The sequence below is a fragment of the Eumetopias jubatus genome, unplaced genomic scaffold, assembly GCF_037043125.1.
Source record: "Eumetopias jubatus isolate StellerSeaLion01/CBP00866 unplaced genomic scaffold, mEumJub1_p1.0 scaffold_6, whole genome shotgun sequence".
Lineage (NCBI taxonomy): Eukaryota > Metazoa > Chordata > Mammalia > Carnivora > Otariidae > Eumetopias > Eumetopias jubatus.
The window spans coordinates 80042148-80114236 of NW_028274812.1; positions in this window are offsets into that span (position 1 = coordinate 80042148).

Below are 72089 nucleotides of genomic sequence, written 5' to 3' on the forward strand. Positions count from 1 at the left end.
GCCCTTTAGTGTGATCAACAATTGTAATTGCCACTTTAGTGCTTGGCCAGAAAGCTGTTATATCAATCAATAAAACAAATAAATGGGTAAATTAATTAATATTTTTTATCGAAAACAATTTAAAAGAATTAGAGCAAAGCAATTTTGATTTTCAACAGTCCTACTTACCAACTGCATTTAGCAAACCTCTTGACATCGGTTGGGGTTGCTAAGCAATAAATATCTCTGCCATGACTCCAGAGTCCCTGGGATCACTCCATTACTTTGTCATTCAAGCATGTCACACAGCTTGATGTGGGCCTCCAATTCCTGCACAGTTAGAAATGGGGCCTGTTCTTCCTGTGGTAGAAAGAGAATAAATAAAATGGTGGGAGAGAGAGCCGATTAAAACACTGGGAAAGTAAGGCTATATAATCCTCAGAATTGGGGCGAAGCACTTTTGAAATGAGAGGTAAGTCATCATAAACTCAGTGGCTTTATCACTTTACAAACACAGGTAGGGGTGCCTGGGTGGCTCAGTTGGTTAAGCCTGGGACTTTTGATTTCGGTTTAGGTCACAATCTCAGGGTCGTGAGATCAGCCCCATGTCAGGATCCATTAAGAGTCTCTCTCTCCCTCTGCTCTCCCCTCCCCCGCCACTTGCATTCTCTCTCTCTCTTACACACACACACACACACACACACACACACACACACTCACTGCAGGTAATTTTCACACCCAGCAGAAACTCATCACCTTTTGGGGTACTTGTACGAACTTTGTTATTACAGAAACACCTCTCAAATAAACTATGATATGTTTTGTAAACTATGATATGTTTTGTAAAATATGCTTTTACAAAATAGTTGACTACTATCAAAAGGTAGTCCTGATCATTTAATCACAGATATGTTACAGTCCTGACTTCAGTGAAGATGGGAAAGTCTGGTGAGAGTCCTGTGCTAATTTAAATGTTTTTGACAATAGGCAAACTAGTTTAAGAAGACTCCATTAAAATGGTTTGTAATTACTTATATATGAGCAACTCTTTTTTTTTTTTAATTTTCATGTTTGTGTTAGATTCTGTGGAAATACTTCCTTTCCTGATTCTATCTCATGATACAGGCACACTTATTTATCTCTACATTTTTAACATCGGAAAAGGAGAATGTTTCCTTTCATGCTGACTTACTGAGGTGTTTAAAAATGAATGAGATTTCACCTGAACTATAAGAATAAAGAATATTAAGACATGTAAATTTTTCTAAGCCATCAATCAAAATCTTGAGTATCTTTTTTAAATTACTACCTAGTTCTTTAGAAGAATTAACTTATATTACATAACATAGATGGGTCTTGAAGAGATGAATTTGGCTATATTAGATAGAACTGAGATGAAAAAGAATACAATTCCCCTAGCTCCTTGACCGCGATTTTGAGGTTAGTTTTCTAATATATAAAATAGTGGGGTTGATGTACATAATCTCAAAGGTCATATTCAATTTAAAAACTTTCTCATCTTTAATATGGGAACTGCAGCAAATGACTTAAAGTAGATTTATCCGACATGGTATATTCAGTCAAATCAAAGATAAAAAATTTGCTCCATGACTGTTTGATTACCTCTACTTACAACATGATAATTTATTGAGCACGTATTATGTGTGAGGCATCATGCCATGCTTATTACAGATTATTTTATCGTTCCTTGCAATAACCACATACCATAGGTACTATTAGCGCCCTCATTTTGACAGGTAAGGAATCTGAAGCACAATGGGGCTCCAGTTTTCAGAGCCACCAAGTGGCAAAGCCAAGTTTTGAACTGAGACAGGCTGACTCCAGAGCTAATGCTCTTACTGGTGAAACTCCACAGCAAACAGCAAACTTCTATGGTTCCATGTACTACCTATTCCTGTTTGTGGCAAAAGGAATCGCTTGAAATAGCCTTGGCACTCCCTTTTAGGAGATGCAATTACAAGTTTTGTCAAGTTTCCAGTTTTCAGCCAAAGCTGGGTTATATTCTATGACTGAGAGGCTTCCTCTCCAGCTCATGCTGCATTTTGTGATATGAGCCCTAAAAATAGCTGAGCACATGCACAGTTTCACAAAGTGAGCAGTTTCAACATCTTCTCATTGTTTATTTTCTTATTCATAGGAGCTCAAACCCAGTCCAAAAGGCCAGGAGAATCAGATGCTCCATCCCCTTCCTCTTTCTTCTCTGTCCTTTTAGCCACTTTACACAACCTTTCTCCTTCTCCTTGCCAAACAAAAACTTTTACACTATTTTGTGTATGTGTGTGTGACCATGCACTCAGCTTCTGTAGCTAAATCAGTATCTCTTATGAAAATAATATTAAAAGTCAGAACACTTAATCCAATTACCAGTGAGCACTTATAATGAAATTCTATCTGTTTAGCAATTTGTTGTTAAAAAACTGGAGCATAAGATCTGGAACCATAAAACTCCTGGGAGAAAAAAATGGAGCAAGCTTCTTGACAATGGTCTTGGCAATCTTCTTTTGGAATTAACAGCAAAAGAAAAGACAACAAAAGCAAAAATAAACAAGTGGGACTAGGCCAAGCTAACAAACTTCTGCACAGCAAGGGAAACCATCTGCAAAATGAAAGGCAACCTACTGAACGGGAGAAAAATATTTGCAACTCATGTATCTGATAAGGGGTTAATATCCAAACTATATAAGAACACATACAACTCGATAGCAAAAAACCCCAAACAATTCAATTAAAAATTGGTCAGAGGATCTGAACAGACATTTTTCCAAAGAAGACATACAAATGGCCAACAGGTACATGAAAAAATGTGCAACGTCAGTAATCATCAGGAAAATGCAAATCAAAACCTCAATGAGGTGTCACTTCAAATCTATTAAGATGTCTATTATCAAAAAGACAAGAAATAACAAATGCTGGTGGGGATGTGGAGAAAGGGGAACACTTGTCCACTGCTGGTGGGAATTTAAACTAGTATAGCCACTAGGAAAACAGTATGGAGTGTCTCAAGAAATTAAAGATAGAACTACCATATGACCAGTAGTCCCACTTTTGGTATATAAAGAAAATGTGGTATGTATATAAAGGGAATGTTATTGAGCCTTAAACAAGAAGGAAATCCTGTCATTTGTGACATTGCCTTCCACAAAATTGGAGGGCCTTATGCTAAGTGAAGTAAGTTAGGGAATGACAAACACTGAATAGTACACATACATGTATAATAAAAATATGAAGTCAAACTCATAGAAACAGAGAGTAGAAAAGCGGTTGTCAGGGGCTGGGAGGTAGGGGAAATAAGGAGATGTTGGTATAAGGGTATACATTTTTAGTTATAAAATGAATAAGATCTGAGGACCTAATGCACAGCACAGTGACAATAGTTGATAACACTGTATCATAACTGAAATTTGCTAAGAGAGTAGAACTTAAGTAATCATCAAAAAAAAAGTAAATGTGTGAGGGGATATATGTGTTAATTAACTCAATGGGGGGATCCTTTTATAATATATATGTATATCAAATTATCACATTGATCCCTAAATATCTTAGAATTTTTTTGTCAATTATACCTCAATAAAGCTGGAAAAATAATATAATAAAATAACTTGCTTTTCAAAACTTGAGAAAAACTAAAATGAAAAAATAGTAAGTTCATACCTTTGAAGGCTATCAAATAAGGAAAATTGTTTTTAAATGAGATTAATCAGCACTGGCAAGGGAGGACACAGTGCAATGAGCACTCTCATCCACTGCTACAAATCAGTCTGATGTTGAGCTGAAAAACTATTAGAAGAATTTATGTCCCATACAGAGGAAAACTGCTCAAAAATGTTCATCTTAGCATTATTTATAGAAGCTGAAACTCGGGAACAAATTCTATTCCGGTACAGGGGGATGACTATGCTAATCATGTTATATTCTTTTGAGGAAAGGTATGCATCCATTACAAACAGTGTTTATGAAAGTTTTTAATAACATGGGGAAATGCTTAGGTCAGCATGTGTATTCTGCAGTATACTAATGATTTGATAGAAATTAATGTTATGGAAAAAGTTTTCCATTATGAAATGATTTTGAGAAATTCAGGATTAGTCTCACATACACAAAAAGGTTTTTTTTCTTTTTCTGGAGGACTCCTCAAAATCCTTTACATGTCATGCAAATTGTTTCTTAACAAAAATCGCTAGCATATCAATAAACTTATATTCTGAAAGGAAGTAAAATCACAAAAAAAGAAACAAAACACAAAGTCATAATAATTATCACTTAGGCAACTTTTTACAGCTTACAAAGTAATTTCTCACAAATAACTTCCCTTGGTTTTATAATAAACTGTTTAAAAATAAGAATTTTTGAGTTAGACTATCTAAATTTAAATCTGCTCAGACACTTATCTTCTGTGTACCTTGGCACATTACTTTGTCTTTATAAAACTAAATTTCCTTGTCTGTAAATTGAGAATATTAGTCATTCATGTCTCATTTTTTGTTGTCCTTTAACAATTAAATGAAGACTAAATATTTTAGGAGGGAGTAAATAATCTATAAGTGGAAGCAGTTCTTATTATTATCTTCAATTACCAATAAGAGGTAGAGAATGAGACCCTAAAGGACTTGAAATAACAGAGCCAAGATTCAAACTTACACCTTCTGATTTCAAACTCACTCCATTTCCACTGCGCACAATGCCTTAGAGATTCCTAGAGTTAACGTGACCTAGCAATAGAAAATCCGAGTATCAGTAGAACATTTTGAAATGGCAATGATTATTTCCCACAATCTTTTGCTTCCCTCACATGTCCCTTTTCCTCTACCTGCAACTAATGCCGAAATAAATTCTCTGAGGGCTACTCCCTCTGCTCAGCTTTGTCTTCAAAGCCTTTGTGTTTTGTGGACGGTAATTACCAGAGGATGGGTTTTCAAGCCTGTGAATTAGCCAATTGATAGAACTCTTGTTTTCTCCTGAAGAATGATTTTTCAAAAGATATAAAGCCTTCTTAAAATGTTTGGTTATAAAAAAGACAGCTGGGTTCTTATATCTACCTCTGCATTCAATCTATTATATTATCACATTATTATATGACATGAAGCTTCTGGGTAACTCTAGAGTATACCTGCAAGAGAATGAGAATGAGAAAGGCAAATGTCTTAGTATTATAGATTATGAGAATAGTTTTATTTTAAGGATCCCTAGTCCAAACTTTGATGACCACTGATCTAAAACATTTGTAGATGTATAGATAAAAAAAATAAGACATTTGTAGATATGGTGTAGGACGCCAGATGTTTTTAAACAAGTTATACATTTGCTTTGTCTAATTATAGTGAAATTCACTTCATTAAAAAATTATTTTAATCTCCAAGTATGTACCAGCCACTATTTGTATGTAAAATATGCATTATACAGATTATCTACTTTTAAGTGGTTTATCGTTTTAATTGAAGGAAATCAGACATACTTACAAGTATCTCAAAAATGTGAGAGAACATATTAAATGGCAAAAGATGGTCAACAAAATACCAGAAAATGTCCAAAGATGGAAAAATCAAATCCATTTGAGGGAGCCTAAAGAGGCTTCCTATTGCTGAGAAATTAGTAGAATTCTGATAGTAGGTATTGTTTGTTGAGAGTATATTTTGTGTTAGTCACTATTCCAGGAGTTTGGTGTATACCAATTCATTTCGTCTTTATAACAACTCTGTGAGTCAGGCATTATTATCTCCTGCTATAGAGGAGGAAATTTAGGCCCAGAAAGATTAGGTAACTTGTCAAAGGCCACACAGGTAGCAGTACATGGAGCTGGGATATATACTCCATAATGAGGCATGGGTGTCTATTTCCTTAATGAACAGTCACTGCTATTCAACAGGATTTTTTTAATTAAATATTTTATTTATTAGAGAGAGAGAGTGTGCACACAAGAGAGTGCACGAGCAGGGGGAGGGGCAGAGGGAGAGGGAGAAGCAGACTCCCCACTGAGCAGGGACCCCACTGCCTGATCCCAGAACCCTGGGATCATGACCCAAGCTGATGGCAGACACTTAACCAATTGAGCCACCCAGCACCCCTCTTCAATAGGAATTTTAAAAAATGTGCATGTGTATTTGAACGTGTGTTATGAGAAGTCAGTTACAAGAAGTTTGGGGACTATAGTTCTATTTGGCTGGGTTATCAATAATTCAAAGTAAAATGATGGGATGTAAGTTCAAAAAAAAGTCATTTCAGATTATACTACAGAGATTGTTGACCAACAGAATAAGGTCCGTGTATAATTTGATGAGCAGTGGAAAGATACTGAAGACATTTGGGAAAATTACTGAAATGATTAACAATAAGACTTAGAAACATTAATCTAGCAACCTAGTATAAAATGGGTTAGAAGGAGAACAAAAAAGTCTAGAATTTGGGTGGTGGCAGTGAGAACAGAGAAAGAAAGCTGCAGGAAGTGGAATGTACAGGGGCCCTGTACCTGATTAGATGTGTAACATTTCTGTGTGTTGGGAAGGGGTGAATTCAGGGTGAGGTAGTAAGGGAAAAAGTCAAAGATAATATCCTATGTGTTCTCTGAGACATGGCCCTCTAAGCACTCTTTGAGAGTGTCTGATCACCTTCTGTAGGATTAGCGTTGTCCTAGGTTTTGTTTTGTTACATTTTGTTATTTCATTTTAGAAAGTATTTCTTAATCACTCATTATGTGTAAGCCAACATGCCATACACTTTGAGGGAAATAAAGGCAAATGAACTGTACTCTTACTCTTCAAGTGAGTTTATGTGTAGGAATTTACTTAAGTGGAACTTCACAGAGGCAGAGATTTTGTCTGTTTTTTCTTAACTGCTCTAGGTCTTGCTTTTAGAATGGTGCTCAGCACATAGCAAAAGCTCACCAAATATATGAATAAATGGATTATTGGGGAGGCCACATTCAAAGTGAGTCAATGAAAGAAGGAGAAAATCAGGGACACGATGACCCGGAAATGAATGAGGAAATCACCAGCTCTTGATTTGGCATTGGATCATTGTATATTATAGGATGGAGAGAGAATTTCAAAATCCTTTCCCTATAGTGTGTCTAATTACAAAGCATCCAATCTGGATCTGAAAGCAGGAGACAGGCATGAAAGAGAGAATACTTTTAACACTATTTTTCAAGAGCTTGACGAATTGAGTTAATTTGAAATAATTCAATGATTCCTTCAATCACTTATTTAAACAAAATGTATTGAAATTCTGTGTACTAGAATCTGTGTCCTCTGATGAGAATTATAAAGGATAAAGTGGGACAGAAAACTTCTTGTCCTTACGGAATTTATATTCCAGTGAGACAGAATTAAATAAGGAGAGACAAAACCATATTGTGATACATGGAAGAAAAGTAATGAACAAGGTGTTATGATGGAAAGTGGGATGGGGCACACTTAAAAGAAGGATTATTAGGAAAGTCTCCCTGAGGAGTGGGCTTTTAGGTGAAGTCTGTGGGAGCTAGCATGTGGGAGCAGAGAAAGAACGCTCTAGATGAGTGGAAAAACATAGGCCTCAACAGGGAACAGCTTGATCTCTTTTGGGGTTGGTGGCTAACCTGTGTGACTGGAGCAGATAAGGAGTGGCATCAGATTCGGGGAGACAAGCAGAGCCAGATCACACAGTGTCTTTTGCGCCAGGGTTAGGATTTTTCAAACTAAAAGGGACCCCAGTTGTCATCTAGTTCAAGTTACATCCAAGAGGATATGATACTGCCACTTATGAATTTCAAATGTGGGTCTCAACAATATAAAGAGAAAAGTCATGATTATATTGTAATCTATTTGAAAAAAATTGAGTTTCTTAATTGATAGAAAAACCATCATGTATTGGAGAATTAAGAAATACACAAGTCAGTTCTTTAGTAGAGTTACAGGAGCAAATGATGGAAGGTATTGGTAAAAGCTAGGGTCTTAGTTGTGCAGTGCCTCATGAACCATGAATTATCATTTCATCAGAATGTAATGAAGTTCACTTGACTGAGATTGTCATTGCCATTTTCTATAGTAGCGGGAGAGTGAGAGCAGATTTCCACTTCAGTGGAAACAATGCTCTTTTTCATTTTCAAGGAATTTTATTTGTTTAATTTTTTCCCTCAAATATATTACTTCGATTTCAAAGAACAATTTACCAAGATGCTTAAAAACAATGATCTAGATAAGCCTGTGCACTATGAGTTACAGAAAGTTATAAATGTTAAAACAATTTTTATTTTCAGAGTTACAGTAAGGTAGGCTTTAAGTGATCAATTTACAGATATAAGTAAGGACATTAATTAGTAATTAAATTTCTACTGCTGCAGTGGCATTTTATTTCACAATGTAAAAGTTTCTTTTTGTGTTTGGGCCAAGAAATGAGATAACAATTGTCCAACTAAATTGATCTAAAGGAATAATTAAGAAAAGAACAAGCAAAGCAATCTTAGAGGGCAATTTTGGTTCTCAAAAACTATCTGGATTCTTAAAGTTAAAGGCACATGTAATACAACTTCAAATGTAGTCACGTACTCACAGAAGAATTCTGAAAAATGGGGTGGGGAGAAGAGGAAAGATATCCAAACAGTAACTTACAAGTACTTTTTATATTAACCCACAGAAAGAGATTGATTTTACAGTATGGTTCATACATATACAAAGTTTATGTATAATATGTGTCATAGAATATATCCATACAATGAGAAGACTGTGTATATGCTAATAAATGTGATGCACTCTAATATTTTCTTACACACTCTATTTGCATCTATTCCACTGGACTTCATTTAAAAAAAGGCTTATTTTGATCCATTAAGTTGATCTTGTGACCTAACTAGCAGGCTGTTACTCCAGAACTTGAAAAATACTGCAAAAAAGAATCACCTAGGACTTGACTATGCCATAATGTTCCAGAGGAGATGAAAGTTTGAACAAAAGGATGGAAAATACAAGATGATGAGTATATATAATAAAAGGGATTTTGTGTATCTTTGCCAAGGACATCAGGATGAATTTGTAGAATGCTCTTTGTCCCAGGGTTTGAGAGCCCATGGGTAAGAAGACAAACTATCCAGGCAACATCAGATGCTAGATTAGTTGCTTTCCAGGGGAATTTTAGCCAAGACAGAAATGAGTGAAAGAAAAGAAGTTGAAAGTAGTGTTCAAAGAGCAGAAGAGTAATGAATGTTTAGTTAGGGAAGAACTGAAAGGATTCTTGGTGTCTTCTAAGATCTTCTGTCTGAGATGGAATCTCCGGAAGATGTGCAAGTATTCTAAGGAAAGGCAGTAGGGCATCAGCCTGTAGCTGTTGATGATATGAAGGGGTTTCCTAACCAGTGTGTCCTAGGAATTCTTAATGTAGAAATTTACTCTATCTACCTAAAGTTTGATGTATTGTAATACAGTAACTTCTGCTAATTAAGCCACTTCATACAATTTTGTCACAAAACTGCTCGTCTAGTGAAATGCTGGAAAAGCAGATTACTTTCCATCTGCCAATATTCCACCGAAGTAGTTAAAATGAGTTATCGGAGATGTTGATGAAAGTTTGCATACTTTTTTGGTGCTATCCCAGGCTCCTCTGGGATAGTTTTGTGATTACTTGCTTTTCTGTAAGTCCCATCCCCGCCTCTCTTGCCAGCGCTGAGGTGATCTTGGAAATGTGAGTGCTGTGTGCGTACTCCAGGGAGGATAATCAGGTGACATGGCTGTTAGAGGCCTGATGTAGTAGAAAGAACATAAATTCCCTTGAGCCCTGTTTGATCTTGAAGATACCCTTGGACTATGAGGGAATAAATATTGAAAGGATGCCACTGACCACACTGGCCCCTCTACAGTTCAGGAGGACAGGGAGTGGAGGTGTTTTCTGAGCTGGAGTCACCTTTAAGATTCCCTGAAGCAGGATTTTGCAAACTTATTCTGAAAAAAGCCAGACAGTAAGTACTTTCGCTTCGTGGCCTATGCGGTTTCTGTCTCGACTTCTCAACTCTGCTGTGGAAAGAAGCAACTGGCAAACACATAGGTGTATCTATGTGCCCCCAAATTTTTATTCACCAAAATAGGTAGCAGGTTGATTTGGTCTGTGGGCTGTCATTGGTTGACTCCTGCCCTGAAGAGATAACTGTGTGTAGACAGAGCTGAAGTATTTTTGCAGAAAACTGTTTTCTTTTTATTGGTGTGAAGGACTCTCATTTGGTATTAAGATACTCCTATTAGCCCCTGCAAAGGCTGAAAGCTGTAGAGGGGAGAAGCAAGAGCATTTATAGGAGAGTGTCCCTCATGAGAAGACCCACACTTACTTAATTGATTGGGCATTGCACACAGCTCGGTCCAAGCAATAATGCCTGGAAAGCCTCTTTGCTCCTGGTATTCATCACCTGCTTTCCCTCTCTGGCATGATTCCAGTTCTCCTCTAGGCCAAAGAGATACTTCCCATAGCCATTATGTCCCCTAGTGGGTTCTCTGCCTGACAGTCTTCCAGAACCCTCTATAATTTATTGTGCCTTGACAATTTAAATACTCAGAGGAGAAAACTGCGAAGTGGAGTGAAGCCAAAGAATAAAGCTAAGTGGACACAGCCAAAACTGGCTCCTGACTCCCATGCCATGATACCTCTTTCCAGGATACCACACACTTTCCTCCCTAAATCTTCATTACGTTCTCTATGGAAAGTCAAATACCCACAAATGTGCTACAATTCAAACTGCCCAGATGTACAGCTTGATTTTACTCTTAGCTTTGGAATGTGCAAGATAGATCTTCCAGAATCACAGCAGAGAAAATATATTCTTCCAAAGCTAGTCTCCCCTTTCCTCAGAACCTCAGGAATCTGGTTCCCCAGAAAAACCCCGGGTTTCAACTTCAGTCAGAGCTCAGATTCTAATAACAGCCCAGGAATAGCCTTTTCTCTACCCTAACTTTCAGTGAGCGAAACAAAGCTTGGGGATACTATAGAAAAGACCCCGTGGACAGATGGATTGGAATTGTATACAATTTCTATGTTTTCCTTAGTATTTCAGTGGGATATCTTCACTGGAGGAAATGCACAGGTACAGTAGATTTTTAAGCATGCATCATATGAGAGGAGAAGTTTAACACAGTGGCCAAGAAGGCAGGCTCTGGAGCCACACTGCTTACCTTAGTAGCTGAGTGCCTCCATTTCCTCATCTGTAAAATGGGTTAATTATAATAACTCATCAGGTGGTTGTGACGATTGTATGCAAAATCCATAGAACAGTGTTTAGCACATCGTATGCATTCAATAAATATGAAAAAAATAGAGCATAGAATATGTGTAAGTGAAGGAAAAGAGGGAGGGATAGAAAGTACATATTCTCCTCATTTAAGATTATGCTATTTCCTAAGGGCGCCTGGGTGGCTCAGTCGGTTAAGTGTCTGCCTTCGGCTCAGGTCATGATCCTGGATTCCCAGGATCAAGCCCCGAGTCAGGCTCCTTGCTCAGTGGGAAGTTGGCTTCCCCCTCTTCTCCTCCCCCTCCCCAGCTTGTGTTCTCTTTCTCTCTCTCTCTCAAATAAATAAATAAAAATCTTTAAAAAAAGAAGATTATGCTATTTCCCTCTGTGGATTCGTTGTATTTAAATAATTCAAAACTATCATTTATCTCTTCTTTGCCTTGACTTTATCTCATCTGCTAGTGTAGGAAGAGGAATCTTTGTTTTTAATGGGCTTCATATTATTCAAGGAAGGCAGGGACTATTGCACTGACTTGGAAGCTTCAACATTTGAATTGTGACCAAGAATTGTTTCTTATATGATGAATGAGAAAGTGGCTTTGTGGCATTAGCCAATTCCTCTTCGTGAGTTCCAGTTTTCTCAAGTGCAAACTGAGTTTTATAATAAACACCTTGAAAAACTGTTGGGTATGTGCAGGGCCAAACATAGTAAGCAAGTTCTAGGAATCGTGAGACAGGGAAACTGAAGAACTCCGTAAAAATCTGCTTTTGCTCCTTTTCCTGCTTCTATTCTTGCTAGGATCTGCATCCCCCACTTTACACATGCCTCACAGTGCAAATAGTGGATGTCCTCCTTGTAAAGGACAAGGGGTTAATGATTTTTTTTTAAGATTTTATTTATTTATTTGACAAAGAGAGAGACAGCGAGAGAGGAAACACAAGCAGGGGGAGTGGGAGAGGGAGAAGCACGCTTCCCGCCAGGCAGGGGAGCTTGATGTGGGGCTCCAGGCGGGGCTTGATCCCAGGACCCTAGGATCATGACCTGAGCCGATGGCAGACCCTTAAGGACTGAGCCACTTAGGTGCCCAGGAGTTAAAGATTTCTTTAGAGTCTTCAGCACGACAGACAACATCTAATGAAGGCCCGGTGAGAATGACCAGACAAAGCTATCATACATGTATTCCAAACCAGCAGCACTAAACATCTTGACTCCAGGACCCCTAGCTCCAAGGAGTAATTGATTTATAGGGGATACCTAGGCCCTTGCCCTTGTAATAACAAGCTCCTGGATATGAGGGGACATGTACACCAGACCACAATCCTCTGTAGAAACCTCAGATCCCAAACAAAGACAAGACTCTCCTTTTCTTTTTGGAGTCTCCCAGATGCTCTGTCTGTATTTGCTCTCTATGTCTCTAATGAACTGCTTTCACTTCCTGCTGGCTTGTGTTTGATTTCAATCCTGCTTGTAGCTAAGGATCCTCTTGGCTTGTGCCACGGGACCCCCCTCTGGGTCCTCAGACCCAGGCTGCCTGCATCAGTTGCTCAGTATATTAGGGATAGTACTAGTTTATTATTCACTGGTAATCTCTGCTTTTCATGTGAAGTTTAAAGAAAGGAACTGTGGATTACGAGATTGTAATCAGAAATCTGAATTTTGGACCCTCCTCTGCCAAGACCTCTGAGACGCCAGGAAATTCATTTCCCTTTTCCACACATTTCTCTTCCCTTTGAGAAGATGAGGGGTAGTTTTAGCCATATTACTTTGAGTGATGTATAGTGAAGTCAGATGCAGCTCAAGAATAATAAACTGGACTTTCACAGTTTTGTTAATCAATTTCCTGGGAAGAACGCAGCACACCACACAGGGCCACTCAGGGAAAGCAGGGGTGTGTCAGGAGGCACCTTTAATTACACTTTTTGTAGAAAGGAAAGAGTGAGGAAGGGTAAGGATTGGCTAAATTGCATAATTCCAGTGGGCTCTAGGGCAAAAGGGTTGTCTTTGGTTGTCTGGTACCTGCTCCTGGGACCATTAGGGTGGGTGTATAGTGGCTCAGAGTCTGAGAAACCCATTAGGGATGCGGTTGGGTGTGGAATTAATAGTTGCCCACGAAGGGGAACTGACTGCCCTCCAGCCAGGGCCTCAAAACTGGATCAAAACATCACAAAACACCTGTATTACAGAAACTAAATTTGGTAAACTTAATATCCTTTCCAAGGTTTACCTCTGATTTGGGTAGTGATGAGTTCTTTGCTTGGTAATTCCTGGACCAGAATACGTATGCCACATACCTATAAGCAGAGATTCCCTGGTCTTCCCTTAGAGGCATCCACCAGGTATACCAGTACTTCAACTTCCAGACTTGTCAGTGGGAGATACTGTGGATGCTTTCCTCTGAGAAGACATCTAGTCAGAAGGGTCTAGCCTGGAGACAATAGGTACTTTCCAGTTTACAATGAGGTCAAGATTCTCATTTTATTTTGTGCCTTATGGATCTGTTTTTCAGGTGGACTTTCTATTAACTTGCTATAAGTAAGACTAGAAACTGGCCTCAAATACTCAAAGGCATTTATACACTGATTACAAACTAATTGATATGTCAACTCATTCCTGAAACTGCAGTTGCCTTTAGGATGGAAAGTAGCAAGTAGTAAACAGTGCACAGCATCACAAAATAGCATCCTGGCTCACCAAATAAAGGCTATCTGATCCAATTCAAAGGTCGACAGAATGCAATTAATGGCAAATTGAATTCAGCCTGGGGTGAAAGAGCAGAGTTTAAAAAAGAGCAGTAGATCAGATTCTTGGCCAATTTACATTGAATCTTGGTATTTTGCTGACATATTTGCAATTTGCTAAAGATTTTGAAATATGTAAACTTCTTATGTTACTTTTTTAAGATGCCAAAGTAATATTGTCATTAAATAAGAAAGTAATATTAGAACAAAAGCAGAGCTCTTTTTGAAGTTTCTAATTGCAATAAATATGGACTCTAAACTACAGATTACCTTTATGCTCAGAACCACGTCACACATTAACCCCTTGCTTTATTTTTTCTACAGTATATCTTCTTTTTGGCTTACCCATAAACCTTTCTTAGAATTCTGAGTTTTTAAAAAATTGGCTTTATGGAGATATCTTTGGTATGTAAAAATTTGTATATTTAAGGTGTACAACTTGATGTTTTGATATATGTATACACCATGAAAAAAATCACTACATTCATAACATATTCCATAAATAATATATCCATTATCTCTACAGAGTTTAGTATGTCTCTGTGTGTGTGGAGAGATTTAAGATCCCTCCTCTTCCCAAATTTCAAGTATGCAATAACATATTGTTAACTATCCTCACCCGGTTGTGCATTAGATATCTATAACTTATTCACCTTGCATAACTGGAACTTTGTAAATTTTGACTGGTATTATTCCATTTCCTTTTAATCCCAGCCCCTGTAAATAACCATTTTACTCTAGGAGTTTGGCTATTTTAGATTCCATATGTTTGTGAGACCATGCAGTATTTCTCTTTCTGTGTCTGGCTTATTCTGCTTATCATAATATTGTCCAGCCGCATCCACGCTGCAGCACGTGGCAGGATTTCCCTCATTTTTAAAGCTGAACAATATATACGCTACCTTTTCTTTATCCAGTCATCTATAGACAGATGCTTAGGTTGTTTTTATATTTGTTTCATATTGTGACTAATGTCATAATGGACATTGGAGTTTACATATGTCTTCAAGATAGTGATTTCATTTCCTTTAGATGTATGCCCAGAAATAGTATTGCTGCATCATGTAGTAGATCTTTTTTTAATTATTTGATGAATCTCCATACCTTTTTCCATAGTGGCTATGCTGATTTATGTTCCTGCCATACCAGCAGTGTACCATGTTTTCCTTTTCTACACATTTTCTCCAACACTTGTTATTTCTGTCTTTTTGATTACCATCCTGACTGGTGTAAGGTGGTATCTCATTGTGGTTTTGATTTGCATTTCTCTGAGTAGAGATGTTGAACACCTTTTCATATACCACTTAACCTTTTGAATTTTGTCTTTTGAAAAGTCTTTCTAGGTCCTTTGCCCATTTTTTAATTGGGTTATTTGTATCTGAGGTTATTGAATCGTATGAGTTTCTCATATATTTTGAATATTGACCCATTATCAGATATATGGCTTGTAAATATTTTTTCCCATTTCACAGGTTGCTTTTAATTTTGTTGACTGTTTTTTTGCTCTGCAGAAGTTTTTTAGTTTGATGCAATGCCACTTGTCTATTTTTGTTTTTGTTGTCTATGTTTTGGTGTCATATTTAAAAAATGATTTCTGGGGTGCCTGGGTAGCTCAGTTGGTTAAGCATCTGCCTTTGGCTCAGGTTGTGATCCTGGGGTCCTTGGATCAAACCCCACATTGGGCTCCCGGATCTGCGGGGAGACTGCTTTTCCTTCTCCCTGCTGCTCGTACTCTCTCTCGCCATCTCTCTCTCTCAAATAAATAAAATCTTCAAAAAAACTGATTTCCAAAGCCACTGTCAAGAAGGTTTTTACATTTTCTTCTAGGACTTTTACGGGTCTCATATTTAAATCTTCAATCCATTTCGAGTTAATTTTTTATATGGTGTGATAAAGGGGCCCAATTTCATTAATTTGCATGTGGATATCCAGTTTCCTCAAGACCATTTGTTGAAAGACCATGTTTTTCCCGTTGTGTGTTCTTGGCACCTTTGCTGATGATCAGTTGACCATAGATGTGTGGGTTTATGTCTGGGTTCTCTATTCTGTTTCATTGGTTTATATGTCTGTTACTATGCCAGTAGCATACTGTTTTGATTATTATAATTTTATTATAATGTTGTAGTATACAGTTGGCCCTTGAACAACATGGATTTGAACTGTACAGGTCCACATATAAACAGATTGTTTTTCCTTTTTTTTAAGATTTTATTTATTTATTTGGCAGAGAGAGAGAATGTGTGAGCACAGCAGAGGGAGTGGCAGGCAGAGGGAGAGGGAGAAGCAGACTCCCCACTGAGCAGGAAGCCCGGGATCATGACCTGAGCTGAAGGCAGCCACTTAACTGACTGAGCCACCCAGGCATGCCACAGATGTTTTTTTCTTAAATACAGTACTATAAATGTATTTTCTCTTCTTTATGATTTTCTTAACATTTTCTCTAGCTAACTTTATTATAAGAATACAGTATATAATACATATTACATGCAAAGTATGTGTTAAATGACTATGTTATTGGTAAGGCTTTCAGTCAACAGTAGGCTATTAATTGTTACATTTTGGGGGAGTCAAAAAGTTATACATGGATTTTTGACTGCATGAGGGGTAAGCACCCCTAACCCCCACATTATTCAAGGGTCAACTGTTGTTTGAAGTCAGAAAGTGTGATGCCCCCAACCTTGTTCTTCTAGATCCCAGTTGCCTTCCATCTGAATTTTAAGATTGCTTTTTTTCTATTTATTTGTGTGAAGAAATATCATTGGAAATTTGATAGGAATTGCATTGAATTTGTAGGTTGTTTTGGTGGTACAGATATTTTTAACAATATTAATTCTTCCAATTCAAGAATATGGATATTTTTCCATTTATTTGTGTCTTTCTAAATTTCCTTCAACAATGTTTCACAATTTTTAAAAGATTTTATGTACTTATTTGTCAGAGAGAGAGAGAGAGAGCACAAGCAGGGGGAGCGGCAGGCAGAGGGAGAAGCAGGCTCCCCGCTGAGCAAGGAGCCCAATGCGGGACTCGAACCCATGACCCTGGGATCATGACCCAAGCCAAAGTCAGAGGCTTAACCAACTGAGCCACCCAGGCATCCCAATGTTTGACAATTTTTAATATACAAGTTTTTCATCTCTTTGGTTAATTCCTAAGTATTTTATAGTGCCTGTGTGTATGTAGTCTTTCGGGTTTTTTACATATAAAATTATGTCATATGGAAACAAATAATTTTACTTCTCTTCCAATTAGGATGCCTTTTCATTTTTCATTTCATTTTTTGGCCTAATTCCTCTGGCTATGATTTCCAGTACTATGTTTAATAGTGACAGTGGTCATCTTGCCTTGCTCTGGATCTTAGCAGGAAAACTTTCAGTTTTTCCCCATTGATTATGATGTTAGCTGTGGGTTTTCATATATGGCCTTTATTGTGTTGAGGTATGTTCCTTATGTATTTATTTTGTTGACAGTTTTTGTTTCATGAATTCTGTTAAGTCCTTCTCGTGCATAGAGATGGTCATGTAATTTTTGTCTTGCATTCTGTTCACATGGTATATCATATTTACTAATTTGTGTACATAGAGCAGTCCTTGTATTTCAGGGGTAAGCACCATTTGATCATGATGAATGATCATTTTAATGTTTAGTTGAATTCAACATGCTAGTATTTTTTTTAAAGATTTTATTTATTTATTTGTCAGATTGAGAGTGAGAGAGAGAGAGTAAACATAAGCAGGGGGAGTGGCAGGCAGAGGGAGAAGCAGTCTCCCCCCGTAGCAAGGAGCCTGATGCAGGACTTGATCCCAGGACCCTGTGATCATGACCTGAGCAGAAGGCAACCGCTTAACCAAATGAGCCACCCAGGTGTCCAAACATGCAAGTATTTTTTGAGAATTTTTTGTATCAATGTTCATCAGGGCTACTGTCCTATAGTTTTCTTGTGATATCTTTGTCTGGCTTTGGAATCAGGTGATGCTGGCCTTATGAAATGAGTTTGGGAGTGTTCCCTCTTCTTCAACTTTTTGAAAGAGTTTAAGAAGGGTTGGTATTAGTTCTTCTTGGTATTTTTGGGGGAATTCACCAGTGAAGCCATCTCGTCCTGGGCTTTTCTTTGTGGAAAGATTATTGACTGCTTATTCGATTTCCTTGTTTGTTATTGTCTGTTCAGGCTTTCTATTTCTTTTTGATTCAGTGTTGGTAGGTTGTATATTTCTAGGAATTTATCTGATTCTCTAAGTTACCTAATTCATTGCTAAATAATTATTCACAGTAGTTCTTTATGATTCTTTTAATTTCTGTATCACATGGTAATCACACACACACACAAAAACCTATAGTAAAGTATACAAAAGATAAAGAGAAAAGAATCAAACAAAGTTATTATAAAAAACATCAAATAACAAAAGAAGACATCAAGAGACAAAGAAAGGAACAACAACAACAACAAAAAACCCTACAAAACAGACAACAAACTAACAAAATGGCAATTGTATGTCCTTACATATTAATAATTGCTTTAAGTGTAAATGGATTAAACTCCCATTAAAAGGCACAGAATGGCTGAATGGATAAAACAAACAAATAAACAAAACAACAAGATCCAGTGATATGCTGTCTACTAGAGACTCACTTTAAATGTAAAGACACACATAGACTGAAAGTGAATGGATGGAAAAGATATTTCATGCATACGGTAACCAAAAGGGAGCAGGTGGCTATATTCATATGAGACAAAATAGTCTATAATTCAAAAAATGTCACTAGAGACAAAGAAGCTCGCTATATAATGATAAAAAATGTCAATTCAACAAGACATAACAATTACATATACACCCAACATCAGAGCTCCTAAATAGATACAACAAATATGACAAATCTGAAAGTAGAGAATGACAGGAATATAAATATAGTAGGAAACTTCAATACCCCCTAAAAATAGTGGATGGAACATCTAGTCAGAAAATCAATAAGGAAACAACTGAACAACACTATAGCCCAAATGGACATACAGACATATGCAGAATTTTCCAGCTACAGAATACACATTCTTCTCAAACACACAGAGAATGTTCTTTAAGATAGATCACATGTTAGGTTACAAAACAAATCCTAAAAATTTCAAGAAGTTTGAGATCATACCAAGTATCTTCTCAGGCACAGTGGAAAGACACTAGAAATCAATAACCGAAAGAAAATAGGGAAATTCAGAAACATGTGGAAACTAAACAACACACTCTTGAACACCATTGGATTAAAGAGGAAATCCAAAAGAAATTTTAAAAATACTTGGAAACAAACAAAAATGAAAATACAACTCACTAAAACTTACAGGATACCACAAAAGCAGTACTAAGAGGGAAGTTTATAGTGGTAAACATTTACATTTTAAAAATCTCAAACAATCTAACTTTACACTTCAAGGAACTAGAAAAAGAACAAAATAAAACCAAAGTTATCAAAATAAATAATAAAAATCAGAGAAGAAATGAAAGAAATAGAGAACAGAAAAGCAATAGAAAAACTCAATGAAACTAAGAGTTGTTTCTTTGAAAGAGAAGCAAAATTGACAAACCCTTAGCCAGGCTAACTGAGAAGAAAAGGAGAAAAGACTCAAGTAAAATCAGAAATAAAAGAGTAACCGTAGTATCCTTTATTAACTGATAAAGGTGTATGATTATCTATTTGAAGTTTGGTTGTCTCTCTAAATTAAAATGGAAGCAGGGATTTTACCTATTCTGTTCACTCTGGTACCTCTAGTATCACTTAGTAGACACTGAAAAGTATTTAATATTTACATGCAACATGGTATATTTATATATTTGTTACTCTCAATAGTGATGAAAACTTTGTTTCCAATAATAAAATTTTACAGTGCTATTGAATTTTCAATAGCACATAGTTTTGCTATGAAAATAGTCATAAAATTATAGAGCCAAACATCTAAGTGGAAGCTTGGCAAGCTTCAACAAGGATGGCCTAAGGGTCTTGTAACTCTCAAGTCAAAGCCACATGTGATATAATGAATGGACATTCTCTTTGTCAACTACCATTCAGTAGTCCATTTGCTTTATTTTTGGAGAAGTAGAAAAGAAACTGTGCCCCATATGGTTAATGAGGTCGAAACTAGCAGAAAACTTAGAGCTTGTTTTTCAGAGAAAAGCTATTGTGTCTTTTCAGACCCCACTGACAAATCCACTAGCTGCCTTGGCAGAAGCCTGGACTTAAGGTCAATTGATACAGTTCCAGCCTATAAGCAAACAAGATAATGAACACAAGCCCCCATCTAGTTTGTACCAGTTCTTGAAGCATGCCCATAGCCCCTTATCCTTGTCCTAAGATAACTCCCTAATTTCAGGGGCTGAATTTTACCTTGTTCTGACATTAAGTCTCCACCCCAAAGTGAACATGAGATGTATGTTACATATATGTTCACTCAGTGCATATGTGCCATCTTTCCTCATGAATAGTTATAAGTTTCCCCGTCATTTTCATCAGTATGTATGTAATCTTAACCCCTATGATTTCCAAAAAAAAATTTGTTCTCTCCCCCTTTAGAAAGGTGGATTTGAGGCTTGTCCTCTCATGTCTTTGTTTGGCTGCCTCTTGAATAAATCCTTTCCTTGTTGCAAACCTGGTATCTCAGTGTTTGGCTTTGCTGTGTTATCAGCAGACAGAATGGGGCCTAGTTATAAATATAAATTTCTTGAGTAATAAGATATGGGAAAATAATCTGGTCCTCCTCTCACTTTCCAGCTACACCTCTCCCATCTCAACTGGCCACCTCCAGTTCTGACTCCTTTCAGAAGATCTGGTTTCTTTGTTGTTCTGTGGGTGTTCGAGGGAAAGAGAAATATGATCATGTAGCTAATGAACTAATAACCATTCTGAAGTGAAAAAAAGTTATCCTTTTGTCTATTAACATAATAAACTAATAAAACAATCCAACAAAGTCTTGGGTAATACCAGGCACTCAGGTAAATATGTGTAAGTGTATATATAATTCACTGAATCAGCTGGGTGTTTGGCATCATGAAGAAATAGTGATGGGACAGCAATAAAATTCAGTTGTTTAAATTGTAAACGTGAGTATGCCTACTTTGTTTTTTAATATATGCTTCAAATGCATATGGTTATTTTAGAAATAGCATATAAATCTCAGAGTTAAAGCACACTGATGGCACGCTATGCTTATAAAAGTGTGAAATCATTACAAAAGAATAAACAATTGCAAGTTTTTCTTATGAGAAGATAGAGACGAATAATAGTTCTGCACAATCAAATCAACATGTTTCACCAATATATGGCACAAGCAATTTTCACCTTTGATATACCACGTCCCTCAACTCTCCAGACACACACGTAAGTGCAAACACACACACACACACACACACACACACACGGGTGGGGGATGGAGAGAGAAGAGAATATATGTCTTATGAATTTAAAAATAATGGACATGAGAAAAAGTTTTGATTTTTTTTCCTTTTTAGCAGTTATGATTAATAAACATTCTCTGAGGATAATATATAGATTTTGCAGGAGTTTTAAACCAATGGTGCTTGCTAAATTGTATGCCTTTTTAAGAGATGACATTGAAGCTATGTATTGATATTAATGGTCTCTGATGTGCCATCTGTAAAAAAAAAAAAATCACATATTTAATAGCATCTGAATCATTCTATGGCTCTATCCATTACATTACCATAGAAACCATCTTAAAGAAATGGTATTCAAAAGATGCTTGTGACCTCTGGGGAGATTCATTCCTATGTATCAGAATCCCAGTGGGGAATTTACAATACCCTGGGATTTGGAGATAGCTAAGATTTTTCTGGGACTCCTTACAATCTTATCATTGTACATTTCATTACCTTTGTAAAGATAAATTTTCAATGGGCCAAGGAAATCTAACATATTTTGACATGCTCCGTGCCTTTATCATATCTGTATATTTTGTTAAACAACATATTGGATTCCAGAAAATATCACTTAAAGAGATAGCAAACATGTATCCTAGGGAGAAAATAAAATTTTAACATTGAGAGCAGTGAAATAAGAAAAAAACTATGTTAAAGGTAGAACGTCAGCTACTTGTTTTGCTGAAAAATAAATTCCTAGGTCAAAAAATGTTGCATGGGATATTACAGTGTTTGATACGGAATTGAGTGAAGATTGGCAAGCTGAGAAAAAACTCAAATTCGTATGAAGTGTCTATTCCAGTGAGGACAAACTGCTACCTCATTTATGAAAAAAAGAAAGGTGTCCTGTATAATTAATATTTCACTACCTGGCTGACTGATCCCTTCAGGGTTTGTTACTTATCAGAAAATCAGGGTCAGACACAGCCGCTGGCAAATTGAATATTCAACCCTACTGGTAGCCAGGTGAGTCTTGGAGAGGGGAAATTCATGTTGTTGAGCCGATGCATAACATCTGTTCTTACCAACATGTACTCCTTGCTAATAAGCTTAATGAACAATCATTGAGTTGGCTCCACAATGAGGCAGATTAACATCCACAGGGCAGATCATCATATCCACTTGATAATGAGAGCTTCATTTGCAGGGGAAACATTTTTAGCAAATATCCACACTGGCTAAAAATACTCTTACTTTATGGATCTTTAAGATCCATTCTATTTACATAACCTGTCCTCAAGCATCCTTGTTTCCACTCCTCTAATCTTGTTCATTCTAAGTTCTTGATAATTTACCAAACTGTTAGTCATTTCTAGAAATCAATGAATCACAAGAACAATTGGGTTGGAATGTCTGCTTACTGTACTTCCTATCTCCAATGTCCTTCAGGGTCACGTGAATGGGATTGTTTCTCCGCAGAAATCTACTTCCCTCAAGTGTCATTGTGTACTGCTAGAAATCTGTAGAACAGGCTCAAATGTTTTCTTCTTTTACTTTAAATTTTTTTTATTGTTATGTTAGTCACCATACATTACATCATTAGTTTTTTTTTTATTTTTTATTGTTATGTTAATCACCATACATTACCTCATTAGTTTTGGATGTAGTGTTCCATGATTCATGGTTTGCGTATGACAGCCAGTGCTCCATTCAGTACGTGCCCTCTTTAATACCCATCACCAGGCTAACCCATCACCCACCCCCCTCCTCTCTAGAACCCTCAGTTTGTTTCTCAGAGTCCATAGTCTCTCGTGGTTCGTCTCCCCCTCCGATTTCCCCCCCTTCTCAAATGTTTTCTTCTGAGGCATCTGGTTCCAGGGAATTCCAGGAGACTGAGCCGAGAGTTGAGGTAGGTATGGCACTGGAAGTGTAGGCACGGCATGTGTAGCAGAAACTTGCTTTTAAAAGTGAGTTGTGCACCTACCTGCCCTCAGTCTCCTATACATGAAGTCCACTCAGTATGCGGCTGTTGACACCACTTTAGGACTTGATCAGATAATAGCCCATCCACCAAAGGCTGCTCAAACGTAGAGTTGCCTTTACTCCTGGAGTTAGGCATTCAGTTTTTATGGGAGTTCAGAAGCAAGGCAAAGCTGTCTCTCAAGAGGAAAGTATTTACTTCCGAACTTTAGAGACATCTGCTATAAATTTCCTACTGAGGTTTTTAAGAGTCATTAATTTCAGCTTCACAATCTGCCATAGATATTTCAAGAACATTGCATCTGCGGTTTAGTCATACCAATCATATCAGAGAGCCTTCTTGTGTTTAGGACCGAGTCACACTGGTAGCCTTTGGGTCAGTCAGTAAATGGGTTGCAACAGGACTTCTAAATGTAGTTTTTGTTGAAAATCCAAAGGGTTTTACCAAATGCTTTGTCTCCTGTTTTGAGTTAGAGTGTGCAAACAAATACTTTCTGGAGGGTTTATCTAAAACTTTAATGAAACCATCTCACGTTTTCTCAGTCTACTTTTGCTCCTGATACTGCTCTGGAAACCAGCTGCAGAGAACACTCCCTTGCCTCAATTGCATTGCCTAGACCTTGAATCTTAATCCTGGACTCTTCTGATGCATTAGCCTGGGAAACCTGCAGAAACTCACTTGGCATAAATATGCATGTACAATGTGGAAGTGAAAAGGAATTAATGTCCCATGGGTAGCTTATAACTAATTAGGGCTACGTGATGTTAGATTACATGCTCAAGGAGACAACTTTGAGGCATAATTTATAGCTCCACAGAAAGTCTAACTGTACTATATATTTCTTATTTCCCATCCTGGAGCAACTCTAATAATGTGGTATGGGACCCTGTGGAAATCCATTCAGGTTTCGTGCATTTACAATTTAGAATTACAAACTGACCAATGGAAGATGGAGCTGATGAAGAAATCATTCTCTTGCCTTCCCTTAGGTGGATGGTTCTGAGGTACATTGTCCATAACTCAGAAGGTCCAGATGGTATAGACAGACTCAATAAATTGGCTCTCCCTCTTCTCCTGTTTTACTCTCCTTTGTCTCTCACTTCTGTTTTTTGAATCACTACTCTCCTTTTTGGAGAGCATGGGCTAAGAAAAAAGGGGATTTCCCAATTGTCTCGGACTTCTGGGCCATTAGCTTTACTTAAGTTACTAGTGCCATTTACCTTCTGCTTCCTTACATGTGCTTTACAAAGGCATCTAGAGTTCCATTTTTCATTTTACCATTTTATCTGAGCATGATATCATCACTTAGGTAGATTCAGGATGATGCCTTGGAGATGGCGAGATAATTGAGGTTCCTATGTGCTAAATTGTGGTTCAGTTATAATAAGCTGGCAGAGTCCTGCTGTAGGATGCTAGATGTATGCAGCTGTCCCTGTGAAAGCAAATAACTTTTTGGGTTTTCTGATAATTGGGATGGAAGTGAAATAAAAAAAAAGCAGATCAATAAATACATAACAGATATTTAGAGCTATGGTGATCTGCTCCAAGAAAGAGTCTCCATCTGGAACAGCAGCTGCAATTAGATTTACCACCTGATTAAGCTTACGATAATCAAATAGAATCTCCAAGAGTGTTCTGTCTGCATAGGCTAGTCAAGTTAAATGTTCATATGTTAGGAATCATCACTCCTGCTTTTTTCAGTCTTTGGTCGTGATTCCCCCAAAGATCTGATATTGTTTTTGGCTCATTATTTTGGTCAGAAGGGAAAGCTCAAGAGGCTTTTCTTAGCTAGCTCTACCATAATAGCCTTTACTTCATTAGTAAATGCCAGTGCCTAAATTCATCTGTTTATACTACATTCTCAGAAATTAGGGTTATAATATGACATGGGCCTGGGATCCCACTGGTCCCCAAATGAGATGGAATTTGATCAATCTTCATTTGAAGCAGGAAGGTTTGCTCTCCAAATATCCATTTAAACTAGATTCAGGCATGTTGGTTTCTGCTAAAGCCTGGACACCCTGTACTCAAATTCCTAGCCTTTCTGCAGCTAAGACCATGTGACACAGTCTGGCTAGTGAGAATCAGAAGTAACTGAACAAGACTTGACTCCTGAAAAAAATCTGAAAAATTCTTTTTTTTTTTTTTTAAAGATTTTTTATTTATTTATTTGAGAGAGAGAATGAGAGATAGAGAGCACGAGAGGGAAGAGTGTCAGAGGGAGAAGCAGACTCCCCTCCAAGCAGGGAGCCCGATGTGGGACTCGATCCCGGGACTCCGGGATCATGACCTGAGCCGAAGGCAGTCGCTTAACCAACTGAGCCACCCAGGCGCCCAATCTGAAAAATTCTTGTTAAGAAACTATTTGACCTTATCGTTTGCCCTCCTTTCCTCTTCTTGTCCGAGTATAGATGCAGTGCCCAGAAGTGCAGCACTCTGATCTGCTACCTTCTGAACTTGGCAGTACATAAAGAACCATGAGAAAACGCCTCTTACGTGTCATTTCACCAGTTTGGCAGGTTTTTCCTACTCATGACTCACGTAACTGAACAGATCGATGATACAGCTCATTTCAGTCCCTACTTTGAGCAGCCATCATTGAGTCCAAGCACCTTGGAATAATATGGGTATTTCCTTTTTCCCATTTCATAGTTACCCCACTATCAGGACAGAAATTCCATTTAAAAAGGCTAGGAGAAAAATTTACCATATAGACTATGCTATTATTGCAAGTCTTTCTCTTACTATATTGAAGGAACTCTCAGTCTTGAACTAACCTAGATCTAGCATTAGCAAGAAGCTGTAACTCTACTGTTGTGGTGTTAATGTTACAACTCTGTTATCAGTCTTAGAATGTATTTGCTTATACAAAGCACATAGACCTTGATTGACTCTGTATTTATTTGGACCTATAAATTTCATGCTTAATAATAATGTCAATAATCTCTATAACCATTCTATTACCACTGTGTGATAATTACTTCGCTGTGTGTTACAGTAAGCATGCCCACTTCTGGTCTGCTGGTTAAATAGCACAACTTGGCCTCTGCCAGTGCAGAACACCTTCATTCTTTTTGAAAGTAAGGAGCCCATTTTAAAATCAGTAACTTCTACCAGTATACTTATCTTCCAAAAATTACCCACTACAACATTTATGAAAGATTTAGAAACCTTCTATATCTGATGTCTTTTTCAGTATTATAGTGAAATGTTATCTTCAGGATTACTACTGGTACCAATTTCAGCATAAATTAGTACTCTTAGTTTCAAAATAACAGTATATTTCACATAATATATTTACATATTTTTCCCCCATCAACCTTTAGATTCCTTTATCTTTAGTATAAAGAAGGAATGGCTTGCATCTCAAACTTGCTTAATCTAGTCCACTATGAAATATATATTTTAGTAAAACAATTGAGCAAGTTAAAACTACTTCCATGTACTCAACTAGCATATTGAGTCCAAACTTTCTGGTAAATACATTTATATCAGTAAATTCAGTCAGATATAACAATGTTTCTCACTCTTTGTTGAGCACCCTTGGAATCCATTCTAACACATTTTATCCAAGTCTTAACGCATGTCAATTAGCAACATATTGAATTTTGCTTGGTGCCTAAATCTTTTCATCCCAGAGTCTATAATCAAGGATAACCTGCAAGGAGGCATGGAGAATACTGGATTGCTCTTGTGGGGCAGAACTTCTTAATTGTATACCACTACATTCATATTCATTCTCCTTCTCCACATTATTCTCAGAACTCACTTTTGAGATGAACAACCATGTGACCTAAGTAAAATAGCAACTTTCCCAACCCCCTTTGGTCCTGGACTTGTCATCTGATCAAATCCTGCCAATTAGAGGCATAAAGAATGGCCTTTCTAAGAAGTTCCTTAAAGAAAGAAGGGTTCACTCTTCGTCATCCTTCTTCCTCTCCTGCTGACTAGAATTAGATAGGACAATGTGACAGTTCACTAAAGATGGGGCATAGAAAGGAAGCTGCAGCCTGGGATGCTAGCCTGGGACCTGAAGGACATATTCCAAGTCCTGGATTACTTATTTCTGGACTACTTTTAAATGAAAGGGAAAACAATTCTATTTTGTCTTAAACCACTGTTAATATTTTTCCTGATAATGTGGCTAGACTTAATCCTGTTCCACTTTTCAAGGTAAATGTTTTCGTAGGGCTGTTAAAAAGTCTTCAAGTAAGACTGGAACAACTACATTTGCCAGGAGGCCAGGAGGTAGCTCTGCTGGTAAAGGAGGCTCAGTCAGACTGGAGGTTGCTTACTACTCGAAGCTAATGCTTTTCAGTTGGAATGCTATGGACATCTTAGATGAGACAATTCTTCTCTGTGCAGGGTTTCCCCACATTTTTTAGGGCATTTAAAATCACTATACCTAAGTGATAAGTATCAGTAGCATCCTGAGTAAAAGTACCTCCACATGCTTATGGAAGCCTTTGAGCTCTAACACTTCCAGTTGAAAACCACTACTTTAAACCATGTATATCTTTCCATGAGTCTTAATTCCAATTCTTGGTGCCCTATGCATTTTTAACATTTACATAAGAGATTTGGCAAACTTGCAGTTCAGCTGATGCTGTAATTGTCAAGCCATAGGGTTGTATGTTAACTTTTTTTTTTCACTTTCAGCCCTGTGGCTGCAAATGATAAGAAATTCATTTAGCACAGTCACTGAAAATCCCTGATTTTCTGACTCTGCCCTGAATAAAAATTTAGAACTTTGAATTTTATTTTTGTAGGATTCTAGTGCAATTAGAAGCCATTGGTCCATCTCATAGCCTCATGCTCATCATATTATCTTATAGAAATGGACATTGGAGGGGGCGGAGCAAGATGGCAGAGGAGTAGGAGACCTGGATTTCGTCTGGTCTCAGGAATTCAGCTGAATAGGGATCAAACCATTCTGAACACCTACGAATTCAACAGGAGATGGAAGAGAAGAATAGCAACAACTCTCTGAACAGAAAAGCGGCCACTTTCTGGAAGGTAGGACGTGCGGAGAAGTGAATCCGAGGTGATATTCAGGAGGATAGACGGCGGGGGAGGGCTCTGTCGGCCGCTTCTGGCAAGTGATAGAGCTGCAAAGCACAAAATCGGAACTTTTAGAAGTCGGCTCCACGGAGGGACGTCACTTCAGTGGCTAAGCGGGGGGTGAAACCCTCGCGGGACAGTGTGGTCTCAGGACCCTCGGGGTCACAGAAAGACCGGGGGTGCCTGAGTGCGGCAGAGCTCCCAGGTATCCGAGCGGGGAAGCCGGCTGCAGAGACAGAGCCGAGGCGCGGGCTCTCAGCTCAGGGTTGCCATAAACTGTGATCTGCAGTCCAGTCGGGCCACTGCTCCTCCAGCAGGGACCCAACAAGTGGCAGATCTGGGGAGACTCCCCTTCCTCCCCTGGGAGGAGCTGCGCGGGAGCGCACCGCAGGGAGCTCCTGGGTTTGGAGACTCCACACCGAGTCAGGTGCCAGAGATAGAAACGCTCGGTCACAGGCTGGGTGAGCACGGAGTGCAGCCGGAGACCGGGGACACGGGAGTGACTGACTGCTTTTCTCTGGGGGCACACTGAGGAGCAGGGCCCCAAGTTCTCGGCTCCTCCAGGTGGAGATTGGGAGGCCACCATTTTCACTCTCCTCCTTCAAAGCTGTACAGAAAGCTTGCAGGGAACAAAAGCCCCCGAGAGCAAACCCCAGCGGATTGCTTAGCCCGGACGGGCAAGGGCGGGGCAATTCCGCCTCCGGCAAAGACATTTGGGAACCACGGCAACAGGCCCCTCCCCCAGAAGATCAGCACGAACAGCCAGCAAGCCAAGACCAAGTTTACCGATCAAGGAGAACGGGAGAACTCCAGCGCTAGGGGAATACTGCACATAGAATTCATGGCTTTTTTACCATGATTCATTAGTTTATCAAAGTTAATTTTTTTAACTGTTTTTTTTTTGAATTTTTCTTTCTCCCTTTTCCAACCAACATCTTATCAATTCCTTTTTGAAAAAAAAAATTTATTTTTCATTTTTAGAGTCATATTCTATTCCTCATAGTAGATACCTTTATGTTTGGCATACATATATAAGTTGTTCTCTCCTTAAAATTTTGAGATACAGTTTCTTCTAACAGATCAAAATATACCCTAAATCACTAGTGTATGGCTTTGTTCTAGTCTCCTGCCTGATGACATTCTCTCCCTTTTTTTTTTTTAAATCTTGTCTTTCTTTTTTCAAACAACTTCTTATCAATTCCTTTTATAAAATCTTTTATAATTTTTATCTTTACACTCATCTTCCATCCCTTCATTGTATCAACCCTTATCTTGTACATATATAAGTCTTTCTTTCTTTAAAATTTTAGGAGGCACTTTCTTCTAACAGACCAAAATACGCCCCAAATCTAGTGTGTGGCACTGATCTATGCACTAGCCTGACCATATTTGATCATATTCTTTTTTTTGTTTTGTTTTGTTCTGTTTTTGTTTGTTTTTATCTTTTTCTTTTTCTTTTTTTTTCTTTTCTCTTTCTTTTTTTCTTTCTTTCCCTTTCTTTTCCCCTGGTTTCAGGTCTTTTCTGATTTGTTTAGAGTACATTTGCTGGGGACATTGTTAACCTGTTAGCATTTTGTTCTCTCATTCATCTATTCTCCTCTGGACAAAATGACAAGACGAAAAAAATCACCTCAGCAAAAAGAACAAGAGGTAGTACCGTCTGCCAGGGAGCTACTCAATATGGACATTAGTACGATGTCAGACCTAGAGTTCAGAATCATGATTTTAAAGATACTAACTGGACTTGAAAAAAGCGTGGAAGTTATTAGAGAAACCCTTTCTGGAGAAATAAAAGAACTAAAATCTAACCAAATCGAAATCAAAAAAGGCTATTAATGAGGTGCAATAAAAAATGGGGGCACTAACTGCTAGGATAAATGAGGCAGAAGAGAGAATCAGCTATATAGAAGACCAAATGATGGAAAATAAAGACGCTGAGAAAAAGAGAGAGAAACAACTACTGGATCAGGAGGGCAGAATTCGAGAGATAAGCGATACGATAAGAGGAAACAACATTAGAATAATTGGGATCCTAGAAGAAGAAGAAAGAGAGAGAGGGGCAGAAGGTATATTGGAGCAAATTATAGCAGAGAAATTCCCCAATGTAGGGAAGGAAACAGGCATCAAAATCCAAGAGGCACAGAAAACCCCTCTCAAAATCAATAAAAATAGGTCAACACCCCGACATCTAATAGTAAAACTTACGAGTCTCAGAGACAAAGAGAAAATCTTGAAAGCAGCTTGGGAGAAGAGATATGTAACCTACAATGGTAGAAACATAAGATTGGCAACAGACCTATCCACAGAGACCTGGCAGGCCAGAAAGGACTGGCATGATATCTTCAAAGCACTAAACGAGAAAAATATGCAGCCAAGAATACTATATCCAGTTAGGCTGTCATTGAAAATTGAAGGCGAGATGAAAATCTTCCAGGACAAACAAAAACTAAAGGAATTTGCAAACAGGAAACCAGCCCTACAAGAAATATTGAAAAGGGTCCTCTAAGCAAAAAGAGAGCTTAAAAGCAGCATAGACCAGAAAGGAACACAGATAATATACAGTAACAGTCACCTTACAGGCAATACAATGGCACTAAATTCATATCTTTCAATAGTTACCCTGACTGTAAAAAGGCTAAATGCCCCATTCAAAAGACACAGGGTATCAGAATGGATTAAAAAACAAGACCCATCAATATGCTGTCTGCAAGAGACTCATTTTAGACCCAAAGACACCCCCAGATTGAAAGTGAGGGGGTGGAAAACCATTTACCATGCTAATGGACACCAAAAGAAAGCTGGGGTGGCAATCCTTATATCAGACAAATTACATTTTAAAACAAAGACTGTAATAAGAGATGAAGAAGGACACTATACCCTATTAAAGGGTCTATCCAACAAGAACATATAACAATTGTAAATATCTATGCCCCTAACATGGGAGCAGCCAATTATATAAGGCAATTAATAACAAAAGCGAAGAAACACATGGACAACAATACAATAATACTGGGGGACTTTAACACCCCCCTGACTGAAATGGACAGATCATCTAGGCAAAAGATCAACAAGGAAATAAAGACTTTAAACTACACACTGGACCAAATGGACTTCACAGACATATTCAGAACATTCCATCCCAAAGCAATGGAATACACATTCTTCTCTAGTACCCATGGAACATTCTCCAGAATAGATCACATCCTAGGTCACAAATCAGGTCTCAACCAGTACCAAAAGATTGGGATCATTCCCTGCATATTTTCAGACCACAATGCTTTGAAACTAGAACTCAATCACAAGAGGAAAGTAGGAAAGAACTCAAATACATGGAGGCTAAAGAGCATCCTACTAAAGAATGAATGGGTCAACCAGGAAATTAAAGAAGAATTAAAAAAATTCATGGAAACCAATGAAAATGAAAACACAACTGTTCAAAATCTTTGGGATACAGCAAAGACAGTCCTGAGAGGAAAGTATATAGCAATACAAGCCTTTGTCAAGAAACAAGAAAGGTCTCAAATACACAACCTAACCCTACACCTAAAGAGGCTAGAGAAAAAAAACAGCAAATAAAGCCTAAACCCAGCAGGAGAAGAGAAATAATAAAGATCAGAGCAGAAATCAATGAACTAGAAACCAAAAGAACACTAGAATAGATCAACGAAACTAGGAGCTGGTTCTTTGAAAGAATTAACAAGATGGATCAACCCCTGACCAGACTTATCAAAAAGAAAAGAGAAATGACCCAAATCAACAAAATCATGAATGAAAGAGGAGAGATCACAACCAACACCAAAGACATACAAACAATTATAAAAACATATTATGAGCAACTCTATGCCAGCAAATTAGATAACCTGGAAGAAATGAATGCATTCCTAGAGATGTATCAACTACCAAAATTGAACCAGGAAGAAATAGAAAACCTAAACAGACCTATAACCACTAAGGAAATTGAAGCAGTCATCAAAAATCTCCCAACAAAAAAATACCCAGGGCCAGATGGCTTCCCAGGGGAATTCTACCAAACATTTAAAGAAGAATTAATACCTATTCTCCTGAAACTGTTCCAAAAAATAGAAATGGAAGGAAAACTTCCAAACTCATTTTATGAGGCCACCATTACCTTGATCCCAAAACCAGACAAAGAACCCATCAAAAAGGAGAATGACAGACCACTATCCTTGATGAACACGGATGCAAAAATTCTCACCAAAATACTAGCCAATAGGATCCAACAGTACATTAAAAGGATTATTGACCATGATCAAGTGGGATTTATCCCTGGGCTGCAAAGTTGGTTCAACATCTGCAAATCAATCAACGTGATACAATATATTAACAAAAGAAGAACAAGAATCATATGATCCTCTCAATAGATGCAGAGAAAGCATTTGACAAAGTACAGCATCCTTTCTTGATCAAAATTCTTCAGAGTATAGGGATAGAGGGTACATACCTCAATATCATAAAAGCCATCTATGAAAAACCTACAGCGAATATCATTCTCAATGGAGAAAACCTGAGGGCTTTCCCCCTAAGGTCAGGAACGCGGCAGGGATGTCCACTATCACCACTGCTATTCAACATAGTATTAGCAGTCCTAGCCACAGCAATCAGACAACAAATTAAATCAAAGGCATCCAAATCGGCAAAGAGGAAGTCAAACTCTCACTCTTTGCAGATGATATGATACTGTATGTGGAAAACCCAAAAGACTCCACCCCAAAACTGCTAGAACTCATACAGGAATTCAGTAAAGTGGCAGGATATAAAATCAATGCACAGAAATCAGTGGCATTCCTATACACCAACAACAAGACAGAAGAGAGACAAATCAAGGAGTCGATCCCATTTACAATTGCACCCAAATCCATAAGATACCTAGGAATAAATTTAACCAAAAAGGCAAAGGATCTGTACTCTGAAAACTATAAAATACTCATGAAAGAAATTGAAGAAGACACAAAGAAATGGAAAAATGTTCCATGCTCATGGATTGGAAGAACAAACATTGTGAAGATGTCAATGCTACCTAGAGCAATCTACACATTCAATGCAATCCCCATGAAAATACCATCCACGTTTTTCAAAGAAATGGAACAAATAATCCTAAAATTTTTATGGAACCAGAAGAGATCCCGAATAGCCAGAGGAATCTTGAAAAAGAAAAGCAAAGCTGGCGGCATCGCAATTCTGGACTTCAAGCTCTCTTACAAAGCTGTCCTCATCAAGACAGTATGGTACTGGCACAAAAACAGACACATACATCAATGGAACAGAATCGAGAGCCCAGAAATGGACCCTCAACTCTATGGTCAACTCATCTTTGACAAAGCAGGAAAGAATGTCCAATGGAAAAAAGACAGTCTCTTCAACAAATGGTGTTGGGAAAATTGGACAGCCACATGCAGAAGAATGAAACTGGACCATTTCCTTACACCACACACAAAAATAGACTCCAAATGGTTGAAAGACCTAAACGTGAGACAGGAGTCCATCAAAATCCTAAAGGAGAACACAGGCAGCAACCTCTTCGACCTCAGCCGCAGCAACTTCTTCCTCAAAACATCGCCAAAGGCAAGGGCAGCAAAGGCAAAAATGAACTATTGGGATTTCATCAAGATAAAAAGCTTTTGCACAGCGAAAGAAAAAGTCCACAAAACCAAAAGACAACTGACAGAATGGGAGAAGATATTTGCAAATGACATATGAGATAAAGGGCTAGTATCCAAAATCTATAAAGAACTTATCAAACTCAACACCTAAAGAGCAAAGGATCCAATCAAGAAATGGGCAGAAGACATGAGCAGACATTTTTCCAAAGAAGACATCCAAATGGCCAACAGATGCATGAAAAAGTGCTCAACATCGCTCGGCATCAGGGAAATCCAAATCAAAACCTCAATGAGATACCACCTCAGACCAGTCAGAATGGCTAAAATGAACAAGTCAGGAAACGACAGATGTTGGCGGGGATGCGGAGAAAGGGGAACCCTCCTACACTGTTGGTGGGAAGGCAAGCTGGTGCAACCACTCTGGAAAACAGTATGGAGGTTCCTCAAACAGTTGAATATAGAGCTACCCTACGATCCAGCACTTCCACTACTGGATATTTACCAAAGATACAAATGTAGGGATCCAAAGGGGTACGTGCACCCCAATGTTTATAGCAGCAGTGTCCACAATAGCCAAACTGTGGAAAGAGCCGAAATGTCCATTGACAGTTGAATGGATAAAGAAGAAGTGGTATATATACACAATGGAATATTATGCAGCCATCAAAAGGAATGAGATCTTGCCATTTGCAATGACGTGGATGGAACTGGAGGGTGTTATGCTTAGTGAAATAAGTCAATCAGAGAAAGACATGTATCATATGACCTCACTGATATGAGGAATTCTTAATCGCAGGAAACAAACTGAGGGTTGCTGGGGTGATGGGGTGGTGGGAGGGATGGGGTGGCTGGGTGATAGACATTGGGGAGCGTATGTGTTATGGTGAGCACTGTGAATCGTGCAAGACTGTTGAATCACAGATCTGTACCTCTGAAACAAATAATGCAATATATGTTAAGAACAACAAAAAAAGAAGAAGATAGCAGGAGGGGAAGAATGAAGGGGGGGATATTGGAGGGGGAGACCAACCATGAGAGATGATGGACTCTGAAAAACAAACTGAGGGTTCTGGAGGGAAGGGGGGTGGGGAGATGGGTTAGCCTGGTGATGGGTATTAAAGAGGGCACGTTCTGTGTGGAGCACTGGGTGTTATGCACAAACATTGAATCATAGAACACTACATCCAAAACTAATGATATAATGTATGGTGATTAACATACAATAAAAAAAAATTAAAAGAAAGGCGCTGGGTGGAAATTAATACAATAAATTTATTTTGTATCACTTAAAAAAATAAGAAATGGAGATTGGGTTCTTCAAAGTCTTGTCATCAATGGAAACTTAATGCCAGGTGACCATAGTTGTTAATAAATGAGTTATTTGTTGCTCCAGAGTCCGTTATAAATTTATAGTATAAATTATAATCTTATTACCTCAGAACCGAGCAAACCAGAAAAGTAACCCCAGATGTATTCCTTTAAATTATCAGTTGTCTGCAACTAAAACTAGTATCCACTTCTGAATCCATCAGTGTTCTTAGTGTTGCAACAAATAGAATTCACTCAAGCTTGTTTTCAGTAAAAAGCGACTAAGAATCAATCTCAGAGACGATGGAGAGAGGAACAATTCCCCAGTTATACCACAGGGGTTGCTCCAGCAAAGAAACCATGGAGGCAGCTCAGCACAGTCAGAATGCCAAATCTGCACTATCACCATTCCCGAGGATAGATTACACCAGGTACCCACTTTCAACTGACTCCTTCTGCGTTGAGATCTTACATGGGTGTCTAATGAGGTGATTGTTACATTATGATAACACGCTTCTTCAGAACTGTCATATCCTTCTTTCAAGCTTCTGTCTGGGGTGGTTATGGCAGGCTTTTACCATTCATCATCTTCAGAATCTTTGCCAGTTAGACAGTGATACTGTTTATTTTCATGTTTTAACAGCTTTATCATCTTTTTAAAAATAGGTAATACTTTGATTCTTATGTAAGTTGAAAATTTTTCATACATCAATGTCTCATTCATATAATTTCTTTGTGGGTTTTTATGCTTTTCTACTGGCACAGAAATAGACACATAGATCAATGGAACAGAATCGAAAGCCCAGAAATAAACCCACAACTATATGGTCAATTAATCTCCAACAAAGTGGGAAAGAATACCAATGGGAAAAGAGAGTCTCTTCAAGAAATGGTGTTGGGAAAACTAGACAGAAATATGTAAAAGAATGAAACTGGACCACTTTCTTACACCATACACAAAAATAAATTCAAAATGGATGAAAGACCTAAATGTGAGACTTGAAACCACCAAAATCCTAGAGGAGAACACAGGCAGAAACCTCTTTGATATCAGTCATAGCAATTTTTTTCTAGATATGTCTCCTGAGGCAAGGGAAAGAAAAGCCAAAAAAGCTTCTACACAGTGAAGGAAACAAGCAATAAAACTACAAACAACCTAGAGAATGGGAGAAGATATTTGTAAATGGCATATCTGATGAAGGGTTAATATCTAAAATATAAAAAGAGCTTACCAAACTCAACACCTAAAAAAGCAAATAATCCAGTTAAGAAATGGGCAGAAGACATGGACAGATGTTTTTTTTCAAAGAAGACATCCAGATGGCTAACAGACACATGAAAAGATGCTCAACATCATTCACTATCAAGGAAATACAAGTCAAAACTACAATGAGATATTATCACCTCACACCTATCAGAATGGCTAAAACTAACAACACAAGAAACAACAGGTGTTGGCAAGGATGTGGAGAAAAAGAAATATTCATGCAGTGTTGGGAATGCAAACTGGTGCAGCCACTCTGGAAAACAGTGTGGAGATTCCTCAAAAAGTTAAAAATAGATACCTTGATCCAGCAATTGCACCACTGGCTATTTGCCCAAAGAATACAAAACATTAATTCAAAGGGATACCTGCACCCCTATGTTTATAGCAGCATTATTTACAATAGTCAAGATATGGAAGCAGCCCATGTCCTTTGATTGATAAAGGGATAAAAAAGATGTGGTATATATCCATACAATGGAATATTATTCAGCCATAAAAAGGAATGAAATCTTGCTGTTTGTAATGACATGGATGGAGCTAGACAGGATAATGCCAAGTGAAATAAGTCAATCAGAGAAAGACAAATACTATATGATTTCACTCATATGTGGAATTTAAGAAACAAAACAAAGGACCAAAGGGAAAGAGAGAGAGAGACATATCAAGAAACAGACTCTTAATTATAAAGAACAAACTGATGATTACCAGAGGGGAGGAGCATGGGAGGATGGGTAAATAGGTGATGGAAATTAAGTAATGCACTTGTCCTGATGAGCCCAGGGTGATGTGTGGAAGTGTTGAAATTCTTTTTTTTTTTTTTAAAGATTTGATTTATTTATTTGACAGAGAGAGATACAGCAAGAGAAGGAACACAAGCAGCAGGGGTGGGAGAGGGAGACGCAGGCTTCCCACCGAGCAGGGAGCCCGATGTGGGGCTCGATCCCAGGACCCTGGGATCATGACCTGAGCCGAAGGCAGACGCTTAACGACTGAGCCACCCAGGCACCCCGAAGTGTTGAAATTCTTAATCAATATGTTCATGTAATAAATTAAAATGATATATTTTATTCTATTAAATTATCACTTTTTTCAAGGCCCATATTATTGTCATGGATAATTCCTTTAATGTGCTCTTGAATTTTATTTCTTAAGAATTTAGAATTCTTGAGGCACCTGGGTGGCTCAGGTTGGGCATCTGACTCTTGGTTTTGGCTCAGGTCATGATCTCAGGGTCATGAGTTTGAGCCCTACATCGGGGCTCTGTGCTCAGTGGGGAGCCTGCTTGGAATTCTCTCTCTCCCTCTCCCTTGGCTTGCTCTCTCTCCCTCTCAAATAAGTAAATCTTTAAAAAAATTAAAAACCAACCAAAAGAGAATTTAGAATTCTTGTGTTAAAGTCTCTTTTTTTAAAGATTGTATTTATTTATTTGACAGAGAGAGTGAGAGAGCACAAGCAAGGGGAACAACAGAGGCAGAGGGAGAAGCAGACTCCACACGCAGCAGGTAGCACGATGAGGGACTCGATCCCAGGACCCCAGGATCATGACCTTAGCCGAAGGCAGGCACTTAACCAACTGAACCACCCAGGTGCCCCAGATTCTTGTGTTAAAGTCTAAAATGAACTTGGTCTCTAGAGGTGCTTGGTATGATGTTTTTACCCTGTTTGATATCAGGGATCTGGTTCTTTGTAACTTGATTTGGGTGCCTTCCAACTTTTTTATGCTCTGGAGCAGTTAATGATTTATTTATTCAACATTATATCAATTCTAAGGGCATGCAATTCAGACATCTTTTGTAAAGATAATTTTTTGCACATTTTTCACTCTTTACTCATTATCACTATTGTCAATTTTGATAATGGAATTTTTAAGAGACAAACAAGTAAGAATTTAAGTATTTGTTAGTAGAGAGGAATAATTCTCAAATTTTAATATGAATAAAATATACTTGATGGAAGTTAGATTCCTGGCTCATTCTCTAAACATTCTGGTCCGGTAACTCTAAGCCTAAACATCTGCAACTTCAAGTAATATTCCAGAAGTCCTAAACTGCAGAGTTAAGAACCATGCCTTGAGAAATACTGGCATAAATTTCACCTCATATGCTCTTTTAAATGCAATATCCTTATATTGCTTATTTCATCATTTATCTCATTCCTAATTTTGTTTTCTTGGGTTTCTCTTCTATCTTATTTAGAATTGGCAGTGGTTATCACTCATTTGTGTATTGTATCACTCATACAATCTCTTGTATTCATTTTTTATTTGTACTCTGTCTCTACTTTTATTTTATTTTATTTTTTTAAGATTTTATTTATTTATTTGAGAGAGAGAGAATGAGAGATAGAGAGCACGAGAGGGAAGAGGGTCAGAGGGAGAAGCAGACTCCCTGCCGAGCAGGGAGCCCGATGTGGGACTCGATCCCGGGACTCCGGGATCATGACCTGACCTGAAGGCAGTTGCTTAACCAACTGAGCCACCCAGGCGCCCCTGTCTCTACTTTTAATCTACTGATTTCCTCTGGGATTTCTATTATTTCCTCCTTTATTTAAATTTCTTATTTTTCTCAGTTATTGAGTTGCATATTCAGTTAACTTTTTATTTCTGTTTAAAATAAAAATACTAAAGATCTTCATTTTGAGTATGCTGTTTTCATCTCCCATGAGATCTAACATAGTATCTTAATTTTAGTTATTTTGTAAAAGTGTGGAGTCATAATTTTGAGTTTTATTTAGTACAGTAGCATTTAAGATATTTTATTTCTAAACGTTAACAGCTATGTTTTCTCAACCCTCTGCAATTGGTTTCTGGTTTATTGCATCATGGGGATATATTATAGTTCATGTGATTTTTTTTTTTTTTTTAAGAGAGAGAGAGTGTGTGCAGGGTGGGGAGGGGCATAGGGAGAGGGAAAGAGAGAATCTTAAGCAAGCTCCACACCCAGCCAGGACCTGAACTCAGGGCCTGAATTCAAGAACCTGAGACCTGAGCTGAAATCAGGAGTCCCATGCTTAACCAACTGAGCCAGCCAGGATAAAAAATATCATGTGATATTTTTTTAGAAAGTTGCTAAGGTTGCTCCAGTGGCCTAATATGCCACTCACTCTTTTTAGATTGTGGCTACTTGAAAAGTTTTAGTTTTGTAGAACACAAATTTCCAAGTTTACTATATTTTTTTTCCAAGTTTATCATATTATTTATATTCTTTATGTCTTTCTTATATGCATATTATGCCAAAGGTTTATTGAAGTATAGTTAAATCTCTGTTTCTATTAATATCTTTTTTGCTTTCTAAGAGTTTTTACTGTACATAATTTGATGCATTTTTATTCGGTATGTAAAGTCCCTTAAATGTTATATGATGAGTTCTACCTTTGTATGGTATACAATCACTCTAAAATCTATTCAACTATTGAGCTTATTTTCTCTTGAATTCTACTTTTTCTACAATAGTGTTCTTACTTTTGCTTTCTTTATGTTGAAATGCATTTGATAAATCTCTGTCCATCATTTCATTTTTTAAACATTTACTTATTTTATTGTAGTTGTGTCTCTTTTATAAGCAAGAGAATTGTAAATAGAACTTAGTTTATTAGAACTATCTATTAACTTAGTTTTTTTATTTTTAAAAAGTCTTAACCTATATTATTTTAATTAAATTATTTTTATTTACTTCATTATGTAGAATAAAAGTTGTTAGACCTTTATGTTCCTATTCCCTTCTCTTGGTTTTTGATAATATATAATAGTCTGCTTTTTTAAAAAAATCCAAAATTACCACTATTAAATCATTGTTTTTTATGTTGCATATCTTACAGTGGGCATGTATTATCTTCTGAAGCACTGCTCACCTATTTAAAGTCAACCTCTTATTTTTGGCAACTGCTTCTTTCTACACTTGAACCATGTCTTCCTGAGAGAGAGGGCATTTGTGGATCTTTGTCTAGGTGGCTGAAATTGATTTGCACAGCAACTGGTTCCTGACCAAAGCTAGGCTAACCTGTGCCCTTCCTCAGAAAATTTTGGGCTAGAACTGTGTCAAACAAAAGATAATGTTAAATTACCTGGTGGCACAAAAATGTGAATCATAAACTATGGGAAATGCAAAGTCCTATGTTTCCAGACAGATCTACAGTTGGGATGATGCCAGTCTAAAAGAAGAAATATGATAAGCAAAGAGAATCAGAGACAGACAGATGGAAAGGTGGTCTTGTTGGTGTTTGAATCCCAAGCTCCTTCTTCCTGAGCACCAGCTGTTTTTTGACTTTCTTGTGGTTGTGGTGGCCATGCAGTCAATTCCCTAGACTGAACAGGAAAAGATAGCTTCTGATGCGGGCCAGCAGAGGTTGAATAGCTCTCTAAATTCTTTAAAAAAAAAAATAAAAAAAAAATTGAAGGCTTAACCTGTTGGTTAAAAACTTATATGGTTAAACCCACTAATAAGAAGCAAAATAAAAAGACATATTCTACTTTCCATTAAATAAGCACAGTTTTCTGTTTCTAATAACATAGGGCACTCTGGCCAAAAATGGGCTTTTCAATTTGTTCCATTGGCTGCATAGAGAAAATGTTTTCTAGGTTCTTGAGAAATAGTGATTACTGCCAAAGTATTTTTGTTGTTGCCTTCCTTTGATTTTTACCTTTCTAGATAGGTAGCATATATTAAAGCTAGTTTGAAAGAGGGGACAAATGGGAGTATGTAGTTAGGCAAAGGGTATGCAGTTTAATTACTTCTCCATTCTTTGCATTGTGTAAAGAATCATTCAAGTGAATTTTCATCATTTTACTTCTTAAAAAGCTGATAGATTGAAGAGGTTTAATTTGTATTTGAAAACGAACTGAGAAAATTGATTAGGTGAAAAAGTTTGTCCATCTCTTAATTGTGTTGAAAACATTTCTGAAAATAAGCCAGAGCATCTTTGACCTTAAAGAAATCCGACTAGAAGTGCCAGGGTACTTTTATTTGAAAGGTGACCTTTTCCAAAGTTGATCCATTGTAGTTCATCACCGTTTGATTTAAATGGTTCAGCTTCACTAATTAGAGCAAAGTTTAACATGTGTCATTTAAATTCAGAGAACTGTGCCATATTTTGAAAAACGTGAAGCACTGATTGATATAGATCTGAGTTCTATTATTAACTGCTTTTATAATAGCTATAGCTTATTAAGAAAAACAAAGAACAAGGAAAAATTGTATCCACTTCATTGCAGTATAGTAACTAAGGGGTACTATCTCTAAAAACAAGAGGTGACAATTAAGTTATTTGGACAACTTTGATAATTAATTTTCAGAATTATGCTGTTCTCGAACACTGCTATAAGTCTAATAGTAAAGTATTAGAGAAAATTCATATATATGTAATTTTTGCTTATTTTTCTGTGATTCTGAAAAGCAAAGATACAAGTTATAGAAAGGCTAAATTATAAGGCCACTACCATTGTTAGAACCTGGTTGGTAAAACAGTTTCTTTCACAGTTTTAGCTCTCTTGTAGTTATTCGGAGCCTAGTGTCCTTAACTTCTGTTTACTCATTTAGGATTTGAATTTGAAAGGGAAGAAATGTATATTTTCACTAATCTCTAATTGAAAGTTAGGTTGTTTTCTTTATAATTGAGACAACATATTTTGATATTAGCAGTAGCTGTGATTTTGTTACCAACTGAAATTATATTTTTCTGTAACATGAAACTGAAAATACTGTTACACTTATAACTACTTCAAAATTATACTAGACTACCCACTAGATCTTGCAATATTGTGCAGTAAAGCAGCACATATATTACTATATTAAATTTATTTTCTAATATTTTAATGCCTGCATCTCAACTAGTTTTACTTATAATTCTATGTATTTTATGCATCTAAAACATTATAAGAAGTGATCCAAGAACATGTTAAGGAAGCAAAGGTTACAAACTCAAAAAAATTTAAAAAGTAAGGAAAGAAAACAATAAGATCGTGTACTATTTTCCAGGACCTTTTTCATCAGTTTTAGAGTATTTCATAAAAAGAGGACTAAATTAAAGTTTTAAAAAGAAAAACATATATTGAGGGAAAACACATTTTCTGGTTTGCCTGGGATAATCTTAGGGTGATTATTAAAGCATTCCTTTTCACTCTCAAAAGTGTCTTGGGTTGGTAATAAATGATACTAGTATGCTACATATTATGCATTTAAACTCACAAGAAAAGTTTAGCACTGATTTAGTTTGGAGGATTAAAAATAGAATGCCAGTTTTTCTTTAATTTTTTTTCTTTTCCATGTTCTACACTTTTCTTTTTTTTTTCTTTTTTTCCCTTTCTTTTTCTTTCTTTCTTTTTTTTTCTTAAAGAGAGAGAGAGAGCATGATCAGGGTGGCAGAGGGAGAGGGAGAGAGAGAATCCTAAGCAGGCTTCACACCTAGCCCTGAGCCTGATATGGGGCTGGATCTCACCATCCTGAGATCCTGACCTGAGCTAAAGCCAAGAGTCTGACACATAACCCACCCACCCATCCAAGCACCTCAGGTTCTTATACTTCTTAAATGCAAAGAGAAAACCAAATGGAAAGCTTTGAAGATTTATCACATTTGACATTCAAAATAGGAAACATGAGTGGAATCTCAGTAAAGTTCTATGTTAAATTAAAAGCTCTCTAAAATAGAGTAAGAATACAATAGGCCTACCGTATCCTCGGTTTCGCCTCCTGCGGCTTCTGTTTCCTGCTTATTTCAGACTCCCTCAGGTTTCAGTTTCCCGCCTTTTCAGTTTCCCACGTTTCAGTCTCCCCATGTCAAACGGAGGTCCAGAAGCAGATGATGCTTCTCCTGAGGTACTGTCAGAAGGTCAACAGTAGCCTAACACTGGCTAAGTCACAATGGCTATATCATTTACCTCACCACATCTCAACCCGCAGGCATTTTATCATCCACATCATCAAAAGAAGGGTAAGTACAAGTATAATAGGATATTTTGAGACCACATTCACATTATCTTTATTCCAGTGTATTGTTATAATTGTTCTATTTTATTAGTTATTATTGCAATACTTACTGTGCCTAATTTATAAATTTTTATCATAGTTATGTATGCATTGGAAAAAGAAAAGTATATATAGGATTCCATACTCTCTGTGGTTTCAGGCAGCCACTGAGGTCTTGGAATGTATTCCCCAGGGCTGAGGGGTGACTATTGTATTCACTGATTTCGTCTGTCCTGCCTGCATCTGTAGTTTATTTTTTTAAAGATTTTATTTATTTATTTGACAAAAAGAGAGGGGGAAGCGCAAGCAGGGGAAGTGGCAGGTGGAGGGAGAGGGAGAAGCAGGCTCCACGCGGAGGTGGGAGCCCAGTGTGGGCTCGATCCCAGGACCCCGGGATCATGGCCTGAGCCGAAGGCAGACACTTAACTGACTGAGCCACCCAGGCGCCCCCATGCATCTGTAATTTAAAATAATCCACACAACAGGGCGCCTGGGTGGCTCAGTCGTTAAGCAGCTGCCTTCGGCTCAGGTCATGATCCCAGGGTCCTGGGATCGAGCCCCGCATTGGGCCCCCTGCTCAGTGGGAAGCCTGCTTCTCCCTCTCCCACTCCCCCTGCTGTCTCTGTCAAATAAATAAATAAAATCTTTAAAAAAATAAAATAAATAAAATAATCCACACAACAGCCATAATCTAAAATCTAGAATAATCATTAAGAGGCCATACAAATAGGTTATAGTCCGCTGTCACATTGGGGTATTTACTCAAACACCTGAGAAGCAAACAGACACTGACTCCGTAGCATGGATTTGCTGGGAATGGCCAGCAATCCCTGTACCGATGATGAAAAATGACTCCAGACTTTGCATGAAAGAGAGGAGAAGGCAACGGGGTCAACGCTCAGAGAAGACCCTTTGCCCTTCTTTGCTCCCGCTTTTATTGGTCCTTCAGGATAATCACAAATCCTTACCACTGTTTCTCAAGCACGTGATGTGTGACAAGGGGTCATACTGGAAGGAGGAGGATCTGTTTACTGGAAAGATACCATATGCTAATCAGCATGGTCAACGAGTTCTGCTAAACATAGCCTAAGCGACAATACAGACATCTCTTAGATCCCAGGCGGCTGTTTGCGCTAGGAAAGCTTGGGGAAGGCAGCTCCCCGCAGCATTCCTACCGCAGAGTGCTCACGCGGGCCTTGGCATTCCAAAGGCCCACGCCCTTCCCCGAAACCGAAACCTTCCCTTGCCCCCAGTGGCTGCCGTGTTACATTTCAGCAAGCGAGGGATTATGGCTGATTTCGTGCTCTACGTTAATCCCAACAGACATTCACTTAAGACCGAATAAGAAACTGGGGCTCCTAGGTGGTTCAGTCGGTTAAGGGTCTGCCTTCTTCTCAGGTCACCATCCGGGGTTCTGGGATCAAGTCCCCCCATCAGGTTAACCCTGATCAACCAGGAGCCTGCTTTTCTCTCTCCCTCTGCTTCTCCATCTCCCACCCCTCCCACCCCACATGCTCACTCTCCCTCTCTCTCTGAAATAAATAAATAAAATCTTTAAAAAAAAAAAAGAATGAACAAGAAATCCTTAGATACATATGAAAATATGAATATTATATATGAAGAAAGCAAAGTTTCAGTGTAGAGGTACAGAATAGGGTAGCAAGAGTTCACAATGTAAAATGTGTCAAATCTTTTCAAAAATGAATCTGGAGCACGTGGGTGGCTCAGTCGCTAAACGTCTGCCTTTGGTTCTGGTGATCCCAGGGTTCTGGGATGGAGCCCAGCACAGGGCTCCCTGCTCTTTGGGAAGCCTGCTTCTCCCTGTCCCTCTGACCCTCCCCCCACTCATTTTCTCTCTCTCTCTCTCTCTCAAATAAATAAAATATTTAAAAATAAATAAATAAGTCCCAATAAAACCATTTTATAATATAAAATAACAATTTTATCATAATTATGGATTAATAGGAAATTTCCATGAAAAGCAAAATAAGCAATTTAAGCAACAATGGTACCATTTTATTGTCAGGAAAAAGCATACAATGACAGAGATTGGCTAGAACTGACACGAAAGTGGATCACCTGGGTGTGGGTTTTTTGCTAACCATTACTTTGTCCCGCTCTATGCTTGCAGGAAGAGAATTTACATGTACAGTATACTGGCTGGCTGATCATTCTGGAAGTGAGTATTCACTTTTTACAGGTAAATTATGGAAGCAACTTTTCTTTTACATATTCTTTTGTTGCTTTAAAGTAGTTTTTTTGTCCTCACAGTTTTGCTTTGATCAAGAAAAGATTATTCTTGTTTTGTTCTTGTCTTCCTTCTTATTTGATATGTGTCAGCAAAAATGTTTTCTCTGTGGGGTTGTTCCCTACATCTATTTCCATGGAGATACCAAAACGTCCAAGTGAAAATCCATGTACAATAATTGCTTTAAAATGGGATAATGCTATTGCAAAGAATAAAATTTTCTTTGTATATGATTTAAAACAATTCTAAAATAGAAAATAACATTATGTTATGAAACATAGTTTTGAAGCAGAGTTGACTTTTTAAAATAAATTGTGTAAAAAAATAAAGCAAAAGTGTATGCTAAAAAAATCAAAAGCAGTAACAGCAAGGTGTAAATAAAATATTCTATAAAAAGTAATCTGGAATATTTTGATGGGATATTGAAGAAGGCAGTAAAAATATGCCTTTGAGTGACTCTAGTGGTAAAGCGGTTGAATTTTTATTTTGTTTTATACTCTGTATTCAAATAATTAAATCCTTGACAAACAAGGGAAGACAAAAGAATTAAAATACACACGAACAGAATAAATTTTAAATACACACACACACCCCCTCAAATGTGTCTCAAAATACTTGTACCAAGCCAATATACAGCTTTCCTTTTAAATGCAAGTGAAAAAAATTTACCTCAAAAAATTAATTCAGCAACTAGAGAAAATAGTTTAAAAAAAACAACAACAAAGAAAGGAAAAAGTCTGGGGTAAGAAGGTTTTTCCAATGAGTTCTTTAAAAATTTTGAAGTGAAAGATATTCCTTATGAAATGTAAACTCATCTAGAATGTGAAGATATGAAGATAACAGGAAGATGTACAAAATATTCTACAAAATTAACATAAAGCAGATATCAGAGCTCAAAACAAATGAAAACTATAGAACAATCTCTTTAAAAAACTGACAAATCTTAATGTGCAAGCAAATTAAATCTAGCTGCACATTTTAGAAATAATTATAATGCAAAATCTCAACATGTTAATAGAGACAAATTTCATTATCATTCTCAAAACAAATAAAGTTATTTGATAAAATTTTACATCCATAGATGCTGAAAATTACTAATGCAAGAATGGGATAGATAGACACACACACATATACATACATATATTCTTTTATATACACACATATTCTTATATGTAATCCAACTATATATGTATAATATAAATACACATTCACACATAAAAACTATACATACATATGGTATAAATAAAAAAGTGCATGACTATATAAAGTGAAAATATAAAAATTGTTCTCAAACTTATTGAAGACATCTTGACAAACTTTAGAAACATGTAGGTGGGATTTCAATGAAATTCAATGTAACTGATGATTCTATAAAATTTTTGAGAATTGGGTAGGTGATTTTTAAAAATCATCTGGGAAAAAATATGGGTAGGAGGAGTTAAGACAATTCTGAGAAAAAGATTGAGGAGATAGATGTTTTTTTTTTGACAATATATTATTATAGAGAAATAATAATTAAAATGATATAGTATTTCTGAACAAACAGACAAAATAGTGGAACAGGCTAAAAAGTCTTCAAATATTTTATATTTGTATTATAAATCTAACATTTAAATGGAAGTATCCATCAATAACTGGATCTGGGCAATTCTTTAATTATTTTAGAAAATTATCTGAGGCTTTACACCAAAATATTGTTTAAATGGATAAAATATTTAAGTGCAAGAAGTGAAACTATAAGAGAGTAGAGGTAAGTACAATTAATTTTTGATCTAATTTTCTCAACTTAACAGCCATGAAAATTAATTAATAAAAATTGACAGCTAACACTTTAAAATACTTTCTTCAGGATGTTATAAAAATTGATGAAAAGAAGTAAAATATTTAAAAAATTTATACAGCATACATGATTATTAATATCTTTAATATATAAAGAGCTGTTTTTATAATTAATAAGAAAATGACAAAAACCTGATCAAAATTGTAAAAGGCAATTCATAAGGGAAGAAGTAAAAAATCCCTAAATTTTGACATTAAAAAAACTAGTTTCCAAACATACAAATTAAAACAGTTTGTACTTTTCAACAATTAAATTAGAAAACAAATTAAAATACCTATTTTTGGCATGGTTGTACTGAAAATGGAACTGTAATACTTTGCTATTGGAATGTAAACTGCTAGAACCTTTCTGGTAAGAAATATGGTACACAGTTTCAAAAACGTAAAATTGTCCACTTTCTTTCTGAGTACTTTGAATCTTATTCTAATAATAAAAAATAAACATAAAATAATGTAACAGGATCTGTACTCTAGCATTATTTGTCATAATACAGATCAGCAATAAGGTAAGTGTCCAATAATAACAGTTCAGTAAATTATAGTGTATCCATACAATGAACTAAAAGGTATATATTATAGATCAAGGAAGAATTCATGCTATAACGTAAAAATTTTTATATACATGTATACATATCATACATAAAATCTTTCAAAAATGTATACATGCAAATATATATCCAAAATGTATATACACATATATTTATATTTATAAGGAACCAGAGGTTTTCCCAACTAGAGTATTACCAGTGCACTATGAATGGTATAATTAAAATTTTTTCTTGTTAAAAATAATTTCTTTCAGAATTGTCTTACATTAATGTATTATTTCTATAATCTGAAAATGTTATATATGTTTTTAAAGCAAAAGTGTGATGTTTGCTTTTTATTCTTCTGGCTACTGTTATGTTTCTCATATGGCTTTCTTTTCTCAAAAAAGCATCTCCTACATCATGATGGGTAGGGGATAGAATGTACCTGTAATGAGTAATATCTTTCTATCACTTTGCTAAAGTTCTCTATTTAGTTGACCCAATGACTTCTGATGGGAAATCAAATGATTTTGAAATGATATTTAGCTATGAATAAAAGAAAATATAAATTTGTTTAGTATATGAAATTCAGATTTAAATAACAAATTTTCCTCTTCTACATATTATTAGGGAGTTCTCTATCCTCAGTCTCCCTGAGAGTTGAAAATACTGTAAATTAACTTTTATTCAAGGAAAAATTCAATTGGAGAAATTGAAGGCTTCCATCAGTAAAGTTGGAGGGAATACAAACTAGTCTCTCTTAAGATATAATTCTAATTGAGTATATTTCTAAGCTTGGAAAATTAGTTTATTAGAAATTCCCTTTGGGCGCCTGGGTGGCTCAGTTGGTTAAGCGACTGCCTTCGGCTCAGGTCATGATCCTGGAGTCCTGGGATCGAGTCCCACATCGGGCTCCCTGCTCAGCAGGGGGTCTGCCTCTCCCTCTGACCCTCTTCCCTCTCATGCTCTCTGTCTCTCATTCTCTCTCTCACAAATAAATAAATAAAATCTTTAAAAAAAAAAGAAATTCCCTTTATCTGGATAACTGTGGTTAATTCAGTATAATTTAAAGATTTTCTGTTTTCAGATGTGTGTATACTTCAAAATATACATTTTAAATTTCACTTTAAACGAAAGTTAGACTATCTGCCTTCACACTGCAGTGGTGCTTACCACAAAATGCTATAGAATACTAATTTCTGTTTCTGCTTAACATAGAACCAAATTGCAGCTGTGTCTTCATATTCTGTGATCTGATTATTGAAGGTTCATATGGTATGTCAGGTAGCTCTTGGGCTTATAAATTCTGTCCAACTTGAACTTCACAGTTGAGAGCTTTTAAATTGTATTTTCAGCATATTTTATACTTCATAACATACTTAAATAAATTTTTGTCACCTATACGTATGTGTGTATGCATGTGTGCATGTGGGTATAGTTTTGACAAAGGAAGAAACTCAGCTTGAAACATGTGAAGTTTCTATATCTAGTTACAAAACCAAGGCAAATATCAAATGATTCTAAAATGAGTATATGTAATGTAAAAAAATTATAACAAAACTATGCTGAGGCTTAGTATGAATGGCAAAACTTGCTTTTTCAAAAGAATATTGGGAGCTCACTAAATCTGTGGGATAGTCAGGAAGACAAGCTCTCAGTCGAGAACAACACTCACATTTTTCAGTCATACCATTCTTCTGGCAACTCCTTTGTTATTTTGGTGTTGATCACAGGCACTATAGTTTGGAATGCTGGCATGAGGCAAGGCCACTGGTATGCCACCACAGCTGATTTACTATCATGCTTGCTTGCTAGATTAGACTCCATATGGCAGCTCCTTTTTCCTTCACTCTCTGCCTAGAAATCCTCCTAAGAATGTGCCTCATCAGAGAAGAGTACATCCCATGCTAGCACCTTACTTGCAGGGGACTTCAGGAAGGTTGGTTTCTGGGTTTTATGTTAGGAATGCAAGAATCTAACATAGAAGATATCTTGAACAAGAGAGGGGTGTTCAAAAGTTGTTGGGAAATATAAGAAAAATGTTTACTAGAGTCAGTTCTTTACCTGTCCAATTCAAAATATTCCTTCCCTCTTGCAGGCTTGAGCACAATGTATGTACTCCAAATAATACAGCTACTACTTATACCAAGAAAATTTTGCTTTCCTTTGTCTCCAAAGGTAACTAACAAGCGTTTTAGTAGTCAATGCAACCTGCTTCAAGTCCAGATTTTCATAGAGTTTTTATTCTTTCTTGAGTTTTAGCTTTTTGATATTCTGTAAACTATGAACTAAATTGTTAAAGCTAACCCCCACCAATAACACTCTATGAATAAAAAGAACAGGGAAAGAAGAGAAAAGAAATATACATGAAGATCATATTAATCTGTTCATGACACTGAAAGAATGAAAGCTATGGTTAGACACCCTAGGCCATGAGTCCAAGATCACGTTTGTGTGCTAGACCAGATCCACTCTGACCTTCCTGTCCTCCAGGTTTTGGGGTCCTCCCTGGCTTCAGGATACAGCAGCTCTAAAGCAGGTCACAAAGCTTTGCTTATTGCAACTTCACTTCATATCCCAACATGACACATAGTTTCAGCCTCCTGCAGGGTCAAGGGCTGGGCTTGTGCCCAAGCTCCATTGAATCTGTAGTGCTAGGGACTGAAAGCAGCTTCAGTGCCCAGGTCCATCCAAATGAAACCCCCAAGGCTCTGAGTTTCCCTATGGCTACCCAGAGGGGCTAGCTAACACAACCTGGAATGGAGGGGTTGAACCTCCCTGTGGGTTGGGCTTTGAGCAGTGGAAACCAGGAGATGGTGAAGACTACCGCAGATTTATTGCTCCCCCTTCCCAACCACAATGGACTAGAGGTGGTGGTTTCGTATGGCCTCTCCAAAACCCTTCTTTACCAAGAAACCAGCTGTGTTCTGTTAAGAAATTGCAAAAGCTAAGAAATGTACCACCTACTATTTCTTTTCCCTCCTTCCTTATCCTTTCTTTCTTCCTTCAATATCGCCTCCCGAGAATTGAATATCTCTAAAACATTAGCACATAAACTTTTCCTTGTTATATTTTCTAGGGTGCCCAGATGAAGACATTATATTTCTACAGTTGTCAGAAGGCGATCCCTGATATTTCTGCTTTCTTTCTTTATTAATTATTCAACGCTTTATTTGCAGCCAGTATGGCAGGGCATTGAGGTTGATTTCATAATGAGATGAATCAAACTACTATTTCTCAGGAATAGAATTAGTTGGTGATCTTGTTTGATGTTTCTGTAGTCTTTCTGAAGTTTCTGGAGCCTTTCAATAAGTTTTACTACCAGATTAGGGGCATCCTAGGACAGATCTTGGTTTCTAAATATACTATAACCTTCCCCCAGCAAACTTGTTTCCCCTTGATAATCGGCATCTACAATCCTCTATTTTGCATCTTTGTCCTACAGCAGGAAGAGCTTGAAATGGACAAATGAAACCTTAGCCTCTCATTCATAAAACCATTGTAGAGTCCCCGCATGGAATAACTTACCTTTGTGTTCTAAAATCTCCTGGCAGATCTCTAAGACAAAGTGGCAGAACCCAGAGACATAAATGGGAAACATTAACTTGTGAGGGATTCCCTATGTATGAGAGTGAGAGCTCTACATATACTTTTATTCTTTGTTTCCTGGATTCTGGGTTTGGTTCAGAGAATATACATACTTCACATTGGACGGCATCTTAATTTTATTAGATGCTATCTTCTATCTTACTTCCATTCAGACAATTTCAACTCCCTGTAAACACAAATGATTTGATTGATAAGGTACCTGGTAAGGCAGTAATTTCTGTGAGTGTCAGGTTATTGCGTTAATTTTGTTTGTGTGAAATTAGTTCTTTGGTCAGAAACAATATTGTGAATAAGGCATTCAGTAAGCTCAGAAAAAGCATGTCAGATGGAAGGACAATTTAACTCCACGGTAAATATTTAGTACAATTAAGATAAATTATCATTCCCTTCATGATGAAGACGTTTAATGTTTCAATCCACCACCAGGTGGCTGATGGGACCTCTAGGGAATACTAAGTTTAGGTTTGGTCTCTTTTCACTGTTGCTGGAAAATTAGATATTCAGCAGAGGCTGGAGCCAGTGAGCCATGGAGTGGGGAAGTACTTGTTGGTACATCACCTCTGACCCTGTCCTGGCATCCATTAGCCAAGCAGTCATGGCATCCATTAGCCAAGCAGTCATGGCATCCATTAGCCAAGCAGTAAGATGGCTTGGAAAGGAGGTTGACTGAAAATCACAAGAGTATGGAGAGGCCCCATTGCAGTAGGGGTAATGTGAACTGCTTGTTAAAGTAATACACTAGAATTTTCAGATCCTGTTCACATTTGTGTTTCATGATTTAGTTCTGAGGAGCATGACTGACTTTTCTGGTTTCTAACATCTGGGAACACCCAGTTCATGATGGCCAGGTCAGATTACCTGGCCATCTAGTTCTATAATCAGATATTCAACCTCTACCAGGGCAAGGAGCAACAAGCCAATAATGATTTCTCTAAAGGAAAATAATTACTTGTCAATAAAGTCCTGGTTTTACCTCAAAACCACAGGATTCTCTGTGTGACAGCTTACCACAAACACTACATAATATCCAGGTCTGACACAGATACTTTGAACAATACTGAATTCCCAAGGTCATAAGGTCCTAGTGAAAGAGCTATAGGTGTACAGCCTAAATCAGTTAAAATATCTTCTTTTTTCTATTTTTCTCTCAAACTGTTAGAATTTTGAGCTACTCAGTAAATGAATCAGAGCAACACACCCAAAACAATAATATTTTGCCTGTAAAATACAAAAGGATGGATCATATTGGGTCTCATTTTTTGTGGTAAAGCGTACAAGGTGAAGCAAACTGTCTTTCCTTTTGGAAGGAACTTGAAATTTCAAGACTTCTAAATTCCCCAGAAGTTCACTGAAGAATCAGGCCCCGGTAATTTAATAAGAATCATTTCTCACCCTCTGGCGAAAGCAACTTACCAAGTCATCTGGCAGACCTGCTGTTTTTTGTTCACCAGGTCTTATGAGCCTGCTGTAATCAAGATAGCAGAACAGTATACAGCCTTGGGAAGAAGATAAAAAGGTCTTGAGTGGTACCAAGCCATTGAAGTAAGTTAATAAAGATGTAATTTTACCCCTCTGAAATTAATGCAAACAAATCCTGTTTTTTGTTGACTTCTGGGATGGAGGAAGAAAAACATATTCCAGATCAATACTTGCATATAATTTGCTGTGAGTTTTCTTGATATGCTTAGGAAGACACATTATGAATATAATGTGATAATGAATATAATGTGGAATAACATTAGCAATTGGAATCAGTAGTTAATTGAGTTTATGATAACCCATTAATTCTTAGAGATCTACCTAACTTCTGCAGAGGACAAAAAGCATGTTAAATCATAATGTGCTTAGAATAATCGCCATCCCTCTATCTCTTGTTTTTATTGATGGGACTAATCTCCAGGACTTAACCAAGCATGTGATACTGCTAATGTTTTACTTTTTTGAAAGGAAGGATATGATGGTTAATTTTATGTGTCAACTTGCCTGGGCTATGGGTTGCCTAAATAGCTAGTAAAACATTATTCCTGAGTATGTCTGTAAGGGTGTTTCTGGAAGAGATTAGCATTTGACTGAGTAGACTGAGTAAAGAAGATCTGCCCTCACCAGTGTGGGTGGCATCATCCAATCCATTGAGAGCCCGATTAGAACAAAAGGTGAAGGAAGGGTAAATTTCCTCTCATTTCTTGAGCTGGGAATTCAATCTTTTCCTGTTCCCAGACATCAGAGCTCCTGGTCATGGGACTTTGGATTCCAGAAATTATTCTAGCAGTCCTCTGGTTCTCAGGTCTTTGGACTGAGACAATTATCCCATCAGCTTTCCTGGCTTTCCAACTTGCAGACAGCAGAATGTGAGATTTCCTAACCTCCAAAACAATCTGAGCCAATTCCCGTAATAAATATCCTCTCCTATCCATCTATCTATCATCTATCATCTATCTATCTATCTATCTATCATCTATCTATCTATCCATCTATCATCTATCTATCTATCTATCTATCTATCTATCTATCTATCATCTATCTATCTATCCACCTATCTATCATCTATCTATCTATCTATCTATCTATCTATCTATCATCTATCTATCATCTATCTATCTATCCATCTATCCACCTATCATCTATCTATCTATCTATCTATCTATCCATCTATCCATCTATCATCTATCTATCTATCCACCTATCTATCTATCTATCATCTATCATCTATCTATCTATCCACCTATCCATCTATCATCTATCTATCTATCATCTATCTATCTATCATCTATCTATCTATCTATCTATCTATCTATCTATCTATCTATCCACCTATCTATCTATCTATCTATCATCTATCTATCATCTAACTATCTATCTATCCATCTATCCACCTATCATCTATCTATCTATCTATCTATCTATCCATCTATCCATCTATCATCTATCTATCTATCCACCTATCTATCTATCTATCATCTATCATCTATCTATCTATCCACCTATCCATCTATCATCTATCTATCTATCATCTATCTATCTATCATCTATCTATCTATCTATCTATCTATCTATCTATCCACCTATCTATCTATCTATCTATCATCTATCTATCATCTGTCTATCTATCTATCCACCTATCCATCTATCATCTATCTATCTATCATCTATCTATCATCTATCTATCTATCTATCATCTATCTATCATCTATCTATCTATCTATCCACCTATCCATCTATATCTATCTATCTATCTATCTATCTATCTATCTATCTATCTATCTATCCATCCATCCATTTATCCATCCATCCTATTGGTTCTGTGTCTCTGGAGAATACTACTAATGCAAAGTATGAGGATCAGGAACTTCACTTGGCTCTTTCAGCACTATTAGTCACAGAACAGAGAGTTCTTATGGAAATTCTCTCAGTTGCTTATTATATTATTTTCCTCTTAATTTGGGAACCAGAGTAACCACCACTTAATTGATTCAAAAGGCCTATGAATGCATATAAGTCAAGTCTCCATTTATCACCTGATACCAATAAACTGCCACTTGGCCCAATGGACTAAAGTGTTCTAGATTCCCAGGGATTAGTATTAGTGTAGAGGCAGTAATAATCCAAATGTCCATGAAATATCTGATTTTTTCCATTTCCTGCTACATAAATGCTCTAGTAAATGCCTATAGGTCCTTTTGGGAAAAGCATAAAATTTATAGCATCTCCTTCTGATATTATCACAAGAACCGTCTTCAATTGTGTCCACTGTTTCATGTCTATTGTCCTGTTGTCTATGCTCCATTAAGAATTCAAATATCCTATAAAGGGCAAAATTATTGCAAGATCAACAGGGCTTTAATAAACATACTTAATACTAATAGTATTGTTCATCTCCTTACTAAGGAATTCTGTTTAAATTCTAAAACATAAGTGAGAATTCATAGCAATGTGCGATTCTTTTATTTAACTACTGCCATCCATATAATTAATTAAATGTAATTTCAAAATGGGATGAAGAAAATCCAAACTTTCTTTTAGATGATCATAATATACAAAAACAGATTTTTAAAAAATCTATTCATTGTATTGACAGGTTATCAAAATGCAAAACAAGCAGCTCTTCAGTGGATTTACCAATTAACTCTAGTAGTGTGGTAAACTTTGCCTCATCATTTGATGTTTTGGCCATGGTTAAGTTCTGAGTGGGGCTTCTGTCAGTGATTGGAAAAAGAATCTCAATTCCAATGAAAAATTCAATTAATTATTTTTTTTTACTTCAACCATTTAGACATTATAAGCATCTTTTTATCACATTGCTCAAAAGCTTAAAAAAAGGTCTACCTTTCAGTGTATCTATGTTAGATAAAATTGTTTATTAATGACTAAAAATAACAAGATGTGATTCTAAGAGTCTTCTAGAAGTAAAATTTCATTAGAAGGCAAAATGTTATATAGAAAAGAGCCCATGTTTCTATATCAGAGAGACCAACTTTTGCATAATGGATCTTGCACTAGTCTTTTGAACTTACAGATTTATCTCTTCTGAGCCTTAGTTTATGAACACAAATTAGAAATGGAAATACCTACCTTGTAGTTTCAGCAATAATGCGTAAAAATCATGTGGTGAGGGGCACCTGGGTGGTGCAGTCAGTTGAGTGCCCAACTCTTGGTTTTGGCTCAGGTCATGATCTCAGAATATTGAGATCAAGCCCCGCTTCGGGCTCTGCATTCAGCGTGGAGTTTGCTTAAGACTCTCTCTGGCCCTCTTCCCTGCTCTCTTGCTCTCTCTCTCAGATAAATAAATAAATCTTAAAAAAAAAACACGTGGTGGTGAGTGTGGTGCATGTTAATCAAAGACTAGTTATTGATTATATGATTTAAAACAGAAAAATTGTGAGATAATTGCTTCATTAAAATGTATTCTGCATAACCATCTTTAAAAAGAGGAAGAGTAACTATCATTGATATGGATCTTTATAAAGTTTTGTGGCAGGAAAAACTTCTCTCCTTCCATGCCCTACCCACATTTCAATCACCTTTTACAAACGATTGTGCAGACTAACAATGGGGCTTAATTTATCCTGGGCACTGAGGGCCCTCAGCAGTTGCTGAATGTGTGGTGGAGGGTCCAGGAGACCACAGCCAGGACATTGCACACCAGGTTTAACTAGAGAAGCAATGTTTTTTAACCATTTTAAATCTTGGTCTTTAGAGTAAAATTTAATCTGAAGGAAGAATTCTATGCTGCCCATAATTTGAAAACCACTAGCCTAGACCATTTTTCTTAGCTTTTTGAGGATAACAGATATTGGTTAAAACCACAAACAAGAGCCAGATTGATGTCAATTTCTGTTTCTCCATTAAATACCTACTCTGTATAAATGGGAGGACATTAAACTGAGTCTGACCTGAGCACAAAGCCATGTGTTTTTATGTCTCTATAAAATGAAATTTATTTTCTGTTCTAATGTTTTCCCTTATATTAAAATGAAGTAAACTACTCTAATTCTCATTATTAAACATATAAATATAATGTTTACTTCAAAATATGTTATATTTTTCCTTTTACAACTTCTAAAGCTATCTCTATTTCTTCTCTTCATGAGTTTAAGAAATAACAGCTAATGATTATGCAACATCTCAAATTTGTGTCAACATTCTCTTATCTTAAAAAAAACCACTTTGTCAAGCATTTTATTGCTACTCTTCTGCACTGTTCAGATTTATATTCTTCTATTTAGCATTTAAAGAAAATGGATTGATTATTTTTTTCTGGAAATGAGCAGGTATGGGCTGAAATAAGAGGTCTGCAGTCCATAGAGATATTCCTGAAAGCACACAATGAACCCTTACTACCTAGATTTGGGGTGCTTCTACTTAGGAAAATAGTAGGTACAGTGCATATAGCTTGGGGCTATCTTTATAACTCATTCTTCCGTAAACATTCTTGGAAATAACTCTTTCTTGCCCTCGTATTTTGCATTTATCCTTAAGGGCTTTGCTCGGCCTACCTGGAGTTGTGCCTTTCAACACCACCTTTCTAAAGCATCACAATCTTTTTTTAAAATTTATCATGGCTTTCTGTCCAACAAGTTCTCTGCAGTCTCAGTAACTTCCTTTTGTATAGGCTTGCGGTATCCACTAATAAAAAACAAAACAAAGGAAAACCCCTCACAAAATATCCTGGTACAAAATAACAAGAACAAAACTTCAAAACCTTTCATTCTAATAAGCGCTTAATCTAGTTATCAGATTATAATTGAACATTGTTCTAAATTAAATCAAAGGTAAATATTACCTCTCCAATAATAATTAAAAACTTAGAAAATTATCATAAATTCTACCAGAAATTCATGTAATGGATATATAGCCTAAGAAAAAAACTTGATATCCATGGAAACCTCTCAGAGGAAAGATATTCATTGTCGTATTTCTTATAGTAACAACAGAAACAATAATAATAACAAATCTACATCTCCACTATTTACTAGCATAGTGGCTAAGCTGACTATGGAAAATTTTATGAATGAAATATTGTGTGTTCCTATGAAATTATGATTATAGAGTTTATATTAATGTGGAAAAGCCTTATTTATGCTGACATGTTAAGTAAAACAACAACCAAAGAAAAACCAGAATGAAAGTAAATGTGAGATTGTGACTATGTAAAAATGCAAAAATTCATAGCAAAAAACTAAACTGAAATACCCTACATTTTATAAAGAGTTGTTTTGAGGAAATGAGGTATTTGGGTAATTTTCTTTTTCATTTTAGCTTCTTTGCTTTCAAGTTTATTCATTTAAAAATATATACTAGGGACACCTGGGTGGCTCAGTCAGTTAAGCGACCACTCTTGGTTTCAGCTCAGGTCATGACCTCAGGGCCTTGAGAACCAGCCCTGCGTGAAGCTCTGCACTCAGTGTGGAGTCTGCTTGAGATTCTTTCCTCCACGCTCTCCCTCTTCCTCAGCTCTTCCCCTGCTCATGCTCTTTCTCTCTCTCTCTTAAATAAATAAATAATAAATAAAATCTTAAGAAAAAATATGTATATACATACAATCGATATGTACATACATACAATCAGTATAAATATCGATTGTGATGAAGAAATTATTGGGAGAATTGAGGTGATAATAGCAAGACAGACATCGTTATTTTTTCATGGAGACTTCAGGGTAGTGGAGGCAATGGTTATCTAACAAATATAATTACACAGAAACTTCTTAAGTTACAGTGAAGACAGGTAATATGCAATGAAATATAATATAAAGATATAACTTGCCTTGAAGGTTTACTTTTTGGAAGAAATAACATTGTATTTGTCAGGGTTCGCCAGAGAAACAGAACCAATAGGACATATTATCTAGGAACAGATTTATTATAAGGTTATGGAGTCTAGGAAATCACAAGATGTGCACAATGGAGATCCAGGAAAGCCAGTGATATACTTTGAAGATCTAAGAGCCAAAAATCTGACGATGTAGATTCTAGTCTGAATCTGAAGCCTTGAGAGCTGAGAACAGGGTAAGATTGGGATAAAATCGGTGTTCCACTGAAGCAATCAGGCAGAGAATGAATTCAACATTTCTTTGCCTTTTTGTTCTATTCAGGACCTCCGTGGATGGGATGATGCCCTCCCACACTGGAGAGGGCTATCTGATTCTCTCAGTCTGCCAAATAAGATATTAGTCTCTTCTAGAAATACTCTCACAGATACACCCAGGAAAAAATGTTTAACTGGACATCTGGATATCCAATTTTCCAGTCAAGTTGACACATAAAATTATTATACATGTAATTTCTGAATTGGTAATTTTTATAATGGAATTTTCTCTTTCATAGTAATAAACATTCTTGAGCACCTTGCTCAGTCCAAGAATTAAAATAACACCAAAAGTTTAATGTGCCTATGTATTCTTTCTCTATGTCCTCCAAAAGACAAGCACCAAGCCTAATTTTGAATTTTCCACATTTGCTTCTTTTGCCTTTTATTATCATTAGATATTTTTAAATATGGAACTATTATATGGTTTACTTTTACTGGTTTTACTTTATAATATGTTCTTTATGTTATATATAATCTTCTGGGACTTGCATTTTTACTGTGTTATATTAAATTAGACATTTCTAGTGTTCAAAAGTGTTCTCATCCTTTCTCAGCTTTCTCATAGTTGGCTAAGGTCATAGGATAAATTTTGACCAACAGACACTGAGCAGAAGTAGTGTGTGTTATTCTAGGCTGCAATAATTAATTGCTGGTATACAATTGCCTGTAATGCTCTCTTTTTATCTGATCTTGGAGGAGCCTTGTTGTTGAGATGGTGTGATATTAAACCATCCTCAATATCTGAGCCACTGCAGAAAGGGAAGGTAGTTTTGAGAATTATCTAGATGAGGGAGTAGCAGCTGTATTCATGGACCAAATCAAACACCCTGCCTATTTTTGGAGACAAAGTTTTGTTGGAACATAGCCATGCCCATTCATAGATATAGTGTCATGGCTGCTTTCATGCTTTGATAACAGAGGTGTGTAATTGGGATAGAGACTATAGCCTAAAATATTTACTCTCTAGCTCCTAACAAAAAAAGTTTGCTGATCCCTGCTCTAGACTGATGGCAGTATTAGAGGGAACAATATTAAACTTTTGTGCTGCGTAGTCATCAAGATAACCATATGTTATATTTGCAGTAGCATTATATGTTCTACATCAATTAATGCACTAATATTCATCCACATCATGGCATGTAGCTGTAGTTCATTCATTTTTAGTGCTGTTCAACACTGCTTTTTGTGATTATGGCACAGTTAATGTAACCAAGACTCTGCTGATAGAATTTGAGTCATTTGCAATTTTTTTTCCACCAAAAACATTGCTTCAAAGTTTTCAGTTTCCTGTAATGGAAGAATAGCTCCTATTGTACCGAACCTCCCACAGATAAAAACTGTAAACTCTGGACACAATAGAAAATATTTATGGGCACTGGAGAGTGACTGAAAGAAAAGGAGATATTTGTTAGGGTCACTAATTGGAAGAAGGAAACTGTACTATGTGGACTTTTATGCCTTTTAGACTGAGGCTCTAGTGTGTGGTATGTTAGGTGGCTAAAAGACATTTAATAAAAACCTTTCATTATTCAAGTCTTGAAAAACCAGAGGTTAGAGTTTGATACAACCACAAAAACTGAAAAATAAGGAACAGAGATCATAGAAAGTATAGGTACAAAGAAAGAAGACCAAAATTATTTGTGTAACCCCTAAACTACACATGTACTAGATAGATTCCAAGCAGCCCAATGAGGCTAAAGGAAGTGAGATAAAATTACAATAGTCACTAACCACAGGGAAAACTATCCGCAGTCTGAATTTGAGCTAAGACAAGATAACTCCTTGTAAAAAGTTCATTTTTGAAGGAACATAACAAAATCCAGAGTGTCTATAATGTATAATTCACAAGACTCAGGATAAAATCTACCACACCCTACCATATATTTTTTAAAAAGGAAATGATTATTTTTACTCAAAAGAAAAGACAATCAATGAAAGCTGAACCTGAGATGAGATGGTGGAATTAGTTGACAAGGATTATTATTATTTTTTTAAAGATTTTATTTATTTATTTGACATAGAGAGAGACACAGCGAGAGAGGGAATACAAGCAGGGGGAGTGGGAGAGGGAGAAGCAGGTTTCCCGCGGAGGAGGGAGCCTGATGTGGGGCTCGATCCCAAGACCCTGGGATCATGACCTGAGCCAAAGGCGGACGCTTAACGACTGAGCCACCCAGGCACCCCAGCTGACAAGGATTATTAAAGAGCTGTTGCATCTATGATTATGGATATGAAGGAAAATTTGCCTCTAATGCACAAGAGAAATGAAATATCAGAACATCAATAAAGACTTTAAATAAGAAGTCAATGGAAATTCTAGAACTGAAAAAAATGCCATATCTGAAATATCTGAATGGGCTTAATAGCAGATTGGAAATGACAAAAGATTTCAGGTCATATGAATAGAACTAGCCAATGCAGAGAAAGAAAAAAAATAGAAATATCCAGAGTTCTGTGGGAAAATTTCAAAAATCTTAAATATGCATAATTAGAGTCCCTGAATTAAATAAGAGAGAGATTATTAGGTAGAAAAAAATAGTTGAAATAATATCCAATACTCCTAAAGTTGGTGAAGAACATATCTGTATAGGTTCAAGAAGCTAAGCTTACCTCAAGCTGAATTCATATAAGAAATCACACCGAAGGATATTATAGTCAAACTGCTGAAGGCAAAAGATGAAGAAAAATATTGGAAGTGACAATTAAAAAGTGGGCAAAAGATCTGAGTAGACATCTTATAGAAGAAGGTATACAAATGGAAAATAAGCATATGAAGGGATGCTCAACATCGTAAGTTATTAAGGAATTGGGTATTAAAACGAGATACTACTACACAACTATTAGGCTCAAACCCCAAACACTGATAACACCAAATGGTCACAAGGATGTAGAACAACAGAAACTCTAGTTCATTGCTGGTGGGATTGGAAAATGTTACAGCCACTTTGGAAGGCAGTTCAGTGGTTTCTTACTAAACCCAGCATACTCTTACCCAATGATTCTGCAATAATGCTCTTAAGTCTTTACCCGAATGAGTTGAAAATTTTTGTTTACCAAAAAATATGTATACAAATGGTTAGAGCAGCTCTATTCATAACTGCTAAAAGGTAGAAGCAAATAAGATGTCCTTCAGTAGGTGAATGGATGAATAAATTCAGACAATGGACTATAATTCAGTGATAAAAATAAATGAGCTATCAAGTCACAGACATGAAGGAATCTTAAATGTATGTTGTTAATTGAAAGAAGCTAGTCTGAAAAAACTATACTTGTCAACTATAATGACATTCTGGAAAAGGCAAAACTATGGTGACAGTAAAAAGATTAGTGGTTGATAGGGGTTTAGGGAGAGGTAGGGAGTTATGAATAACTGTAGCACATGAGATTTTTTAGGACTGTATGGTACTATTATAGTGGGTACTTGTCATTATACATTTGCCAAAAGCCATAGAATATACAGCAGACAGACAACTAACTCTAAGGTAATGAGATTTTGTTGGAATTGACTAACATTAGGGAATAATTTGAGGATAATTGACCTAGTAATGATTACAAGGGATGTTTCAAGTTTTGGGATTTTTTAAAATACCAAATACAGTAATATTGTTGTAAAACATGTACTGTGTTTATGAAATTCTTAACATAGTTTTATTAGTAATGCATTGTATTAGAAATTCTAGTAATACTTTGATATATTAATATTAGTGCTAATTTTTTCTAGGTATTCTTGAAAGTTTCTTATGTGCCATTCTCTGGCTTCATTCTTTTTAAGATGTATGATTATACAATTTTAGAAAGATTTTTCCTATTTTTGATTATCTAGCTTTACTTTAAATTCATTTCATGTTATTTAAAAATTATTAGAGGTTTTCTTATAAAATTAGATAAAGGGAAGTGTATTTCATTAGTAAAGTCAAGATAACATTTTGGATTTTATTTTTGATCCCTAAATTAACAATTAACCAAATAATCACAACTCTGCATTTTATTCATCCCCAATTGTTCCAGTTCAAGAAGATTTGGTTTTGGAGTTTAACTTCAAATTTGTATTGTAGTAATTTTCAGATGAAAAAGAACATCATAAAGCAACACACTTTTAATATACCCTTAATATCCTTGAACATTTTGAAAGCTTAATTGAAATAATAAAAGGAAACAATGAGTTGAAATACATGAAATAGAAAGTTTTATGCTAGAATGGTGAAAAGGAAGTTAATATGTCTCATTCATATTCTCTGTAACTATTGTTCTACAATCTCAGTTAATTACTGCAGAAGTGGTGGGTGCTCTGCCACATTTCCCAGTGTACTTTGGCATTGCCCTCTCCTTGTTCATTTCTTAGGTCTATTTGGAAAAGGAGTGCAGATTTTAGAATCGTCATTGAAATTTGACTCTTTTTTTATTCTCTTTCACAGAGAAGATGTTAAGAGTCCTGAGGGACTTTTAAATAACAATAAGGTGCAATTAAATAGATTCTGATCAACTGCATAATAACATTTGTTCTGAGTAGAAAGAAAAGGTGGATGAAATATGAAAAATTAAAGTACTCCATTTGTTCTTTCAAAATAGGAATGACTTCCTTTTATACATATTTAGTTTTCTTCATGATGATGAAAGACTAACTGGAGGTAAAATAATTGATTCAGTATGATGAACTTCAGCTAGGAATGGCTACCTCTTTTACATTAATTTGTTGCTTTTGAAAGTTGAGGAGCTGTAGGACTTTATGGAGAAAGAGAAAAAAGGAAATGATTTTGAACTAGGCATTTCCAAAGAAGTCCTTTTGATTTTTGTTTTTGTATTTTAATGTTGGCATATATTATCCAAATGGATGTTGATGTAAAGGATGAGTATGCCTGGCGCCTGGATGGCTCAGTTGGTTAGGCGAATGCCTTCGGCTCAGGGCATGATCCTGGAGTTCCGGGATCAAGTCCCACATCAGGCTCCCTGCTCAGCGGGGAGTCTGCTTCTCCCTCTGACCCTCCCCCTTCTCATGTGCTCTCTCTCAAATAAATAAATAAAATCTTAAAAAAAAAAAGGATGAGTATGCTTATCCTTAGCAAAAAATTATATTTAAACATTTTCAGTATTTCCAGAGGAAGATTTACATTCTTTCTCCTTAATCTATTCCAATGCTTTACACACTTCACAAGGCAGGGCACACAAGCACTTGATTCATCAAACAAATTCTCATCAAACCTCAATTAATCTAAACACACATTTCTTTATGAAGACGATTATTACCAAAATATGTCAACTATGTCAGAAAATATCATGCATGATATTTTCATGCAGCAAAGAAATTGCTAAAAGAGAAAGAAAAAGAGTAGAGTTGGTTCTCAAGTGATGGTGATGTTACTTTCATTCATATATCCTCATTTCTTTCCTGCCAGAATGTTTATGTGCTATTGTGTAGTCCCAGGCAGGCCATCTGTTCCTGTTGTCAGGGCCAGTAAGCTTAAGATGATTAGAGGGTGCTAACATTCTTGATTTCTGAAGAGATCAGTTAGCTACACACAGAGAAGCATTCTGGTTTTTTTGGCTACTTCCCATACTTTCAAATCATATAAACTCTCCTGCAAATATGTGCAATGTGTTATGTGGGAGATTAGATACAAGCATATAAAGCCAGTGGAAATCTAGTATAATCACATTACTTGAGCGGTTAAGAGCATGTTCTTTAATCAAACAACTGGACTGAAATTTTGGCTCAGTTATTTACTAGTTCCATGACCTTGGGCAACTTAATAATATACTTTAAACCATGATATCCTCATTTGTGAATTTTAGAGGTAACAAAATTGCCTTTCTATTATATGTTTACGAAGTAAGATATGCAAAACTCTTATCAGAGTGCCCAGCTCATTGTAAACATTCAATCTTCATTAACTATTATTATTATGTGCCTTATTAAGTTGGTACCATAGCAATTTTAGTCTTTTATTAATGACCTCAGTAAAAGTACACAATAAAATTGAAACATGCACAGTATATTGTACTTTTTGTGGATTGAAGTAAAAAGAAGTGAGAGCATATTCTCAAGATCATACAATGTTGTCCATGGCTGATTTGGGAATAATATATTATTCTCTGACATTGATCCAAAATTCCCTCCACCAGCCTAGGATACTTAAATAGACTTGTTTTTTAAAGACATGCCAGTTTATGCACACTTTGTTTATGTGTTTTAGTTGAAGTAAAATGTCCATTATTATTTGATTTCAAAATAAGCATAGTTTCAAAGTACTGGCAACAACAGGCACTATTAGAGAAAATATGAATGTATGGAGAAAAATGTTGTGACAATTGTGAACATCTCTTGGAGAGGATATAATTTTAATGAGTGATTTTTGGCTAAGCAACATCCCTTATTTTATTCAAGTAAGTGCACATACATCAAAACAAAGTGAATTAACAATTGAGAAATTTTAGCTGAAGTCAATCAACAGAACCTAACTGACAGAAATCCAGCAGGGGCAGACTCTACTATCCCTTCCTTGGTAAAGGGGTAGGATGTTGTCTCTTTTCCAAGCAATTATTTTATTTTTCTGAATCACATTCCTTTTTGAGATATGTTTTTATATATTTGATTATCTTTAAGGTTTTTTGTCTGGATAGTCTAAGAATTTCCTGCAAGGAGTCCCAAAACTGTGTTCTGTACCAAGATGTACTTTATAAATTTAGCAATGCCTTACAAAATGTTTTGTAATGAGCAAATTCTTTCCCACATGTGGCAGTTCAGTTATTCTTGGTTACCCTTTCATATTACTGCAATTCAGATGTACTTAACTATAGGATACAGATTTTGTAATATAAGAGTTTTTTCAGTATCTCAATTTAGTTTACAATTTTGCATTTGGCTCATTTATATATTCTGGTACTAGCCACCCATTCCTCCCAACACCCTTCGACTATTATTTGCCATTAATATCAGTAGATTGTAAAATCAAATAATGAATTATGTAAGATTTTCTTTAGTACTTAATGAGCTACAAATACTATGGCAGCCAACTAGGGCCTAAAGCACAACGTGAATAACACAGACTCTTCCCTTGAGTATCAAGGATTTCACAGCACTGTTGGGGAGCAAAGAGATAAACAACTGACCAGAGTTAGCATCATGAGGAATATACTAAAATGGTGGTATAAAGCATCATGAGTAAACAGAGGGCTGCATTTAATTGTGATTAGTATTTCAATTTCTGATCCCATGGGATAGTCAGGGCTTATAACAAGTTATAGTCTCTGAGGTGTGCATCAGAAGGCAATAGGCAGAAATCTAGCAGGGAGAAAATCCATGATCATGAAGCTTCACCTTATTTCCATTCTTCTATCAAGCTCATTGCTTCCTTAGGTGTCTAGATGATATTACTGTCTCTACTAGGAATCATCTCTCATAAGAATTTTCTTTTTTTGAGAGAGAGAGTGTGCACACATGAGTAAGCAGGGTGGAGGGTGGGGAGAGGGAGAGGGAGAGAGAGAAAATCTCCAAGCCCAGTGTGAAGCCCCATGTGGGGCTGGATCTTACAACCCTGAGATCATGACCTGAGCTGAAATCAGGAGCTGGGCACTACCGGTGATGGGTATTAAAGAGGGCATGTTCTGCATGGAGCACTGGGTGTTATACGCAAACAATAAATCATGGAACACTACATCAAAAACTAATGATGTCATGTATGGTGATTAACGTAACATAATAAAATTTTAAAAAATGTTTAAAAAAGAAGAGCTGGGCACTTAACTGACTCCCATAAGAATTTTTTCATACCAATTCCTTCTTGCCATTCAGGTCTTAGCTCAAATGTCGCCTTTCAGATAGGCCTTCCTCAATCTCTTTCAAGTCACCCCTTTTATGTTCTTTGCAGTATTGCTCAATCTTGATCATTTATTTGTTTTCTTATTGATTGTTTTTTTTCTGTCCATGCTCATTTGCTCCTCCCACTATGATGCAAATGTCACGAGGATAAGGATCTTCCCTTATTCCCTGCTCTGTCCCCAGCACATTGGTTGGATTACTAGGAGTTGCTCAAAAACTGTATGTCCAATGGATGAATGCATGGATGGGTAGTGAATAAAAGCAATGGGATCCATATTAAAAAGTATTTATTTTAGCTTAGGTAAGTCCTTCACCCACTGAAGAATAGGAGCTGATACGTAAGGCACTTGCATGAGGCTGACTAATGAGCTGCCAACATAGAATTTCTTCAGTTCCTCCTTTTTGGACTGTAGAGTGTGGCAAGGGCCTGAACCTACAGGTAAAATTAAATGAGTCTTAACAGAATACAGGGTCAAAAGGGTGAAAAAAATCACTATATTATTTTACCCACCCCTTATAAAAAAGTAAAAAATTTTAAAAATGAGTAAGCATTCTTAAAACACAGCTTTTTACTTTTATGTACAAAGTTTAGCATAGCTAGGCATATCCAAAATTTGGGGTTATGTTAACAAAAGAGAAGGCAAATTTTGCTTCCACCTGTGCCAGACCAACAGGGACTGGATTTATCCTCCTGCTCTAAAATAACTAGTAAACTAGGTAAAATATATGAAATAATATGGGTTTTTTTAAAGGTACTGGATTATAGGATGCACAGAATTGTGATGCTTAGAGAAGAGAAATGAAAACATTGAGCCTAATGACTGCAATAGCTTAATGCTAGAAAAAGTTTCCAGACATCACAAATAAAGATGAACCCAGATAATGTCTGGCAGTCACTTAAAGTTGTGAAGACATAATTAGGGATCTGGGAGAACAAAGATGAATAGATTTGTAGGACAGAAAACATGAGAGGATGGAGTTGCCAGCCAGACAGAAAGCTCTGAAGATCTTAAAAGTCCTCTGGAGATTTTGGTAGATTGATCTCAACATGAGTGAGAAGACACTTCCCAATGCCAGGGAAGGACCACAAGAATGCAATAAATCAAAAAACTCCTGGAGCTCATGCAGGACGGGAGTGCCACAAATCAGAGTATAAATTCCAAGTATAAATATGTGGACATTGAATAGGATATTAATAGTGGGCCTTAATTAGCCTTGACTAAATGCTACCCTGGACCCAGCCAAAGAAACATTTAGCACAAGCCTTGAAAGGAAGCCATGTATCATCATTTTTTCTAAGCTCACTGCCCCCCACAAAAGACAGTACTTGAGATACTAAAAATGAACTTGAACACTGAAGAACTGAACAAGGTAGAGCTACCTGGGTCAATACAGCAATAAACAAGGTGAACCAAGGCACAATCTTAAAATGCTGCTCCTAAGGGCAAAAATCTAGTAAAAGTAACTGGGCAGAACCAAGAGCATGACATTAGTGCAGGTGGATTCAGAATTGCATGGGACAGAATGGAAATAGGCCCAACAGAATCTAAAGTAACATCATCTTGCTTGTTTTTGTAGAATGTCCATAGTCTTTTGTGTCTGAGGGGAAGGAACTTTAGGGACATAGATTGATTTCAGAGAATTTGGGTGTCAGAAAATTTTGTTAGTTTACCATTATTTATTCTAAAGCAATAATACACACATAATATAAAAATGGTTTTCCCTAAAAAAGGAAAACCCATATAAGGGCTGTAATAAATATTCCCTTAGCTAGTTTATTTCATCACATTCTTGTTCAAGTAACATACCACCTTCTAACACATTCCATCTTTCACACTATCATAAGAATATCTGAATATTAAAGTTATACATACTGTAGATTTACATAAGCTTTTAATTAACAAAGAACATTAACACAAATACCAAATACTAATTTTACACCCAACATATTAACATGGAAGATTTCAGGAAGACATATTTTAAAGTTATTTTATCTTTATTGCAATTATTGTTACTCTTATTTCCTCAGGTACGAGATCAGGAATTAAAAACCCTCACTGATGTCATCAGGCAAACATGAATCCAATTTTGTTATCCCTTCCCCTTCCATTCCACTCTCACTTCACTTTCTTTTTGGATTTTCCTTTGCAGCTAGAGTCACTTCTGGCCTAATCCCTACCTTCTGAGCTAATTTTTAAAAATAGTCTTAGTCCACTTAAGCCTTATAGCCCCCACTGCTCCCTGTGATATATTCCAGTCTCACACTTTTCCTCCATTTATGGGCTATAAGAAATATCTTATATGCAACACTATTAATATTTATTGAAAATATGAAGCACAACATAATTCTTTTTTTTTTTGAGAAACACAATATCGATTGAATGTCACAAGGTCATGCTCTCTGCCCTATGGAATGTCTTAAATAGCTCAAGCAAGAAAAAGGGGTTGATTGTTACACCTTTATTCTAGCAAAGATAAAATCTTATGTAAGTCAGAAACTGTATCATGAAGAGCCTAGGAACAGTACTAGAAAGAGGGAATGAGTGAGATGAACACATAAGCTTCCCTAGGGGAATTCACATTTTAAAAGAAGGAAAAGAGCTGTAAGTGTCCAAATACATTTAATATAATAATTACTATAATAGAATGATATACAAAGTTTTATGAAACTGAGGGTAGACAGGAAAAGCTACAGCTGACTTGTGGCATTACAGATTTGATGTTTTAGATGAAGTATGAAAGATGAGTATATCTCTAGACAGTGAAGAATTTTGTCTATTTGTTATACTTCTAGAAGACAATTGCCTGGCACATAATATTATTTGTTGAATAAATAGATATTGTTGAATGAAAGTGGATAAGAGATTCAGACATCCTAATAAAGATTATGGCTGCAAGTCAGGTTAATCAAGTTGATTAAGTAATAGTAATACAATTTTTAAAAAATCACCACAAATCACATACATGTTCTATCTTTTAGAATAGACTATACAATGTACATAGCATTGCAGAAAAAGAATGGTCCAAAAATATAATTTTCATACTCTTTTCTAAAATTATTCAATAGCAGAAAACTCTCATACAATTGTATTAGAAAAACTACTGTAGGTGCGGGGATCTCCCAAGATGTATATTAGGTTAATATTCAAGACAACCTTATTTTCAACCTAGCACAAGTGGAAATCTCTCATTAAGAAAAAATCAGGAGAGGAGCAAGGGTGGTGGAGTAGTAGGAGGACCCTGGGCTTGCCTGTCTCTTGAACACAGCTAGATAAATATCAAATCATTCTGAATACCCAAGAAATCACTCTGAGGACTGACAGATAAACTACACAACTAGAGGAAGAGAGGAGGCCACATTGTGGAAGGTAGGAGGTGTGGAGATGAGGTTTGGGAGAGAAATGGATCACAGGTGCTGCAGAGGGGTGGGAGCCTGGTCATGGAGAAAGGAGCATGCAGGGGATCTCACAAGGAAAACACTTCTTCAATGCCATTAACTGGGAAAATTAGAGGGACTGATTTTCATGAGTTTTGCAACCAGCAGGGCTCAAAAGCTGGAGTTCTAGAGGTCCATGGCATGGCTGGTGTGGAGCCCCGAGAGCACTGCTCTTAAGAGAAGGCAGGCAAGTAGCCCTGGGGACAGAGTTGCCTATCCAGAATAGAAGAAAAGGTAAAGGGTTTTCCAAACAAACAAAAACTAAAGAAGTTTGTGTCCACTAAACCAGTCCCGCAAGAAATATTAAAGGGGACTCTTTGAATGGGAAAAAGACTAGAAAGGAACAGAGAAAATTTCCAGAAACAAAGATAAAACAAGGAATAAAATGGCACTAAATTCATATCTATCGATAATTACTCTGAATGTAAATGGACTAAATGCTCCAATCAAAAGACATAGGGTGGCAGAATGGATAAAAAACAAGACCCATCTGTGTGCTGCCTACAAGAGACCCATTTTAGACCTAAGGACACCTGCAGATTGAAAGTGAGAGGATGGAAAAACATTTATCAGGCAAAGGATGTCAAAAGAAAGCTGGAGTAGAAATACTTTATATCAGACAAACTAAATTTTAAACCAAGGACTGTAACAAGATGAAGAAGGGCATAATAAAGGGGTCTATTCAACAAGAAGATCTAACAATTGTAAATCTAACAATTGTAAATATTTATGCCCTCAACTTGGGAGCACCCAAATATATAAATCAGTTAATAACAAACATAAAGAAACTCATTGATAATAATACAATAATAGTGGGGGACTTTAACACCCCACTTACAGCAATGGACAAATCATCTAAGCAAAAAAATCAACAAGGAAACAAAGGCTTTGAATGACACACTGACCATGATGGACTTAACAGATATATTCAGAACATTTTATGCTAAAGCAGTGGAATACACATTCTTTTCAAGTGCACATGGGGCATTTTCCAGAATAGATCACATACTTGGTCACAAATCAGGCTTCAACATGTACAAAAACATTGAGATCATACCATGAATATTTTCAAACCACAACGCTATGAAACTTGAAGTCAACCACAAGAAAAAATTTGGAAAGACTATAAATACATGGAGGTTAAAGAACATCCTACTAAAGAATCAATAGGTCAACCAGGAAACTAAAGAAGAAATTAAAAAATACATGGAAATAAATGAAAATAAAAACACAATAGTCCAAAACCTCTAGGATGCAGCAAAACTGGTCCTAAGAGGGGAGTAGATAGCAATACAGGCCTACCTGAAGAAGCAAGAAAAATCTCAAATATGCAACCTGACCTTACACCTAAAAGAGCTAGAAAAAGAACCAATGAGCCTAAAGCAGGCCGAAGAAGAGAAATAATAAAGTTTAGAGCAGAAATAAATGATATAGAAACAAAACAAAACAAACAAAACAAAACAAAACAAGAACAGATCAATGAAACCATGAGCTGGTTCTTTGAAAAAAAATGAATAAAATTGATAAACCCTTAGCCAGACTTATCAAAAAGAA